At 34.5% G+C, this 60,948-nt stretch overlaps 6 protein-coding genes across 11 annotated transcripts; 4 read left to right on the plus strand and 2 right to left on the minus strand.

Annotated features, from left to right (window-relative positions):
- The first annotated feature begins 21,593 nt into the window (after positions 1-21,593).
- On the plus strand, positions 21,594-23,849 carry LOC18592835 (GDSL esterase/lipase At1g71691-like). The gene is made up of 5 exons (XM_007019733.3): positions 21,594-21,919; positions 22,011-22,132; positions 22,807-23,046; positions 23,162-23,411; positions 23,492-23,849. Exons 1-5 carry the CDS (start codon positions 21,640-21,642, stop codon positions 23,725-23,727), a joined length of 1,128 nt encoding a protein of 375 aa, XP_007019795.3. The 5' UTR covers positions 21,594-21,639; the 3' UTR covers positions 23,728-23,849.
- A 925-nt stretch (positions 23,850-24,774) lies between these two features.
- Positions 24,775-26,782, minus strand: LOC18592836 (GDSL-like Lipase/Acylhydrolase superfamily protein). Its single transcript, XM_007019735.3, has 5 exons — positions 26,509-26,782; positions 26,240-26,364; positions 25,858-26,106; positions 25,221-25,479; positions 24,775-25,117 (listed from the first exon to the last, which is right to left on the minus strand). Exons 1-5 carry the CDS (start codon positions 26,762-26,764, stop codon positions 24,900-24,902), a joined length of 1,107 nt encoding a protein of 368 aa, XP_007019797.1. The 5' UTR covers positions 26,765-26,782; the 3' UTR covers positions 24,775-24,899.
- A 1,549-nt stretch (positions 26,783-28,331) lies between these two features.
- On the plus strand, positions 28,332-31,508 carry LOC18592837 (uncharacterized). Of its 4 annotated transcripts, none has more exons than XM_088809136.1 (6): positions 28,332-28,658; positions 28,786-28,841; positions 28,936-29,095; positions 29,541-29,636; positions 29,720-29,947; positions 30,863-31,120. In XM_088809136.1, the coding sequence occupies exons 1-6, from the start codon at positions 28,509-28,511 to the stop codon at positions 30,866-30,868; spliced, it is 696 nt and encodes a 231-aa protein (XP_088665262.1). In that variant the 5' UTR covers positions 28,332-28,508; the 3' UTR covers positions 30,869-31,120. The 4 variants fall into 4 exon arrangements, with proteins under 4 accessions (XP_088665262.1, XP_017981653.1, XP_017981652.1 ...); XM_018126164.2 differs by lacking the exon at positions 30,863-31,120 and adding an exon at positions 31,149-31,508 and having other exon boundaries at positions 28,335-28,658; positions 29,723-29,947; XM_018126163.2 differs by lacking the exon at positions 30,863-31,120 and adding an exon at positions 31,149-31,508 and having other exon boundaries at positions 28,338-28,658.
- Positions 31,433-35,514, minus strand: LOC18592838 (zinc finger/BTB domain protein). Its single transcript, XM_007019738.3, has 3 exons — positions 35,138-35,514; positions 32,180-32,294; positions 31,433-31,725 (listed from the first exon to the last, which is right to left on the minus strand). The coding sequence occupies exons 1-3, from the start codon at positions 35,366-35,368 to the stop codon at positions 31,652-31,654; spliced, it is 420 nt and encodes a 139-aa protein (XP_007019800.1). The 5' UTR covers positions 35,369-35,514; the 3' UTR covers positions 31,433-31,651.
- Positions 35,515-36,960: 1,446 nt separating this feature from the next.
- LOC18592839 (cycloartenol synthase 2) lies at positions 36,961-56,946 on the plus strand. 3 transcript variants are annotated; one of them, XM_007019740.3, is made up of 19 exons: positions 36,961-37,134; positions 37,464-37,695; positions 44,585-44,770; positions 44,999-45,088; positions 45,239-45,433; positions 45,525-45,609; positions 49,263-49,429; positions 51,352-51,540; positions 51,861-51,974; positions 52,284-52,406; positions 52,523-52,645; positions 52,714-52,812; positions 53,574-53,630; positions 55,052-55,098; positions 55,202-55,345; positions 55,585-55,762; positions 56,194-56,274; positions 56,415-56,498; positions 56,585-56,946. In XM_007019740.3, the coding sequence occupies exons 2-19, from the start codon at positions 37,498-37,500 to the stop codon at positions 56,693-56,695; spliced, it is 2,271 nt and encodes a 756-aa protein (XP_007019802.3). In that variant the 5' UTR covers positions 36,961-37,134; positions 37,464-37,497; the 3' UTR covers positions 56,696-56,946. The 3 variants fall into 3 exon arrangements, with proteins under 3 accessions (XP_007019802.3, XP_088665152.1, XP_088665151.1); XM_088809026.1 differs by having other exon boundaries at positions 37,469-37,695; XM_088809025.1 differs by lacking the exon at positions 36,961-37,134 and adding an exon at positions 37,192-37,311.
- Positions 56,947-57,046: 100 nt separating this feature from the next.
- LOC18592840 (uncharacterized) lies at positions 57,047-58,684 on the plus strand. The gene is made up of 2 exons (XM_007019745.3): positions 57,047-57,815; positions 57,926-58,684. Exons 1-2 carry the CDS (start codon positions 57,375-57,377, stop codon positions 58,559-58,561), a joined length of 1,077 nt encoding a protein of 358 aa, XP_007019807.3. The 5' UTR covers positions 57,047-57,374; the 3' UTR covers positions 58,562-58,684.
- The last annotated feature ends 2,264 nt before the right edge of the window (positions 58,685-60,948 follow it).

Raw genomic sequence — 60,948 nt, forward strand, 5'->3', positions numbered from 1 at the left:
TTTTTATTTTTATATTTTTTCCTCCTTGTGCTTAATATTCATAGTATATATATACATATAATAAATCTTTTTATGTTTTCTATTTATTATATTTCTATAAAAATCTTATTTTTATTTCCATAAAAATCTTATTTTTATTTCCTTATTTTCTAGACTTTGCTAGGTTCAAACAAATGTAAATCACACAAACAAACTCAAAAATCTAAAACCCATAGATTAACCCAAAAGCAAAAGAATTAAAGCTTACCTAGTCTAGGCTTGAACCAACTTGAGACTACTGGGCTTTGAAGGCTTGCAGGCCTACTTCTGTGTGCTACGCGGATTTGGTCTTTTTCCTTCAATTCACTTCACAAGCCTCCAGCTCTCCCTCTACTCTTTAAACAACATTGCTTTACTCCATTTTTGCCTCTAAGACCAAAAACTGCGTCATTTGATAAAGAAAACTTAATCAACAAACCCATTTTCCCATCTTCTTCAGCATTTCCTTTCTTCCTTCTCTTTTTCACTTTTGATCTCCGCTCGAAATTCTCTTTAACTTCTCTCTAAAATCCTATCGGAAGCCCACCATAGCCTTCAATCACTCTTCTCCTTCTTTATCGTCAATCTAGTCTCAAAAACCACTGAATCTGAAAGCTAAACTCTCTAAACCCATGAAGTTCCCAAAAGAAAAGAAAGAACAAAAAGAAACCCCCTGATCCTACTAATTTTCTTTTCTTTTCGGTTGTTTTTGCTACATTTTTTTTGTTTCCTTTTTTTGATTTGATTTCTTTGTGGTAGCATATGTGGCTATTTTGGTTCTTGTTTTTTCCTTGCTCTATTTCTAGGTTGTTAGGGATCTCTAAAAGAAATTGGAATTTTTAGATTAGCTGCTAGGTTTTGCAAATTTTTTTAGTTGATATGGTTTCTGAAAATCGGCCCCCCCTTTTGATTGAAAATTTTGTTTTTGTATAAAGGTTGAAAATGCTCTCCTTAGTGTTCGGTTAGCCGTTGATTCTTCTTGTTTTTGCCTTTGCCAGTTGTGATTTTAGGCACCTGGTAGTGTGCATTTTTCCTTGTACGAATTAGGTCCTAGTTGTTTTTTTGCTAGTTGGCTTTTCATTCTATTATTTGTGTAGACACTAAAATCATAAACAAAAATCATAAACAAAAAAATGAATTAAAAATAATGAAAATTAAAAAAATAAAGAAAAAATGAAAAAAGGGTGGAGAGAGGGCACCTCCTTCACCCTGCCAGACGAGAAAAATTCGCGTCTGGCAGGGTAGTGGAACGTGCCCCCCCCCCCCCCCCCCCGGTGCCTAGGAACCGAGTATAAAGGGGAGGGGGCACTGTAGCAATCGGGGCCAGAACCAGGAACGAAAAACCAACAACCTGCAAAAAAAATTCCTAAGCTTCCTAGTAGCCAAGAAACCACAACCAAAAATTCCTAAGTTCTTTAGCAGCCAGAAGAACCCACAGAAAAACCAAAAAAAATATATACTAAACAATACCCAAAAATACAAGAAAAAATGCAAAAAATAAATGTGTGTAGTGAGAATGGATTGTGTCGTCAGTGTTGGGTTATTTGTTGCCGGTGAGAGTGAGTAAAGCTGAGAGGAAGAGCCCGACGACGGTGAAGAGAGAGTGAGCAAAAGAGGATCGATCATTTCGGGTATTCGATCTGAGATCTGTCGACTTAGGAAGGAGGAGCTGGTCCAAGTGGGGAGCGACGTCGTCGATTGGGGAGAACCGACCACTAAAAAGCGACGTCGTAGGTTGGGAAGCCGGTCTAGGTGGGGAGCGACGCCACCTGTTGGGGAGCCGACTGTAAGGGAACCCGTGAAGCCACTTGCAGATCGATGGCAAGGAGGAGTTTGCCAGCGTGAGGCCTCTTACAGATCGACGGCCAAAAGGAGTTCGTCGACGTGAGAAGGAGAAATCCAGTAGAGGAAGAGTGTAGAGAGAAGTCAAAGAGTTTGTGGGTAGAGAGAGAAATTGGAGAAAGAAAATGGGAAGAAAGGAAGAAAATGAGGTTTAAATAGCTAAGAACTGGAGCTTTGAAACGGCGCCGTTTTGCTGGTGGAGTGTCGAAGCCGAAAAGGGGAACGGTCGGATCTTTAGGAGTGGGCCGGTTGTCTTGGGCCGCTTTTAGCCCGTAAAAGGTAAATCTCTGGCTTGTTCCTTGTGATTGTGCTAGGCCCAATGTTAGGAATTAATTTATTTAGATTAGTAATATATGTATATAAGAGGATTATATATTTTGATTTAGAATATTTTTTAGAAAAATATAAATATGGGAAAGGATGAAATGTGGAACATATCTATGAGATACATAGTTATGTAAATTTATTTAGAATAATAGGAATGAAAATAAATTAGGAAGAATTAGAATTAAAATGTGATAAAATAAAATATGAAAATATCAAATTAGTTGAAAAAGATAGTTTTATATAAAATAGACAAGGATACAAATGAAGAGAGAATGAAAAAAAGGATATAGATAAAGAATCATTTAACTTGGTACCGATGATGGGATGATTGGTCGGGGACGCGAGGAGTCACAATCTCGGGCCGATATTCCCTAGGTTAGGAATCCGAATCAAGGCTCCACCAGTACGATGGGAGGGTCTCGATTTCAAGGTTCCGAAATTCTTAATAAATAAAGAGTTTGACTATACCAAAAAAAAAATTACTGGATAAAAATAATATATAAATAATAAATAATAAATAAATAATAAATGATAAAAAATAATAATAATAATTCAAACGTATAATAAATAATTAATTTATGAAAATACAATATACATGACATTAAATAAATAAATAAATAAATAAAATAATAAAAAATAACTAATGTAAAATTAAGCATTGAATATTAAGTGGCATAAACTATAAAAATGTAAAAATAAAAATAAAAAATAAAAAAATAATAATAAATATATAAATATATATATAATAAGATCTTAGACATTAGGTTTGAATAAAAGATTGCTTATGAAAAATATAATAATAAAAATATAAAAATATATAAAATAAAAATAGTATAATAAAAAAATATATAAAATTTTTGTTCACTAAAATAACATAGAATTATAAACAATTTGTCTAATTATAAATGAAAAACATAAGAACTTAGAACAAAAAATGTAAAGTATAAAATAATAATAATAATAAGAAATAAGAATAGAAAATATGATAATAAAAAATATAATAAAACAAAAATAATAATTAATTAATAATAACTAAAAAATATAGATAATTGATTTAGCATAGCATATATATATTGTATCATACATATCATTGCATTTAAATATTTCTATTTTCGAGTTTAAGCCCTGATGATGGGATCTTCCGAGGATCTTCCGAGGATCTTGCGAAGGCAGGTATTCCTCGAAAAGTTCCTTAGGTGAAAAGGTATCCCCGGATCCCACCAATATGACGGGAGGGCTCGAGAGACATCTTTAATAAAAGACTTTCGCCCGAATTAGGTTCATTATGTACGAAAACATTATTTTTAAAGAAAAACGTATGATAACTCCGATGATGGAAATTATTCATCAAATTTACGAAGGTGAATTTCTCGGATAATTCCCTAGGTGAGAGAATACCCCGAGTCCCACCAGTATGATGGGCGGATTCGAGAAAATATCCTCGATAAAAAGTTATTCGTCCGACATTTTTTTCACGCCATGCATCTTGCCTCGCATTTGCATTCCATTTTAGGTCAAATAGGAGATAAAAATAAGTGAATAATAACTAAGGAAATATAGCTAATTTAAAAATTAAAGCCTAATAGGATAATCTAAGAATGGTACCGTTCATGGAACGGGCATCTCGGGGGTGCTAATCCTTCCTCGGGCATAACCGTACTCCCCAACCTAGATCTAGAAAACCGTAGACCAGTTTAAGGTTCTTTTCGATGGGCTTAAAATTAATTTAAGTTTTCATCGATTAGAATCGAGTCAATAGGTGGCCAATCGCACCTAGTAAAAAAGATTGGTGGCGACTCCTAGTTTAATTTTTTTAGTGAGTTTTCACATTAGCGTCTGGCGATCAGGTTCTCGGACCCGCACATTACGACAATTTGTATGTTCTAGAAAGTTCTTCGTTTGATCTTGCCTTAATGCTATTTACCTGTTGTTATCACTATTTGATTTGTTTTTCCCTTAATTAAATTTTATGAGCTTATTTTAAACAACCGGCTCAAGCATCAAGCCTGGATCTTAAGTCCACTGGCCATGTTATATTCACGCAAGTGGGGTTTAAAATTACCAATGGCCCAAAAGATTGGAAAAGATATTTACTCAAATTCGTGAAAAAATTTGCTATTATAATGATTTAATATATAAATATGTAACGCCTGAGCATTTGGCTCAGTGATTGGTGCATTTTGAATCCTTTGAAAATCACAAATGATTTTGCTAGTGGTAATTAAATATATGTTGAAATCTGTATGTGTACTTAAGGAATGATATATTTCAGAGTAAAATCATAATACAACTTACAAAGGTGTGTACAGCTCAAAGTAAACAAAAAACAATTGTTGGTACCTACCTAAGGAAGGGCTTGGAACATGAACACCAGCGATAGCAAGTATTTCTTTCATTTCAAACTCAACCAATGAAAGAATAACTGCTGGTCTAAGCCAATATGTTCTATTCATTGGAACTGGTTTCCATATACCACCAGTCACTTCGGCACAAAAATAATAATAACAGCAAGAGATGCAAGCAAGAAATCAACAAGGTCCCTCAGGCCTACAGACGTCCAAAATCAAATTAGATATAAAACGATCACAAATGGAAGGTATGATGTAAATTTTACTTAGTGTGACATATTAGGAAGAAAATCATGGATTAAACAAGTAGTGATGCTAAGCAAGAAATCCGAAAATAAAATAAGGCCAAAAAGTTAAACTAGCTTTTATTACCTGTTGCGAGGTCTCGAGATGAAAGCCTTCCGTAGGCACAGGTAGTTAAAATTGCCTCGAGAACAAAAGGAGTGGCTTTCAACACATCCCACGTAAAGAACGTATGTATCTGATAAACATCTTCCTTGGAACTTACAAGGGAACCACAAATGCTGCTACTTGATGGCGTTGAAGAATCACTTTGTAAGGCCCCACTTTTGGTCATTTTTCAGTAAATCATACTTAAAATCTTATTAGCAACTTCATGAACAGGGTTCCACTACAAAGGCCAAAAAGCGTTGAAGTAATACACGATCTGTTTTGACAATACCAACCTCGTAACTTTGGAAAATAATCGATGTATATGGGCTTGTCTGATGCAAATTCTAACTGCTCAAAGTTGCTATCCATTTCATCCTGAACAGCCAAATTTTGTGAGGCAGTGCGACTATTTCGCAATAGCAAGAGATACTCTAAAGTAAGCTCACTACCCATTGCTCCTTCAGTCGTGCATAGCTCAAAGGGGGTTTGTAGAATTTCCACAAATGAAGGAGAAAAAGAAATGCAACTGAGAAAACCATGTACATTGAAGGCTCATCACCTGTACTTGATTTGCTACATGGTGTAAGGACAAGCGATCCGAATGTCTCACAAAGTGGCATGAGAAAAGCAGCAACTTCAGGGATTTGTTGGTATTAGAACTTTAAATTCATCAAATTGAGTGATTCCCAACTTGCAACAATCTACTAACATCAACAGAAAGACAAAAGATCCAAAAAGAAAGCAAGAAACTAAATAAAAAAAGTCTATCTACAACTGCAAAGCCATAGAGTGGCTCATGGCCCAACCATCCAATTGATGTAGACTGAGTATATATTCACAACTATTATTTAAATATAAGCTTTGTTTGATTGGTCCTTGAGTTTAACCAATCATGACCCAGCTACAATTTTGAAACAATAAGCTTTGTTTTTTTTCTTTCCTTTTTGTCATTTGTTATCACTTTTCAACATTTTCAGGTTTGTCTTTTCCCTCTCTCTTTTTGTTCAATAAAAATTTTATGTGGATAAAATGATTTCTAGTTTTGCAGTAAATTTGTCGCTGGGTGTGCAATGGTTTCTCTTAAGGATAAGGAGAGAAGAAAACACAGACTTAGAGTGATTCAAAACAGTTTTCTTTTTTCTTTTTTAATTAAATGTTGAGGTCCAATTTCTTTTTTATTTTTAATTAAATGATCCCATCAAGTTTATCATAAATATGAGTTTTAATTTAGCTACAGGTCACATGCAACATTTATGCTACATGTCGATTGTTGTTGATATTAATTTTATGTGTCAACGTGCACTCACTTCTGTAATATATTTTTCTATATTTATCCAACACAGGTCCTCAAGGCTTTACAATTGAGGTTAAAAATTGCTTCATAGATTCCCCAGTAGAGTATAACAGCTGCAAAATTCTTATAAAATTATTCTTTATTAATTGAAAAAGCTTACATTCTTCTATATAGATTATAATAATAAAAAAAGACCCAAAACAGATCTGAAACCATAAATGAAAAAAATAATAAAGAAAACTTTAAATAAACCTTTGACCCAAACTCTTAGATTTCTAGCAAAATAAAGAATTAATAGAAGCCTTACCCAAGAAAACAAAAATCACATACAACTTTGTTTTTTTCATTTCTCTAATCAGCAGTTTTGGGATAAAACTTGCAACTATTAACTTAAGGAAAGATAAAATAAGACTTAATCACAGCCTCCCTAGTCTTAATAATGTCATAACTTGATCTGAATAAAATAAAGACTATTTCCTTGGAATTAATACTTTGTTGTCTAAAACATGGTGTTTGAACAACCACTTTATCATGAGAAAAATTGGCTCATAAACAAGCAAATAGAATGAAGTCCCTTTAGCATGTTGCTTGTATGTTAGCCAACAACAGCCAGGTTCTCATGAACAATCTTAGTAAGGCAATGAAGCTAATATGACTAATATATCTTAGAGGTCCCAAAAACCACAAACGGTTTCACAGCACATCACTTACCACTTCATGTAAAGAGAGAATATGGATAGTGTCAATAGAGGAAGCTCCAAATAGAACAGCACATAACATTGGCATATGATCAATCAAGTGGTCCATAACCAGGAGACATAAGAGTAGAAAGAAGTTTGACAACAAAGTGTACCACATGTTCCTACCAAAGATATGTAAATTTTCCTTTTGAGGAAAAAAAAGGCATCGAAAAGCACAAAAAGGGTGAAATAAAGTGCTATAAGCTCTTATCTCCCCATGATTCAGGTATGGAACAGAATAAATGTGGGGCTTCTAGTGACAAACAAATTCTAGTTCATGCCCATTTCAAATAAAGCAATAAAACTGAAAGATAACAAGTGGCCTTTCTTTGATGACCCTCTACAACTGATCAACAAATTCAAGCAACAAAATTAGAGTTCTAAATAACCATAGTAGGTAAATTCATGAAAAACATTTTAGGCCATAATAAGTAGATAAGAAAACTTTCGAAACAACTAACTTTAACTTTTTTAAAACAGTATGAAGTATGGACATGGTACCTGAAAATTCCATCCATAACTAAGAGATGCACCACATAGAATCTTCGTAGTTGCCAACTTCTCCACGACTAACCCATTCAATGCAATGTGATATAGTTTCTCTATCTCCGCTAAACTTCAACAAAAGAGCCTTTAGAAAATCCAATTAATGAATTTTCCAACCAAGAGCTAACTATAAAATTCTCATTATACCTAGAAGCAGGAGTTGTTAAAAAAGAATTTACTAGATGACCATTGAGTGGATCTCCTTCCATGACACTAAACCAAGTAGATTTCTTAACTAGTGATAATTCAGACGAGACCATTAAAGAAGAGACATAACCAAGCCAAAAATATGCTGATGAGTCACTCAAATTTCTTGCACTGCAGGCTTCCACAATGAGGTGCCTCATGTTGCCACCTAAAAATAAAGCACAGAGATAAATACAGAAAGCACCAAGGAAATAAAAGCAACTAGACAATAGAATAAGCCCAAAATGTCCCTACTCATAATCAGTTGTGGGAGTATAATTACATGTACACATTTAAATTACCTGTATTTAAGCAAGTTTCAATAGAACTACCACTATCTAAACCATCCCTACAATTCTTTAAAAAAAAAGCTTGCAGCTTTTGCAGCAACATTATTAACTATAGCCATAATCGATGCCAAAGGGCATAGAAGCCCAGAAAAGTTTCCAAGTAGCTAGAAAGCAAAAATCAATCCCAATTTTCTTGCATCACAGCCTTTTCCACCCATTCAATCTTCATACCCAGATTCTTAAAAGAAGAGGATTGCGATTTGGCCTCAACCTCAAAGACATTAGCAATTGGCAAGGGCACAATAGACAAAAAGATGCAAAAATGAGCCTCGAGATGTGGAATAGGACCCTCCAAAGGATCACGTTCCTGAAATGAAGAAAGTGGCAGAAAATGAAATTAAAATTTGCACATGTTTTTCTTTGTAAAAGTGATTATTGTAATGGCAAATCTGAACTCGTTGCACAAGCCAAAGGGAAGCCAAAGTGCTAGAAAGGTTGCTTCCAGCTTGCTCTGTTAAATACTCAGAGTGTATAAATTATTTATGCAAATACAACACCACTTGCAAATGCAGAACATATTACCTTCCTTTATTCAATATATGGAAAAAGAAAAAAATTAACAAGAAAACACCCATATATGTAGATTGATATTTACAAAACATGTGCATAAGCATGTTGTGCATACGTTACATATATATAAAAAAATTCAATCACAAATAATAATGAAACTTCAAGTAGATACCTGTGAGTATAACAATAGCTGATTTGATGGAAAGTTACTTCCCATCCATAGCGTTCTTCAGATAAATATCAAAAGGCACCTAACAAGCCGACTGTCTAGAACCAAAATTGCAGCAAGAAATTGGCTTGCATGATCCTATATCCACCAACATTTCAACGAGATAGCGTTTCTTTAACTGGTACTCAAAACTTGGAATTCTCTTGATGTTCGCCAATAGTTTGGCCAAAATCTGGTTTGCAGATTTTAGACTCGGGCATGCCGACTTATTTGCCTCAAGAAAGTGCAACCTTTGTAGGAGGCCATTGAATTTTTCTGGCTTATCAATAAGGACATAAAACAAGACATGAGAACGATAGTTCAATTAGATATATAAAAAACTTCAACGAAAAAGTTTGAAAAGAACCATTATTGCCACAAAACAAGAATATAATAGCAGGGTAATTAAGAGAAAGGATTATGACACTGAAGGTTGTAACACCCTGTACCCTCGTATAGAAGTCAATAAGACATTATCAACAAGACAAATGGTCAATTGACATAAATTTAAGTGCTAAAGAGTGGTGACGAGTGAAAAAAAATATTTTGAAATAAAATATTTTGTATACAATAAAATAGTAATTAAATAATAATATTTTTATCAAGAATGAATTAGTTAGTTAAAAGGTGATTCAAAAGTGAACCGGGACAAAGTAAGACATGTTGGGTCCCGAGGAAACAAGTGAAAAATTTTAGAATAAAATAATATTAAAATATTAATATTTTATTTGTTGTCGAAATTTGTCATACAAGACGAGTATATGGTTAATATAAGTATGGCAGAAAAAGTAAAAGCGAATCTTGAGGAAAAACGATGCAAGTGGGGTCCGTGTGCCTTTATTTAATAAAGTAAGAGTAGGTAAGTATATATTTAAATATTATGGTGACATCTTGGTGAAATGCAAATTTGATATTCTACTTGTTCAAGTGTAAAGAAAGAAAGATAGAAGGAAATTGGAATTAAAGAAATGTTGGAAAGACCAAATTGTAAAAGATGAAAAGTTTGGAAGGTCAAATGGTAAATAAGAAAAAGTTAAAGGATTTATGTGCAATTTCTCCATTTTAAGCTAAGTGAATATTTAATGTGTATATATATTTGTATTATGGAAACTAAGATAAAATTCAAGTAGGATGCAAGTGAAATGCAAGTGGAATTACTTAGCTAGACGGAAATTGCATGTGAAGTTACTATTACATGCAAATGATTGCATATAAAAAGGATAAAGTTAGTGGGAAACATGTGAGACCCCACCATGTGAAGGATGATAGAGAGAAAAAGTACAAAGGATATTTAAGTGAAAGAAAACCATGGTTTGGCAAAGATAGCCCATGGTATTTAAAGAAAAAGGTATGATTAATATACTTGATTTAATTTAATAAGAAAAAGAAAGAATAATTTAGTTGCATGAAATCCTATTGGTTTTGAAGGAGGTCAAATAAGATTCAAGAGTGGAAAATGCATGAAACATTATTGGATGAAAAAGTGGCCAAATGAGGGAATGATAAGTGGAAATTAAAGGAAATGAAATGAAATGTGAATTGGGATGAAATGAAAGGAAATGTGCCATTTCCTTGGTCAATCCACCCATGTATGAAAAAAAAATGAGAGTGAAAGCCATTTCAATGCTTTTGTCTTGAGAGATCCACCCATAACAAAGAGAAAAGAAAGAAAGGAAGAAAGGAAAGAAGAAAATAAGGAAGGGTTAGTCTTGTGAAACTCCACCCGAAAGGAAGAGAGAAAAAAGAATAAAAGAAACATACAAGAAAAGGCTTGGCTTTTAGAAGAAAAATGTGAAGAAAACAAGTAAGTTTCCATGAGAGATCAGCCCATTTGGAAGGGAAATGGAAAGGAGAAGGTTTTGCGAAGCTTTCACTCGAGAAGCAAGGAAGAATTGAGAGGAAAGAAAGAAAGAGAAATCAGCTTGAAAGAAAGAAGAAAAGAGAAAGGAGAAAGAATAAAAAAGCTTGGAGGAGGCTCAGCTTGGAAGAGATTGCAGAAAAATCGAAATGTTTTCTCTTGCATGCCATGGTTGGAGCTTTGAGAGGGCATGGGAGGTTCGGCCTAGTGGCTTCAAGTTAAGGAAGGTAAGTAGAACTTTGATTTTGGTAATGATTTCTTAAGGAAATGAGTTGGTAATTGTGTGAGAATATTTGTGGCAGCAAGGGTCCTCCAAGATTTGAAAGAAATAAATGCATGCATGTAGGTAGATCTTGAAATGCATGGTTGATTTTGAGATAAATGAGCAATGGGTAAGTGTTTTAGTCTTGAAATCACAAGTAGAAAGGAGAAATGAGATGTATGTGTGCTAATTGTTTATGTTTGTGGCAGCAATGGTGACTATGAATGTGAAGAAACTGTGAACTATGTGTGTGGAACTCAAGCTAAAACCAAAAGGTGAGCATGCAATGTGAGTATAGTATATTGTGTTGGCTTTGGTTGGTTGAAAGTGTGTGGATTGTGTGTTAAATGATTATGGATAATGTTGATGAAAACTATGAGATTTGGTTAAGGATTTATTGGTTGATTTGCTGCTAGGCATGAGTACAATTAAGTGTATTGAGTTTTCATTGTTGCTAGGAAGTGTATAAGTAAAGAAAATGTGTTGTGGTGGCGTGTCGGAGGACGTAACGGGTGATCGGCAAGTAGAATTAGCTACATACGCACCCGAATGATAGCGACGTAATGTCCCACTATCATAAGGTGAGTAGGGAGCGCCTATTTCAAAATTTCCACAGCTCTATAATGTTATACGTTTTATAAACGTTGTCGGATTTCATTAAATGTAATTGTGAAAAACATGAGCTGCTAGCCTCGATAGGCGATTTCTAAACGGATGTGCAATGTACACTGTTATTATGGAAAACATGAGCTAGTAGAACTCATAGGAGATTGTGGATGTAAGTTGATTTGGAAAATTATTTGTGTAGACTATATATATACGTACATATATGTAAAGAGTTTTAGAAATCGGAAAATAAGCCTATTTCGTACTGTTTTGCATCAAAAATATGTGCCTTGTATTTTTGTGTGATATGCATAGTTAAATGCATTTGTTAAATGATTTATATGCAAATTTCGAGAGCCAGTTTTAGTCCAATTTTTATACAAGTATTTACACCGTGCCTTTTTCATGTGAAAAGCAATTTGAAAGGTTATCAAACCTTGTTTTCAACTGATTTAAACGAAAGTCTCAAAAAACATAGATTTGGTTTTGAAAATGGTTTTGACAAACCAAGAGCGTCGAGAGTAAGTCGAATGTTACATCGGGATAGTGTGACCCTTGTGCACAAGTTAGTTTTAGCGAGAGAACCTCTACATCCCCGATGAGCTGTTGACATGGCTAGTGTCACGACCCGAAACTCCCATCGAGCTCGTGACAACCGCCGTGACGTCCCGATAGGTACTCATTACCCCGAATGCCGATCGAAACCCCGCAAGGCTTAGCATCAGCTTCCGCATCTCCCCAGTGAGCGACAGTTATTAAATCTCACATTTCAAAAAAATCATAAGTCATTTCCAAATCAAAACAATAAAATATTACTTTCTGGCTCACAGGGGCATTTTCGTCATTTTTCTTCGAAAATACCGAAACTCGTCAAAAACATGGTGTAAAAGCTAAATATATTCATACATACTTTAAATCAAATAACTGAAGAATAAAATTACTTTTACAGTGACACGTGGGCCCCCAACTGACTAAGAAGATGTAGGGCTATGAACCCTTACTTTCTAGGATGCAACTCCGAGATTAATTCTCGTCTTAATCAACTATCAACAAATTATCCTGAGCCTAAAAAATGGATAAGAAGAGGGGTGAAATTATGATTACATAATCCCAGTGAATAGACAGACATCATCAAAATAATCTAAAACCAAGTAATATGAGACAATTAAAATAATTCATCCCAACCCATATAAATAATTGGATTTCATTCAATTACTCAACATGGCTTATGCACTTTTCAAAAACTTGGCCCTTGCCAAAAATCTATTCTCAGGGATACCCCGCGGAGGCATCTTACCGAGACCGCCAAAGCTGTTTATTGTCACACACACAAACACATTTTACCTCTGACAACACAACCGTTCCTTGGCGTTGGTCGAGTCTCACTCTCACGTGGTGGCCAGCGTGAAGTGTACTCAAATCCTACCTCGGGAGTTATCCTACGCGCCTCTCCAATCGAGGTAAGCTCAATAATTGGGAACCGTGCCCCTCTAATTAGGCTGGCCCACAGAACCCCCGTCACTACAGTGCCCACTTTATAATCCACCAACCAATAAAATTATAATAGTATGACGTGGCTCACTTAACACATTCAAGGCAAATCAAAGAAGTTCACATATTCTTTAAATCATAAAAATAACCAGTCATACCCACATTTATCATAAGCCATTTAATGAAAAATCATGGATAAACAACACAATCATAGTATAGGTCTCTAATTACTCTACTTTTGAAATCATTATTAAATTTTCAAAAATTTTATAAAATTATTTTATAAAATCTCATTTTCTCATAAAACACAATAATTTTCCAATTAAACCATTTTTCTATAAAATCACACAATTAAATAAATCTACTCTAGATAATTAAGATGATAGTAAGTTTACTCACAGTTCTAGGAGTCTATATACTCTTATTTTCAGTCCGCGGGTACAGTCCTTTACCCGTATCTAATGGCTCACCACCTAGCCATAATCCATGGCACATATTTCAATTAAATTGTGTCTAACAGTCATAAGCTATTTCAGGCTCGATATATATGCATGATATGAAATGAAAAATGCACAGGTAGCCATCTAGACCCGGTATTGACCTAAGTCGATTTTTCATCCAATAAATTGGCCAATGCGTCCAATTTCACTCCAACTTGCTCCATTTCTTTTCCAATCCCTCAATTCACCAAGCACAACTAATTAACACACAATTAGGCAAAATTTATCTTCACTTTTCTTCTTGGAACTTTCGGCCAACAATGGTACACTAACTCCGTGATTTTTCCTACTTAATTTTTTCTCCATAATTCATTAATTCCTACACCAAAAACTATTATTTCTTAATCAAATCACCTAGAATTACATCCCATTCTTCCTCTTTATTCACTTAGAGAATTCGGCTATTGATGGGCACCAAACCTTTTGTGGTTTTCTTCACTTATTTTCATGCTACACATCATTAATCACCTAAAAACACTAACATACCTAAAAATCAAACCAATCCAAGATCATTCTCTCTCCATACCCATTTTGACCAGCCATGAATTTATCATGAAAACATGTAATTTAACCATGGAAATTAAGGGAAAATGCATGGGTAAGGTAAATCACTAGCAAAATCAAAGAAATTTTACCTTTGTTTGATCAAATCTTTGAATTCCAACACTTTCTCTTTGATTTGTCCCACCTAGGGTTTGTTTTTCCTTGGTTTCTCTTCTCTTCTGGTTTGGCTGATCACTATGGGAGAAATAGGCTGATTTTTTGCCTTTTTATAAAGAGATAATAAAATAATAAAAACATGACACATGGCATTTCCTTATTGGTTCAAATTTTAAATATTTAACTTTTAATTATTTAATTCTCCACCACACATTTCTCATGTTTATCCATTTCCATGATGAATAAAATCCCTTGGTCTTGACAAGTGTCGAGGTGAAAATTTACCGATTTGCCCCCGGGATGGCAAAATTACCATTTTACCCTTATACTCCAAATTATACCGGAATTAAAATTTTTCACTTCTAAACTTCAAATCATACTCCAATACTCAAATCATACTCCAATAAGTCAAATGGACCAAAAAATATTTTCTAAAAATTTTCATTTTGTCCCCAAGTGGCAAATGACCATTTTGCCCCTAGATAGTGAAAATTTTGGTTTGACTCCAAATTGATCCTCGAACTCCAAATTACCATTTTGAGTCATCCCTGAACTGTGACACTCTTAATTTCACCTTAAAATTCCTATTTGAACTAGTTGAGGCTTAATCAACTTAATGTTACCATTAGGGGCAATATCGTCTTTTAACGATTTCTCAAACTTCCTAAATATGTAACCATTCTATTGAACATGTAAATGACGTCGTAATTATTTTATAGAACAGGGTTTGACAGCTAGGGCCATGGTCTATGATTATACATTGCAAGGCCACGGGTTGTTATATGTGGCTAGGCCACAAGTTGATATACGTGGTTGCGACCGCTTAATTTCTTCGATGTCGGCCAACATCGTTGAGACTGCCATGGCTATGGGAATCCGGTGGAACGGTGCTCAAAGATTGTTATTACGTGGAAGTGGGTCCACGAGTGATTACTATGCTTACCTATTCGAGGGCCTTGAGAGTTTTAGACTCGTACTCTTTTGCATGGTGGAGAGTTAATGTTTTTCCACAGCTCCCCTATTTGTTTGCAAGCTTTCAGTGCTTTATGAGATGATTTTGAGTTGATTTTGAGTTGATATACGTGGATGCGTACGTTGGTTTTGACATGCCTTACTTTTTGGGAAAGTGCATGATGCTATACGATTATTGTATCTTTAAAGAAAATAGATGATGTTGATGATTGGAAATTTATTTTACTACGCTTTGTTTTCAACATTGTTTTGCCAAGAAAAGTACTGCACTATGATTTTACAGCATTATTTTTACGAGGCACAAGCACCCTACTTGATATTTGGTTTTATTAAGTTACCATTTTTTATTCTAATTTTATCTATCAAATGATCTGCCTTAAGCTTGTTTCCCATCAACGCCTTGCTCATAGAGCCGATGATCATTGAGTTTGTGAGACTCACCCCCCTTTTTTACCTTTTGTAGATAGTGATCGGCCTAGCATGCAATCATCGACATCTATTGCCTACAGCAGATAGGTAAAAGCATCTCCTAGCCCCTCATTCCGAGTCGCTTCGCTACTAAAGGTCGAGTCGGTCATAGCATAATTTAATTGTAGATAGTGTCAATGTAAATGTATGGTTGGATATTAAGGACTTTGATGTAATTGCTTACAATCATATGGAGTAAAAGTCAAGTTGATTAATTATGTTTATTGTTCAATTCATGTCACAAGAGTTATATGGTTAAAGATAATTTCACAGATTGATGGCATGAATATGAAGTAATATCTAAGGTTTCGAATAAGGCTTGTTCAGGACTTGACGGGTTCTCCCGCAAGATTCAGACGTCGACAGCAATTGAGGACCGGTCATTACAAAGGCATACTAAATGAAGAATGATCATGCATACATGTTTAAATACACAAGCCTAAATAGAACCATAGCTCTTAAACTCTCTGTTAGTTGTCTTAAGACCTCTATAGCCAAAAAAGAATTCTTCCATCTCATTTGTTCAAGGTGTTTGTCTCTTTCAATATGATAAACTCCTCTAGTGTCTATGTCTAAAAGGTGATGATCCATGCTTCCAGTTCCAACCATTCCATTTTATATGTCTAAAGATGTCATTCGCAATCCCCAATCATCCAATGTGTAGTCAATCAAGGCAATGATAATAATGAAAAAAAAAAAAAAGAGGACAACTGCTTGGCCAAGTTCCACAATCTGGGCTCTGTAATTCTGAGAAAGTTGGAGGGTAACCTTAACAGAATCTACAATGTTGTGAAACAACAAATGAAGGGTTAGCAAAAATAATGCATAAGAATTTGGCTGTGATCCCATATTAATTTAACAAGCATGTCATGGAATTTTGTGCAATGCAAGGAACAAAAATCACAATCATAATTTTACAAGAGAAAATTGCCAATTTTTGCAAATTCATTTAAAACTTAAAAACAATAAATTTACAACAAATTAGTACAGAAGTTACTCGTTTTTTGTTACAAACATAAGGAATGGAAGGGTCAAATGATAATGCATATCGGCAGAGAAGCTCAACCTAGAGCCTATATGCCTGTAGTTGAGAGTGCTGGTAAGGAATGACTCTAGGTTAAGAACATTCATTTTAGGCGAAGCTTTGAGACTAAGCAATGATTTTTCTTAATTTACATAAATTAACTTTTAACTTGAAAATGAAAAAGCAAAAACCTGCGAGTGAGTAAGGAGAGGACATGAGGGGGGGGAAACGAGGCGGGAAAAGAACCCATTTTGTAAAAACTTTTAAAGCGATGCTAAATAGGTACTGAAGCAAAGATGGGAGACAAGCACTTGCCTTAACTCAGCGTTGGGTAGTCCCAGTCCATGGGAGACTATGCATTTTGCCATCTTTGCTGCCCAAACCAATGGCGTGGTCTCCTCCCGCTCTTTCCACCGCTCAATCCTCTGCTCCATCTCTTTTTCTATTTCCATCTCCAAACTTTCAACTCTCAGGCTCAACTCCATGCCATGCCATTCGCCATTTTTGATGAATTGGTGTCCTTGGACAAGTCAAAGTCATAAGGTGTTTGTTCCCATGAATTGATTAGTAAGTAACAGTGGTGGTAGTAGATTTCACATTCTCAGCTACCACTAGCCTGCCATAACCCATTGTCACCTATCTAACCCAACACCTATCTAATTCCATTTAATTGTATAAAATCAACTTTAAAATACCAATTGGATCCTCTAGAACTCAACTTTTCATATAATTTCTAATTAGATTAGATTAGAGGTTAAATTCATAATTATCATATATAATCTAACTAGATGACTCGAGTTCTGTCAGTTATAATCCTACTACGCAAGTATACGTATCGAATATATAGTATATTAGCAAGCAGAGTATCGATCCCACAGGGAATTAATCTAAAATTTTACTAAGTACTAAAATTAGAACAATTCAATCTTATCCAAATAATCAAAATTAATTAATTAACTAAAACTAATTAACTAAAATTAAAACCAACAAGAAAAATCAAAATAATAATAACTTGAGAAAATACCAAATCAACAAGGCTAGGATTACAATATCCCTCACACTTCATCTAAATCTTACCTCTCTTCCTTAACTTATTTCAATTGGGTGAATTGCTAACCTAGAGTTCTAAATTATTTATAAAAGTCTCCCGACTCATCTTATAAAAATATCTATTTTAACCAAAACACTATATCTCTATGTGAATTGAAATTAAAACAAACTCTTTAAGTTCATGCTCTAATCTGGTTACATGTGGCCTATAGGTATATCCCTATCTTATACGCAAATCAATTAATATGATCATATGCTATCTCAATTTTAGTTTACTCTAAACTCCCTTTCCCAAGTTTTTTTAGGTTCCTAGTCCAATTTAATTGGTGGCCAAGCAATTAAAAGTATTAAGAACAAATTAGAATAAACAATTCAATTCCCATTAGAGATAAGCAAGAAAGAGATTAAAAATTTAGACTACATGTGAGTTCAATTGCAATCCAAAAAAAAAAATTAGCTACTCATAATTGCAAAAACAAATAACATTATAATAAATTTAACTATTAAAAGTAACAAGAAAATTAAAAGCCAAGGAAGAACACAAAATAATAATTGCCGTCTTGATCTCCAAGTTTCAGCCTCAACTTCTAACTTCTCGAACCTCTCAAAAGTTGTCTCCAATATTGTTAAACATATCCTATTTATACTAATAGACTTAACCTAAAGTTCTTTAAGTTGACCTAGGGTTTAATTGGGCTTAAAAGTGTAATAAGAGGCCCAAAAATTAATTATCAGTCTTTACAAATTTTCATTCTGAGTACAGTACATCTAGTCATTTTCTGATACAATTTTCTCTATCTTTGAGGCAGAACTGGGAAAATTAATCATAATAAAAGTTGTAGCTTTGTCTCTTAGCTTTCCAATGGTCCAAGAATCGCATCATTTTGAGTTCTGTAGCTTGAGATATGACCAAAATACTGAAGCATATGCAAGCAGATTCTAGGTCTTTCAACACTTTACTTTCCAAAAGTAAGCCCAATCACTTTTAATCTTACAAAAAATAATAAAAACTAATAAATAATAACCAAATTAAAAGGAATAATATAAAATTAAAATATCTCACTTAAAAATAAACTAATTATAAAAAAACTAAAAATAAGTAAATTATAATTGAAAATCGAGGACTTAGCTAATATTAATAACAAAATTGGAATAAAATAATTTTATAAAATAGAATTATCAAGTTCTGGTCAAATTAATTAACTCAAGACTTTATTTTAACTCTATCACTCCCATAGATCTTATTATTAGATCATTTTTGCAATTGATCTACCAAAAATTGAATTCACCTGTCAAGTTTTTTTTTTAAAAAAAAAAAAGAACTAATGATAACTTTGATCTAATAAGTTTATGTTATGAAATCTCAAATCAAATAAATAAATGAGAGATCTTAAACTTATAAACATGGATGTTTCATAGTTCAATAGATTAATCTTTTGAAGAGAGAATAATAATTTTGGAACATTTACACATAATTAAGAACTATAATGTCTAGAGTTCAAATCCCTCCTCACCCACAATCAATCCAAACTTTGTTTAAATGGTATTTAAAGCTATAAATAACTTGGCTTTTCTACTATTTTTGGTGATTTTGTCATTTTGAAAGCTAATGTTTTGGACTGGAAAACGATTAGAAACATTGAAAGTGGTAAAACCATACCTTAGATGATGACTAAAGGAATTGGTAACAACAAGAATCAAAATTCTTTGAGTTGCGTAATCCTTAGAAAATCTGTTCTGGGAAAGTAGAAAAAGCTTATACCTGGAGTGGTACATAAACTCTTTAACTTCATCTTTGTATATAATCATGAAGTTTTCATTTTTTTTTTTATGTTATTATTGTACAGCTTTCTTCTTCTCAAATTCTAATTTCAATATGACGTAAAAATGCTTGCTTTAACATGGGTAACCTTGTGTTATAGATTTTCATAAAGCAAAATATTTACAATAACCTTATTTGTATTGTTTTTCAATATGGTTTAGCTTATAAAATTATGACATAGTATTTAAAGAAACCTCTTAATTATTCAAAAAAATTTAACAAGTCTTTGAATTTTTATTGTTTTAAATATACTCTTATTTTCCTAACATATGACCTAATTGATCCAATGAGTCAATCATTGATACATGATGATCTGAGACATCAAGTAGATTGTTGTTCGGTTCAATTCTAGTAACTATGGCTATGGTGATTTGATTCTACTAAGTACTACTGTGGTTAGATTGGATGTTCAAAACAATATCATTTGCTAGTCAATGGAAAATCAAATTAAGAAAATTTCCCTAGCTAAAGCAAAAACAACCCAGCACCTTTGTCGCTACAAAAACCCCATGCTAACCCTCCACCATCCAATACCCATCATCAGCTAAACACCCACCACCGCCCTTGTCATCACATGTTATGATTGTAACCAGCACCAGTATCACCTTAACTATTGTTAAACAAACTCAAGATTTATGCCACTTTAGGCAAAATTTGAGAATCGTCGCTTGATATTTATATTAGAATCGAGAGTCATGTACATAAGCTTTAAGGTTATAAATCTTGTCATTATCAAGGAACTTGATTTGAAGATTTAAGTATGAAGTAAGAAAGGAATCAAAACTTTTAATCTTACGTGGGATAACTCAACCTCTACTATTCCACTCTAGATCAACTTGATTAAGGATCAAAATAAAAAGCACACAATTCCTTTACTTAGTATCTCATACAATTATGAACAAATAATTTCTCATGTTTTCACTTTTGCATCTAAAAATAAACAAGTAAACTAATGGTTTTTTTTTTTTAATTAAGGCAAGGGAATTCGAATTTTACTTTTTAGATAAGAAGATAATGCACCAATCAATGAGCCCAATACTCAAGTGCTACAAGTATACTAATGTTTTACCCTCAAAATAATAAAAACTTCATATGTACGTAAGACAGTGGTCATTGAAACATCTATATATCAACCTCATTTTTAATTAATTTTTGGCCCTGCTCCGTTGACTTTGCAACACTAATTGCTTATCTTCTTTGTTTGTTTTACTCATTCAACGTCCACCATATCCGAATTTCAAAGTCCTGCAATAATAATAGTTCGAAGTAGGGTGATCTAAGCCCTCGACTGCAAGTAGAATTTATATGAAAGGCTTTTGGCCAACCTTATCTTAGTTCTTTGGCAATAGGCATCCATGCATGATCTTCTTTTTCCCTTCTTTTGCATTGAGTTTGGAATAGCGATTCTCATGGAATGGACGGACTACAAAGGACAAGAAAACTTTGTTAGCATATGGATTTTCATGATATAGATACGTACCCAAGAAAATAAGATTCATTTAAACCCTTACATATATATATATATATATATATAGGACAGTTGAGGTTTAATTGTATTAGGGTTTTTGTCTAATTGATGGGAATAGCACTTTAATGTGCACACAGAGAAAACCAAGATGGACAGATTATTTATTCTTGTTTCGCTGACCTCTAATAAGACCAAAGGGAAATGGCAAAAATGAATTATATATTGCATTAATCCATGCAAGTACACACAAATGAAATATAAATGCCCTTAAAATTCTTTTTATTTCATTAATCTAGCATCGTTCATAGAGATAATTTAGCATTGTTCATATAAAGAGGAAAAAGGAACCTCTCATGTAAATTGTGAGTGGTAAAATTTTACTAGTAGGATATAGAAAGAGATAAGGTAACATCGATTACTGTGACCTTGGCTGTCGTCTCATGAAATTGGTGATAATATTATAGTAAAAAAATGTAAAGAAAGGTTGAAGAAAGAGGCAAAGGCTGCATGAATGTTGGGCTGTTGGATTTACCAGAGAGTAATTAATTATTGCCATGGAGAAAACAGATGAATTCATTTACTGCTGTCCAACTACCCACCTTACCTCGGTTATTTAACCCCATTCACGAACCAAATTGATTCTCGACCCCTAAATTCACTGCCCTTTTCTTTCTTTCTTTCTCTCTTCAGAGAAGTATGGCAAACTTGTGGATTTTTTGTCTGCTTGTTGTTTCAGGTTTAGGTATGGCGTTCAACGTAGTTTCAGGCCAAGGAGAAGACCCTTTTGGGCCAGATGGTGGGAGGAGAAAAGAAATGGTGCCTGCCATGTTCGTATTTGGAGACTCTCTCATCGACAATGGCAATAACAATGACCTTCCTTCTTTTGCCAAGGCCAACTATTTCCCTTATGGCATTGACTTCAATGGCGGCCCTACCGGTCGTTTCTCCAATGGTTATACCATGGTTGACGAAATAGGTCTATAGCTTAGATCTCTCGTTTTCTTTTCACTTTTCTTTCTCCGTTGATATATAATAGCTCTCACTAACTGAACAGCATGCACATGCAGCTGAACTGCTAGGACTTCCCTTGATACCTGCATACTCTGAAGCTTCTGGTGATCAAGTGCTTCATGGTGTTAACTATGCCTCTGCAGCTGCTGGAATCCTCGACATCACAGGAAGAAACTTTGTAACCACTAATTTCTCCATGGTTTTGCCAGATTCTAGTATTTTTTAATCCATGCATGATTACATATCCACTACTCAGAGGTGGACAGTGCTAGGCATTTAATAACCTTCTAATTTTCTAGGCAAACCTGCCATTCTTTACAGTGCTTGAAAAATGAATCTAGTCTGCACCTCCATGCAGTCTTGCCGCTGAAGCCTTAAATGCATTTGACCTATGACTATGTAGAAATTCCAACTGTTTTATAACAGATGATATGCCTATAATCAAAAGTGTTAATTAATACAAAAATAAGCAAAAATAAGCTCCTTAAAACAACTTGAAGTATGGGTTTTATGGCATTAGTTTATCTGTTGTGTATTGAATGAATTTTTGTTCGACTTCAAAATTTAATTTATACCATCTTTTGCTTGTAAATTGGGGGGGGAAGCCTTCTGTAGTAGGGGCATGGTATAAAACTTTTATGCATTCACAATAAATGATGACATGCAATATGAGTAAATGTCTTTAAAGCTACATGCAGAGTAAAATTAAGGAATTGGTTTATTAATGGGGTGGTTGAGAGTGAAATTAAAGTTCTGAGTTCAAGTTTTGAGGAGTAAATACATAGGCTAGCTAAATCACAAACATTTTCCTACATTCATGTGGGTAACTTTTGTGTATTTTGCTTTGATCAGGTGAGCCGAATACCATTTGATCAACAGATAAGGAACTTCCAGAGCACCCTTGATCAGATTACGGACAATCTTGGGGCAGTTGATGCAGCAGATGCAATTGCTCGGTGCATTTTCTTTGTTGGAATGGGCAGCAATGACTACCTTAACAACTACCTTATGCCCAATTACCCAACCCGGAATCAGTACAATGCCCAACAATTCGCTGATCTCTTGGTCCAACAATACACTCGGCAATTAAGGGTAAGATTTCATCCTGAAGCATTGGCCAGTTAACTGTTTCAGCCTGCTAACAGCCCTTACGTACTTGATCTTAAAGAGAAAACCAGAATTCATTTGCTAGCTTTGTGATGTGCAGACACTTTACAATCTTGGAGCACGTAAGTTTGTACTAGCAGGGTTAGGACGAATGGGATGTATCCCAAGCATCCTTGCACAGAGCACAGTTGGAAGCTGCTCGGAAGAAGTGAACCAGCTTGTTCTACCTTTCAATGCAAACGTGAAGACAATGATGAATAACCTTAATGCCAATCTACCTGGTGCAAGATTTATTTACATCGACGTTGCTCACCTGTTTGAAGATATCGTCGCCAATTCTGGAACATATGGTAACTTGAAGTTTAATTTGGTCATAGAAATTGATATCATCACCTGTTTTTTCCTAACTTTTCCTTCACCATGCATGCAGGATTTAGTGTTGTAAACCGAGGGTGCTGTGGCATCGGAAGGAACAGAGGCCAGATTACATGTCTTCCCTTCCAAACCCCATGTCCAAATAGAGACCAATACGTGTTTTGGGATGCATTCCATCCAACAGAAAAAGTGAACATCATAATGGCAAGGAAGGCTTTCAATGGGGATACAAGCATTGTTTATCCCATCAACATAAAGCAGCTCGCCAGCATTAATATTGAGCCCAATTAGCAGTCAAAAATCAGTAGGGTCCATGGGCATTTCTCTATGTGCACTTGAGTTTCTAGTTGATCGGAAGCTGGAACTTTTATGATAAACAAAAGAAAGAATAGTTTTGCTTATTGCTGCTTTAACACTACATTCATAATTTAGTTTGACTTTGGTGGCATCACATGAGATTTAAGCGACAAGCAAATGCCAATCTAAAGAAACAACTTCAATATAATTTTGATGGATTAAGGGCTAGCATTTGACTCAAGTCTGAGCCTCTAGCTTTGCATCTTACTCTAAAGCTGCCGCATGCTTCTTCAAAATTTCCCATAGAAATAAAAACAATAAACAGAAAATTGATTCTAATGGAAAGATCTAAGCTTGTGAAAACGGTTTTTAGGCCAGAAATTGCAACTTTCTACTAGGGATTTCAACTATGATGGTTCGGACGGATTCATCTCCCCTACCTTTAACACTTACCTTTTGTCAAAGACTTACATTTGACAAACGAAAGAAAAGGTGCAACTCAGGTTTGGAATGCCCAGACGGATTCTCTTTTCTTTTTGAAAGATAAAACTGTATTCAGTAAGAGTAGAGAATAAAGAGTTCTCCAAGTACACTGCACAGAGGTGATTTTGGGCTGTATGCCCCTACACACTTAGGATACCTGGCATACACGCTCAAACTCACAGCATCAAAAAGGCATAAGATCAGCTAGACAAAGTCTCATCCCAGACATGGTACAAAAAATTCCTGGAAATAGCAAAAAGCAACTGCACAAGACTACCATAACAAAAAGAGATGGCCCTGCAATTTAGACGTCCCTCTCACCAGCAAAATGAACGATCCTACTTGCTTTGATCTAAACAACCAGAACGATTCTCTTAAACAACGTTATTCCCTCGGATGTAATTGTGATTTGGAAAGTTATGCCCTCTTTTTGCTTATGGGCATAAATCTCAAAATCATGGGTTCTTTTAGGTTGTACTCTTGAGGAAGTGAATTCCCTTGGTATAACGAAACTTCAATTTTTTCAAAATAAAAAAAAAAACAAGTTTACAAGCAGAATTAGAAACAAGAGTCACAGTATTATAAAGTAAATCAAGAAAGTTAATTGACAAACAATCACATTACATTAATTATGAACTGAAACAACATGCGCGCATATGACTCCAAGAAGATGTGAATCCCTTTTATAGACTTGCCAATTTTTGTATGTTTATAGGATATGTGTATGACTGTGATCCATATGATGCCTGTGCAAACATAATGTTGGCTTGGTCGGTTGGATGAAAGGCATCCCAGAACAAGTATTTTCTTCGATCAGTACATGGTTGTTGAAGGGGAAGGCAAGTTATCTGCCCATTGTTCCTTCCAACTCCGCAACATCCTTTGTCTATCACTTCGAAACCTGTATGTATATATTCATTCTCAAAGCTCAAGCTATAAACAGCTGCAAAATGTAAACATGAATTGCTTGTAATGGAAATTTAAGTTAACTAAGTAGATTATACCATTAGCTGTCCCGTTTTTATATAGATCAGTGCTGCTCTTGTAGGAATCCAGGTATACAAACTTTGCTCCTTGCAGTTGACCACCATTGAAACGATCAACCACCTTCCTTAGCTCGGTGTTGAAAAGAACGATTGCCTTGTTGATAGTTTCATTGCAGCCGGTGCTGTTACTATGATACCTTGCAAGCTGGTACGGTATGCAACCAATTGGTCCAACAGCTGTTACGATCACCTTACGACCTCCTAAGCTATGTAATTGCTGAATTGAGAAATTAATGCACAGGTTAAGTTAATTATCCTTCCATTATAGAACAAACTTTTAAACACCACTACTTCATAAAGGTTGCATTAGATCATAAGGTTAAGGTTCAGTGCAATATAATTCAATAACCAATTTCATTTTCTTCCTCTTGATGTAAGTATTTAAAGCTAGCTAGTCTCAAAATAAACATTAGATGAAAAAAAACAGAGTGAATTGGATCGGTAAACCGTCAACATATTATTAGAATGTAAACAGAATTTGTCATGCGACGCTTAAGTGGACATACACACGACGAATTTCTTTCATATTAATTTAACAATTTTTTAACCGAACAAATTCAAGTTAATTTGTTTTTGGAAGTGATCATCGACTTACAGTTAGCTGGCGGGTATAGTCCTGAATGAGAGCAGCTGCATAAGCTTTTGCAGTGAAATCCGAGCTAGTTGTATAGAAGTTGGGCATGAAATAGTTATTAAGATAATCATTACTTCCCAACCCACAATAGAATATGCACTTGCTTAGATAGCTGGTGAGAGCATTGGTGTCTCCTCTGAACAACCTTCTCATTTGCACCACCGTGTTGGCAAAGTTGGCGACCTGTCCGTTCATCGATGTGTGATCTCCCTGTTCAAGCAAACATTAAGAAACATGTTTTTCCCTCAATTATTCATGTTTAAATCTGAAACCCCAAAGTAATTCTGGCCAGAAAATTATAAAAGAAGGAGCAAGGGCTGAAGGAATTTTCCTATATGTGTACCAGATTGTCGCCCGTTTCATCTCGAATACCAGATGCTCCTGAGGCGTAGTTAACTCCCCGCAACAGTTCAGGGCCCCGAGCTCTTGAATAGGGTGGAATGTACTGTGGAAACCCCATAAGTTGAGCTGCAATTTTAGCCGGTAAATATAATTGAAGAATTCAACAATTATTGAACAAATTTTTTTGAAAGGCAACAATGAAATTTTTAGTGATTATCTAGCAGATAACAAAAGACACACAGCATGAATTGATGAGGTAGTAAGACGTACCAAGAGCATCAACAAAAGTGCGACCATTGGTGAAACGACCCGTGGTACCCTGGGAAAAATCGATGCCGTAGGGCCTGTAATTAGCCCTGGAAAGTGTAACCATGCCATTGTTATTTCCATTATCCACCAAGGAGTCACCAAAGATGAAGAAGCATGGTACTTGAGGCCCCTGCGGCTGTGCCTGTGAGCAACCTCTAGCACTAAAGCACACGATAATCAAACTAACCAACAAAACTAGCTCACCCAGGGTCTCCATGTTTGAATCAGCTGAAAATCAAATCACTCCCCCTGCATGCAGAGATGCACACTGATTTATAGCTGATCTGAATGATCAAGGTTTGTTTTGCTATTATGGGATTCATGTGCATGCAGATACATGGGGCAGCTGGCTTTGAGTTTTTGAGATATGGTTGCTAGAGTGAGCGGGAAAGAAGAACTTTTTAGTTGTGGACTGCTCATCTGTCACATAAAGAATTACTTTACATTGAAGCAGCTAGCATCGGTGGTGGAAGGAATTATCTCGTGATCAACTTGGCCACCACAAGCTTGAACATGATCACATCCTTTCAGGCTTTCAGCTCTTGATAAGGTCCGCAAAGTATATAACCCAAATGATGCAAAGGGTTAATTAAGGCTACTCAATTAAAGCAATATGTAGGGATATACTAAACTATTTATAGATGATTCATCCAAAAATTAAGATATTAGAGCGTAATGTGGCAGTTATTGGTTGAAATTTGAACTTTTTTTTACAGTTAATTACTTGAAATTTTATTTACAGGTGTTTTGTAATATGATTTAAGATGATTATATATTCTCTTTTGAACTCTTAACTTGTATTGGGGTTTAGTATTAATAAAACTTTGTTTGATTGGAAAAAATATATAATATTAGATATAAGGTTTGCAACCGTAATGCCAATCTAAGTTAGCAATCGATATGTTAACAGCAGCAAACTTGAATTGACACTGGCAGGAGGGGGAATTAACTTGCTGGTACTTTTGGGATTTTAGGCACAAATGGTGCCATTATATTCTTGGGTATTTTTATGTTTTTTGATCGATCTCGATGTTGAGGTGTAATTGTAATGCCGATTTAAGTTTGCAATCAATATGCTCATGGTAGCACACTCGAATCAGCATTTGTGTTACCATTGATCATATGTTAACCAATTGTTCTATGCTTTTCAAGAAAGAATATATCGAGATAGAAAAAGTATATGGTATTTAGTAATAGATATTATTTTAATCTGCATATGTATATATCATAACTAGGTAAGAATTAGTGTCTTTTATTTAATTTCTTTCCTATCAAGGCAGAATTTAGTTGTTTAGGTACGTGGGTTGAATAAATCTGAGTCAGATAAATAACATTCTTAACTGAAACACCCTTATGTAGGTAGTAGTGATCATCCTAAAGAAGTGATAGCACTAGGGAGGCCATGAGTATCCTGAATTACTAATACCAGGAAGAGAGCACTCAGGAAGAATGAAAGTAGATATTGGGAAAAGGTAAAATTCTGGTGGGTTGATAGCAAAAGGTTTAGAGAGAGAAAAAGAGGTTAGAGAAACTTTGGATTATGTTGGACAAAGTCCTCCTAAATTTGGGTTATGAATATGGAATCAAAACAATGTTGTTTAAATGATCAAAACGGTGTCATTTTCACCAAAATCAAAGAAAGAAAATAAATAAATAAATAAAAGTGGGCTGGGAAGCTGCTGCACTCCAGAAGAGCCTCCCAACCCCATCTTTTATTGTTTGTCTTATTATTGGATTGGATAAACAACATATGTAGAACTTCTGATATTCACTAGCTAAGGGCCCAAGGCAAAGTGAAGAAAGTCTCAATCTGCCTTTGGCATAACATGAGAAACTACACGAAAAAGAAAAAAAAAGCAGTCTTTTCGCGGCCATTTCTCACTTCAACAGACCATAAATGAAGGGTTGGAATTGATTGAGAAAGTTTAGTTTCTTCTTTCCTTCTCCAATTTCTCTCTCTGATGGAAGTGAAGCTTAGCCATAGACAACACTTCTCCCTCCCAAAGTCTCTTCTTCCCAACTTCAAAGAAACAAGCTTCCCTCCTCCTCACACCTTCTCTTTAAGATCCTGGGCAGCTACTGAACGCCACCGTTTCCAAGGCCTCATCAAGGTTGTCCTTTCTCTTCCCATCATTTCCATAAGAATTAGTAGAATGGGGTTTGTTTTTTTTTTTTTTTTCTGTTTAGTACCCTTTGATGGGCTGCTAAAAAAAGAATGATTTGGTCTTTTGGTGACAGAAATGGAGATTGCAGAACAATAGCAAGGACTATATCTGCGCTCACCTGGTGAAAGAGTTAAACCAAACTCCTTTTATCCGTTTGTTGTATGCTGGGTTTGGTTTCATTTCTTGAATAATTTCAAACTTATTTGGGGTGAAAAGTTTCAAGTTTTAAGTGCAGGGGTGAAACTTTGTCTTCGATTTCAAAGAAGTATGGGGTCTCCGTTTATTCAATTGCAGCTGCTAATAAGGACATAGTGGATATTCACCTTGTTTTCAAAGGCCAGCTCCTTAACATCCCTGCTTCTTCCCTCAAAGAAACTCTACTTGTAAGCAACATTGTTCAAGTTAATTTAATCTTGGCTATCAACATTTGCTGTTATGTGGGCTATTAACATTCTGATTCACTACTTAAATTACATTGCAAATAACTGGCAATATGAAGTCCAAAGAGGGTTCTTCAAATCAAACTTTCACATTTTGTTTTCTTTTTTGGATTCTTTTTTGATATACCTTAATGTTCTATGCAAAGATGCCACAATGTTCAATGAGAAAATCTAAGTTAACAATATTGTAATCATATTCTAACACAATTGTATTCTTACGAAATATCATTGATTTAGCCTATAGTCTGTACAATTGTTATTGTTATGTTAATAGACTGTAGTATAAAGTTTGCTGCTACTTATGTTGAATTACACTTGGACTGTTATTAGTTTTATGTTGTAATATACATTTTTACTGCATGTTTTCTTTTCTTTTAATCATGATCAGGCCAAGAAGAGTAGGTTATGGCATTCCATCCGTGCGTTCAGAACTCCTTCACACAAAATAATTTACTCCATGGTTACTTCACATGGCTTGTCAAATGTAAGTCTGTTTATAAAACATAGCAAAGTGATTTGATGATTTACTAGTACTAGCAAGCTCAACAGGCCTTCCCGCTCTATCAGCAGGCTAAAGCTACTGGCTATTTTCTAGTTCTGGTTCCTCTTATAGCGTTTTGCATCAGATGCATAATCAGTACCTTTCGCATTAGAGTTGCTAGAGACATGAGACACCAAGCTGTGGATAAGTCAAAGGGACATCATCCTGGGGCGAAAAGCATGCGATGGAAGTCTGCTCTGAGTGACACAGAGGAATCAGATGCTTTTGACTCTGAATCAGGACTAGATTCCAATGTGAGTACTCCAGTTCAACATGGTCGTACTGATTTGGTTGTGCATGGTTCATGGTACATCTGTAAATACCAACTACAATATTCTCACAAAAAAAAATATTAACTATAAAACACAAACATGTTTCTTGCTTTTAACCGCAATGTCAACCATATAAGGCTGCAAAATCCAAATTCTTTTAGTGTCTGCTACTGTACATCTTTCTTTGAGCCCTATCTCCCATGATGTTCCATACCCTTGCTATAATGAAGCACACATCTGATACATTCAGACGCAAGAAATGTAGCATTCATTGCCAATATTCCACAGTGATTTTTTCTTTGGAGAAAAGGCCATCATTTTTCATTTTTTGATCCTTTTTGACTTGCAATTGGTTAGTTGGAGTCCATTTTGCATGAATTCTAGCACTGGTTTCTGGTAGGTGTATCTTGTTTCCTTCTAGAGTCTCCAACAGTTTTTTCAAAACACCATCATTTTTTTATTCATTGATTCTTGTTTGACTTACAATTCACCGGTTGGAGTCCATGTTGCATGGATTTAAGCCCTGGTTTCTACTATAATGCACCTTGTTTCTTTCCAGAGATTCTAACTGTTTTTAGGTGTACGAACACCCATATGATAACCATGTGGTCTTATGTTGACACGATAGCCCATAAAGAAGGGCAGGATCCATGCAAAGCAGCTTAAAGCCCTCAAAACTAAAATTTTCAACAACCATCTTTTGTGTGTTTTGCTTCGGCATAGCTGTGAATTGCAGGCAGAGAGGATAAGTAACCTCTAGGAGTTCAAAACACTATGTTCCTTATCTTCCTTATAACCCCACATCGGAGTAATTATCTCCATGAGCCAAGTAATTCTGAATGAAATGTCTTTTTTTAGGTTAATATTTTGCTGACTAGATGATTGTACACTGGGCAGCCTTAGTCTCACAGCCCCCAGTCAAAAGACCCTTTGTGCAGGGCGTCAGCTTGGCTTGGGAGTGGCCTTAGTGTGATATGTTATGTGGCCTTGGGATCAAGTGTTGGACACGGATATGTGTCGACGTTAATTTTGAGGAGCCAAATATCATACTTGCATTAAATGAATTAAAAGTATCTAACAAGTGTCGGACACATGCATTTTCGGGTAAATCACTTTCTGTTATGACCAAAAATTTTAAGAAAACTCAGCTAGGGTTATGAGTTAATGTTGAACTGTTGTGCAGAGTCCTTCAGAAGATGAAGCTTACATTTCCTATGATGAGGCCTCTCATGCTTACAGTAGACTTCAACATGATTATGAGAAATTTCTTTCAGAATGTGGAATGAGTAAATGGGGATACTGGAGAGGTGGTTCACCTGGGACCTGACTGGAGCACTTAAGTGCGTATCCTTCTCACTAGTATAACAGGTACTGACATTGAACTCCAGCCATCTTCACAGTAGAGAACTGGAGCATTAGAATGCGTTTCATTCTAGCCGGTTCATGGTTTGTATTTTCCAGCAGAAATTTGATATAAATGTAATCAATTTAACTGGGAATAATTGAACCATTGTACAGGAATGATTGAGTAGCATTTTTGGTCTCTGCACTTACTCATAGATCTTAGATACTCTACCACACAAAAGGAATCCCATTTGAAGTTCAGATTCCAACAATTCTCATTAAGCTAAAATCCGAAATGCTCCAAAGTTACAAATTATCATTACATTGTGTGCACGTAAGATCTTAGCGGACACGACGAGCTTTTTCTTCCTGTCCTATCCCAAGTGATTTCTGTGCATTTGCAATTCCTTCTGGGTCTGCAATATAACAAATCAGAAAACGTTAGAATCATGATGCAAGCCAGCTAAAAGTGGGAGAGTTTTTCAAAAAGCACATGCCTTCAGAGAGAGAGACAATCATATAATGATGGATATTTCTATGCCATTCTAAAGATAATGAGAATCAGATCTGCTAATAGAGTGATTCTACTACAGTAATATAGAATTTACAATGTCCAGATGCACCTAAACTAGCATATTCAGCTACCAATCAAAACATAATAGACTCTATGACTTGGAAGAAACATTTGTATTTAAAAGAGTAGGAATCATGTCTTCAGGACCTGTATGGCCTGCGATAATATGTATTTCACTTCAGATGTAACAGAGATTCAAGAAAAGCATATGAATCCCAGTTGACCTTGATATATACTGCAAAATTCATGGATATTCATGTTCTATTTCCAAGCTACCTATGGCAAAGCAAACTTACCAAAGAACTGAGTGAATATGCGTGTGAAGAAGCTCAAGTTGCGGGAAACATTGTACGCCATTGCAGGTGGAAGAGGCTTCACAACAGTGTCTATGCTAAATACTCGTTGAAGAAACTGTATGAGCATGGAAATATTAGAATACTGCTTGAAAAGAAAGGTGAACATTAAACCCCATAAAAGACAAGTAATATCTTGAACTGAAATTCACCTTCAAAAATGATATAGATATGACAAACAAAGAGTAGAAAGTCGCACTTGAACTCATCAACTACAAAATTTGAAGTTTTATATGCAGTAAAACATTATTTGTTTTGACTACAGCATCAAACTTTTATTAAAAATTAGTGCAGTATATGTGCATCAACAGTTTCGTTGAATATAAAGTTATCAACTAAAATCATTCTTTTAACACCAAGGCTGTCCAAATATACTGTTCTGTAAACGTTTATGATAATTATACTTTTGTTTATTACAAGTTCTTTGTCTTGTGCAATAGTAAAATTCTTTGGTCAATAAAACGCAAGAGACTACTTCATGCAAAAATGCTAGACCATCATTCCTACTAAAAATCACCTATCTTAGGAGAATCCTTTTCTTTTCTTTTCCTTTTATGATTTCTTTTCTATTGCTTTTAGCTACAACCAAAAGATAAAACAAGAAAGAAACCCCAAAAAAATCAAACTAAACAGATAGCATCCACTTTGGGTCTAAGAACATGAACAATCTCTTCATATTCTAGCCTTTTGCTTTTCGCTAGTAAAAACCAAATAAAATTTATTGGATGCCAAAAGAAGCTAACAAATGTATAAAGAGGTCAATGTACTGTCAAATGCATCGCAACCAATAATGAAATATCAGAAGGCCATGAAATAAAGTCAAGGAAAGTTAAGTGAAATTGTGGTTTTACTTTTCACATGACAAAAATATTGAAGAACTCCTAATAGGAGCTTGACTCCAATCCAGCAATGAACGAGTCAAGTCCAAGTAGTTCAAAAATAGCTTGGCAAGAAAAGGGCTTCCTTCAAATTGAGAATTTTGCAGTTTGAAACTAAATTTTAGAGTTAACTGGAGTCAAAAGCATGGAATATTATAGGAAGAATGTTTGTAATGGAATTCAGTAAGACTGTGAGATGAAATTAGGTATTCAAAAGGCTATTTAGGGGCTATTCTGGTTCTATAAATGGTACCAGTGAACACTATCAAGAATAGTAATTCAAGGGTTTTAGGGATAAGTATGATAGTAAATCCAAGTGAGTTGAATTAGGGTTTCTAGAAAGGAGTTAAGGCTGGTTTTAACCTAGAACAGGACCTTGATTTAAAGTAGAAGTAGGCATCACACATGTTTCCTTAAGCTTAACACCTACAGTGTCAAAGGCTTCACCCTAGCTCAGGGCTGCTTCACAAAGTTCAAAGGAAAGCATGATAACAACTGGAATTCTTATAAAATTTTCTTTTAAGAAAAAAGTCTGAAGAAGTTATATGGTTATTTGTAGAGCTCAAGCAACCTACCCTTCAAGGACTACAATCCGAAACAAACCAAAAACTAGATAAAAGGTTAAACTCTTCTATGGATTCATGTACTGCAGTCAATTTTTCATCACCCTCTCAAAAAATTTCATCAATTCAAGTCCCTTTACCATTAAGGATAGTGCGTTTAAGGATAATTAATAATACCATTAGTAAATGGATGCCTTTTATCAACAATAATTTGTTTAATATATATATATATATATATATATATATATATAATGAAAAACAGACACTTGGTTCAAAAAGAAAGAAAAGAAAATGCTGGAGAAGAAATGGGTGAAAATTGTAGGGGGAGGAAAGGAGAGAAATTATTGGGGGGGAGGGGAGAGAGAGAGATAGAGAGAAATGGGGAAGGGGAGTGTTGGCACTGGTCCAGCACTTGTCAATGTAAAATTGGTGTTCATGGCTGACTAGTAAATGAAAAAAAATGCTTTTTAAAAAAGGGAAATGTGTTGTGAAACTTAAAAACCAGCTGAGTGAAAGGAGCAGATGAGCAGGCAGAGATGGTGGCCAACTATGTTGGGTACGGGTGTCAGGTTTTGCTATGTATCTAAGCATCTAACATGCCAACTGCATGGAATCAAAGACATGGAAATACAGCTAGAAAGTGTCCAAAATGAGGATACATGGGGACTTGTTGGCCACGATATAATGCTACAATTACGAGGGTGTGGCATATGTTTCCACAAGGAACTTATACAGTAGATACTTATGTTTTTCATTCATCATCACTTTCCTTTTCACAAGCAAAGAAGAAATAAGCATGGTTCAAAACATCCCTTTTACCAAGGACAAGTGATTGGTGTGGTGGTGGTTTGGATAGAGATTCCGTGTACCAGCACAAATATTCTCCAAACCCACCCCAAACCATAAGCTTTGTCCCAATGTGTAGATCCTATGGAGTTTGTTATCATGGTTTTCTTTTAACACTAAATTCATACTTTCCTTTACCTTCTTCTAGTTTTCGGATATTTTAAATTATAGGATACGACATTCTTTTTTAATTTTTAGGACAACGCTGTGATTTCATTATAGCAGAATGTTACCAACCTTTTAGCCATGATTAATTCATTATTGTTTAAATACAAAAGGAGATTCACGTTTTGTAGCACAATTCTCTTATCAATTACAACATGCTTTCAGAAGAAAATGGCTAAACAGAGTCTGAAACAACAGATAGATGCAGTCCTACTAGAGAAATTGGAACAATTACAAAGCTGGAAGTACAATTCCGGTTCAAAAAACCAACACATTCAGGAAAAATGAATGCTTTTTAATGTAAGAACTATGCACCATCGACAAAATGTGAAGTGGGTAATCGACTAAACGCAATGAGAAGTTGCTTTTACCAAGTTTAACGAACAAACTATCAAGAAACTGGAACTGGGCAATTTAAAAAGAAGATAAAAAAACGAAGAGAAAGGAACCTGGAAGTTGCGTTGAAAGCTGTAACGGAGTTCGGGGTCAATCTCAAGGGAATCGTCATCGTCGTTATCGAATTTGGAATCGGCGGACTTGGGGCGAGGGACGTGCATTTTGGGAGTGGAGCCAGGCTGGTTGGTGACCTTGAGCTTGGCGTCTGCGAACTTGTTGGAGTTGTCTTGGTCGTCTCCTCTCCATGGTGCTTTGCTTAGCAGCTCTTTCTTTGTCTTTCCCATCAGTGCAATCTTTCTGGTATCTTCCTTTTTCCTTGTCCAAGTTAAGTGCGGAAGGGAAATAAGATAAGGATAGCTGTTCGACTGCAAGAGGATGGCTTTCCCATCAGGGACAAGGACTTCACCGCCCCCTGTAATTGGCACCAGGTAACACGGGACAATTTAATTTTAAAAACCAAACATATTTAAATATAATTTGCATCTTAAAACTATTTAAATAAAAATTTTCCAAAAAAATTATTTTAAACTAAATAAATTTGAAGTTTATAATTAATAGTTGATTAACAGTTGTTAATTAAAATATCACATATCATTTTATACTTATAACATGTCATAATTGATGTTAATGTGATATTTTAAAAAAAATACTTATTTGACACAAAAAATAAATAATTTGATTGAATGTAATAAAAGAATAAATATTTATTTAAATTTTTTAAAATAATTTAAATTTTTTTTCAAGTATTATGATAATTAAAAGTGTGAAAATGCAAACGAAATGTACCCGAGTATTTGTCTCATTAGTTGGTGCATAATCTCCTGCCTAAAGAGTAGGGTTCGAATCTCCTTCCCTAATTATAAAAAAAATGCAAACCAAATCAAAAAATCGAACCGAATAGAAGTGAATTCGATTTTTTCAATTCGATTAGTTTGATTTTTCAGATAATTCAGCTAGGGTAATTCGATTATTAAAGTTAATTTAGTTCGGTTTCGGTTAAAAAAATTCCTAACTAAACTTGAATAAGAGTATAAGGGGGTTTTCATATGAAAAATAAATCATAAACTATTTGTTATTATTTTTATCTATATTTTTTAATTATTTATTGTTTATATGAGTATGCATCTTATTCATTTTAATTGTTTATCATCATCTTTAATAACTTTATAGTATTGATTTTATACAAATAAAACAAGAATATTTTTAGGTTCGATTTTTGAAAATCGAACTGAATTAATCGAATTAATTCGATTACGGTTAATTCGATTTGATCTCGATTATTTTTAAACATAAATTTAGTTAGTTTGGTTATTAAATATCGAAGACTGAAATCAAACTAATAGAAATAATCATTTGCTTTACCCTAATGATAATATAAGTTCATTGATACTAATTTCAACAAATTAGTAAGATAAATGGCAATCAAAAAAGATTTGTAGAAGTTATTTTTTTCATTATTTTTATATTTTACTTATTTTTTATTGGATGTTTAGAGTGCTCGAGACAAAGATGCATAAGATATTAAAACGACTATTTTTTTTATAATTGAAAAAAAATTTTGAATCTTATTTTATAAATAAGAATATTATATATTAACTAATTAGAAATGACTATTCTTGACAACAAAAATGTTACTGGTACAGAGAAGAGGGCAAGCCATAAGCAGGCCAGGATCCAAACCAGGACAAGTTGCTAGGTTAGATAACCCAGGCCAAGGTGGTTTATGGGACTTAACCTAAAAAAAGGACCACTGAGGAGGGCAAAGGTGGTGTATGGGGACTTCTCCCCCATGCCATGGGCACGTAGGCTGTAACCGGGTCCTGTTTCTCTTGTGTTGTTCATAATGTGAATAGCATACTTCGTACCTTATATTTGGTGCCTACTTTTTCAACTCATACACAGTGAGAAACAAGATCCAAACGCAATTGCCCAAACGTGTAAAAGGCAGGAACACCCCAAAAGGCGACAAAAAATCATAGAATCCAATGGCGTAGGAGCATCCAGTCCACCCTTGATGAAGATGAGCAACCGTATCAACAATCAAAATTAGGTTTGTAAAATTCATTCAGTGTAATTTGTTATTTGTCAAAAGTGGAAAGCTTGAAAGAGACTCGCGCTGATGCGGTTGTGATGAGCCTACGCAACAAGCCGACATCTCTCTCTCTCTCTCTCTCTCTCACAATTTCTTACTTTAATTTTTGGATTTTTATGGTTACTTATTAGAGTAGTATGAAACCTATCTCTGCTCCTCACTTGCTACTTGTGTTGCTTTTCCTTGCAAATTGCATGCTCTTCTTCTTTCTTTCTCTATCATTCCACTCAAAACCTTGCCTTTTCTCTTCCTCATTTCCCAAACATTTTGTTTTTCTTTTTGGGTAGCGAAGGAAATTCAAATTAGAGGCATTGGATTAAAATGTGGAGGCTGAAAATCGCGGAGGGAGGCAGTCCATGGCTGAGGACAGTGAACAATCACGTCGGCAGACAGATTTGGGAGTTCGATCCCGACCTCGGATCTCCCGAAGAGATAATGGAGATTGACAAGGCTCGCCACAATTTCACTGATAATCGATTCCAGAGGAAGCACAGCTCAGATCTACTCATGCGCTTGCAGGTTCCCTTCCCCTCTTCCTATCCCTTTGTTCTTTGTTTACCTTACTTTTTCTCTGTTTCTTCCATTTCCATCACCCGTGTCGTGTCGTTAATTCCAAAAGGATATTAATGTGTTAGGCAAACGCCATTAAAGCTGCTACTACTTGTCAAAAATGGTTTTAGTTTTTACCATATGCATTTGTTGTTTCTTGATCTTGAAAACCGAATGCTTGCAATGGGTTAGACAATAGCAAATAATTAAATATACTAGTATAAGTTTTATTCATGATTTTTTCGAAAAGAATTGGTTGCTTTTTTTTTTTTTTTTTGGAAGCCAAAAGCAAGTAGAAAAGACAAGGATTAGTGGTTAAGGCATTTTCAGCTAGTCAACCAAATCCATGTCACACTACTCAATTGATGCCACTTGAGTAGATGGGTATTTAAGCATCTATTACATTAAAGTCAACAGTAGAAAGCATGGCATGCTATATAGTTATAGTCTTGTAGGGCAGCTATTGGGGGCACCTTTTTTCCCTCTCTTTTAAAGAGGAAAAATAGAAAATTAGATTAGCCGCTCGATTTTTTGATGTGGGAACTAGATGACTAGGGTATGGCAATCTTTTGATTCATATTCTTGATAGAAATTAGAGAAAATTGAACTGAGAAAAAGACAAGAAAAAAAGAAATCGTTACGCTTCAAACCTTTGGTTCCTTAGGAATTGCACTTAAGATTGATTGCATCACACAACAACAAGAGCAATAATGCTGGGACTTCGTTCATAACAATTTTATATCTCCCGCAGAAAGAGTACATTCATATCCATATAGACTCCTAGCATTCCTAATCTCATTAAAACTATTCCAAACTTTAACTAGAAAGCTAACAAAATTAACTCCAAACAAATTCTGCTAGAGTAAGGAAAACCCAAACTAAGATCCTAATGCAATTTCCAGAAAACCAAAAAATTACGAAGATACCCTTGGCACATAAAACCTAAGAAAATAGAAAAATAAAATACGACCCTACAACTTTAATTTAAAGAAACATAAATTGAAGACTCAAAAGTAACTAACATAGACTATTCAAGCTCCAACTAAGCTTCTCATCTTTGGATGTGTGAAAATATCCTCTTGGGCATACTTACTAAATACCTTTGGAGGCTGTTGCACCCTGCTCCATAATTTTCAATATGTGACCAGTTCACCACTAGTTCTAATAGCTGAAGTCTTATTGGGATAGTTAGAATAAATCATTGACAAAACAAGGCCATATACTTCCTTCAGGGCCATCAATCTACTCCATTTTCAGGAAAAACTGGTGCAATAAAATTAAATATGAAGGATTTCTTCATTTTCCATGCTTTGTGATGAAATTTTCTCTTCATTCATTTCTATTCCCTGCCTTTTCCTTTGCTTTCATTGATATTGCAATTTCAGCTTGAAATGCTGCCTAACTAGTGAGGGCATTGTTTCTTTGTGATATTCTTTTCTATGGCTTGCAACATTCATAAGCATTGAAGAAATTCTTCTTGTTATTAGGAAAGAGATTTCTCTTTTCTTTTTTCATTTTACATTGACATCTATTTTTTGCTTCTTATAATCTTTTCCTATTCTTTTGATTAGTTATTTATTTATACACCTCTTTTTAATTGAGTAAAACTCATGTGTCACTACCAATAACCCTATTTTTCACTTGAAAGTAATATTTGTTATGCCCTTTTTAGGTAGTAGTTGCACTTTTCAGCAGTACTTTTCACATCATTCTAGCAAATGGCTTAGATATTCACCCTACCTAAACATATTAACATGAAGTAATGGCTTTTACATTTTTTTACTAATTAAAATTTCCTTTTCTTGGTTTATAAATTTATTGATTTTTGTTATGTCCTATCAATCATAAAATAAAAAGGTTTAATTTAGATTTATTACACATTTAGTACCCGCACTATAGTGAAGTTATCAATTTGGTGCTGAAGTTTAAAAATTTATAATTAAGTACTCAAACTTTATTTTCTTTAACCAGTTTGTGCCTTTGACTATTGGTGTAAAACAAGTAGATGAGATGGCAAAAACTAATAATAGGCATGCACCTGGGTCTAAAGATGCCACATCATTTAACCTTTTTTTGTAAAAATTTTTATTTTTCAATTTAAAAATAAAAAACTTTTGGAAAATGTAAAAAAGGAAAAATCAAAAAATAAAAATAAAAAATCTTTTTTATTAAAATTTTATTTTTGAAAAGAGAATAACAAATTTTGGAAAATTAAAAAAGCAAAAAAGATTAAAAATTAAAAATTAAAAAAATAAATTTAATTTTTTTTTAAATTAAAAATAAAAATGGAACATGAAAAAACATAAAAAGCACAAAATTTCAAAAAAAATTAAAAGCTTGGAAAAAACTGAAAAAAATAAAAAATAAAAATGGAACACAAAAAACATAAAAAGCACAAAATTTCAAAAAAAATTAAAAGCCTGGAAAAAACTGAAAAAATTAAAATAAAAAAAAAACAAAGAGAAAGGGTGTTAGGAATGTTAGCTTAATGAATCAAGTAACATGAACATCTGTGCGGGTTAAATTGGATTTTAAAACTTTTGGAGTTCTTGAAGTAAATAGCTATAGTTGACTATGGAGAAGCTCTAGTTGACTATGGTTGTGTTTCTCCTTAGTAAAACCTTTTCAAAAACTATTTAAACAAATGTGTAGTTGACTATGAAGGCTTGATAGTCGATCTTAGATCAGAAACTTGTTTGAAGGCTCATAAGAAGAATTCCAAAGAAGACTATAATGAATATGCAAATTTTGGTCAAGTCTACTCAATTAAACATAGCCAAATGATCACTTTTGAAAACTTAAAATATTTTCAAGTGTAACAAGAATAATCTTAAGAAATATGTTTTAAGAAATCTTTTCAACTAGAAGTAAATAAGTAATGATAGCAAAAAGGTTTTCAACGAAGAAGCAAACCAAAATGTGAAGAGTATAAATTAGGTCATCAACAATTTATGAATGGGTTTTTTTGAAATCAAGTGCAGCAATTCAAGAAAAAAGTAAAAAATATAGACACAAGAAATTTATAGAGGTTTGGCTTTTTCAAATGCTTACATCTTCTCTTTTAGCAAGCTAAGAAGTTTCAAATCCACTCAAGGAAACATGCTTTTTAACGGGATCAAGCATTAAATGCTTACAATGGTTTTTTCTAGGAGCAACTACAAACCTTACAAATGCCTTTTAACGGGGGCAAGCACAACCTATGGTTTTCAACCGGATCAACCACAAACCTCACAAATGCCTTTTATCGGGAACAAGTACAATCTATGGTTTTTTTAACGGGCGCAACTACAAACCCACACTAACTTTTTAAGAATGAATTAGAACCTTTAAAAGGAATAGTAAGAGTGCCTCTAAGGGGTGGATTTTGCTAATTTGGTACAATAGAGGAAGAATGCCTAATAATGAACGAAAGGATTGGATATAAAGCTTGGAGTGTAAGCACAAGAAAGATTTAGCTCAAGTAGGCTTGGCAATGGGGGAAGAATGCCTAATAATGAACCAAAAGATTGGATATAAAGATCGGACTGCAAGCACAAGGAAGGTTTAGCTCAAGTAGGCTTGGTTTTGTTTGGTTTTCTCTTTTTTCTTTTCAAGACCATGATCTTCAAGAGTTTGGCCCTTTTTCTTTCTTCTTCGACACTTTGAAATGCTTTAAATGGTCCTTTTTATAGTTGGAAAAGTCTTGGAGCTGTTGGAGGTGATTAAGGCAAGAAACTAGTCGTTTTCCTTTTGAATTTTGTGTCCAACGATCATCTATAGTCGAGAATAGAAGTTCTTTAATCGATCCACTACCAAAAAACTTGTATTTTTAACATCAGAGCTTCGAGAGTCGACTATAGCTTTGTCATAGTCGCGTATGGCTTTGAAAATCCTTTTTTCGCACATCAGATTCCTCTAGGTTGAATATATGGATGCTAGGGTCAATTATGGCTTTGAAGAACTTTATTTCCACGAGCTCTCTGCCTCAGGTTTGACTATGGGTGTGTCAGAGTCAACTATGGCTTTATTTCTTCAAGTTTTGTCATTTGTTCTTGCTCATTCTGCCATGACTTACCTTGCTCTAAGATCGATTGGAGTTTGTTTCTTCAAAATTCCTTGACATTTTAGCAGGTAACTTTGGCTATATCTTCCTTGTGAACAAATGTTGAGTTGAGAATGAATTTCTTGACTTGAAGCAAGCTTGGTGTAGTGTAGATTGATGATCTCTGAATGCTTTAAGATAAACTCCACCATTTGTGAACTAAACTTGCAATTTTAACATCTCAAGGATAAATGTTAGAGGGATGATAAACTCATACAAGCTTATAGATATAGTTCAAAAACTTTAAGAATCAAGCTTGTAATTATGTAAGAACAAATATATAAGAATTAAATCATTTCAAAAACTTGTCAAGATTTATTCGAATAATTTTCAAGCAAATTAGGGATCTTGTCAAGAATCATTCAAATAATACTCAAGCAAATAAAGATCATTTTGTCATAATCAAGACAATAATCATTTTAAAGCTAACAGAGGGGAATCAAGTAGAGAGAGGAAAGTAGAGAAAGGGGAGAATGAGAGAAAGGAGGGGGCAAGGGATGAATTGGAGGACTGGCTTGAGGTAGATGGGATTGATCTGCCTCAAATTGGCTAATTGGCGTTCGTTGATCCTCTCCCTCCGCCCTTCTCCTCCCTCCTTTACTATCTTTCCCCTTTTTCCCCTATTTTTCTCTCTCAATTTTTGTTTTCTATTTTTGATTTTTTTTATTTTTTATTTTAATAGTTTAAAAGTTTCAAAAAGATAAAAAATGAAATAATGTGGCATTTTTGAACACATGGTGCATTTTTAGTGGTTATTTTTTATCACGTCGCCCATTTGTTAGTGTTAGTTAAAGGTGCAAACTTTTTAATGGAAGTAAAATTTGAATACTTGTTTACAAATTTTCAAACTACAAATACTAAGTAGACAGTTTCACTTTGGTTCGGGTACTGAAAGTGTAATTAACCTTTTAATTTTTTATTTTGCTCACAAATAGATTGTTCAACCACTTCGTGCAATTCTTTGATGGATTGATCTCAATCACTTTAAATATATGAAAGAAACGGCATCAATCTTCATGTACTGAAAAATGATGGCCAACAAATTTTAAATTGCAAAATAGATATCTTTGATATGAGAAAACCATAATCATCTAGGAGGTCTTCAAATTGGTGCATGGTTCATTCGAAGTGGCTTCAAGACACTCTAATTTATAATCCGCTATACCAATTAGATTGAATAAGTAAAATGGTTTAATTAACTTTTCCATGGATGAATTTGTTATGGTCATTTAAATATTTAATGTTTGTTTCCTTCATAAATCTGGTGATTTTCTTGGTGCAGCAATTATTAGTTTGCCTTTCAAGCTTCACATTTGGGTAGGTTTAATGGGTGATGTCATTAGCATGAAGAGCGAAGACTACCTTTCTAGTTACTTTTGACCTTTGACCTAGTATAGCTGGCACCAGGGTAACTAAATTGAATTAAAAAGCACATGCACCTTCTTTTTTTTAAATACTAAAGTTGATTATTCTACCTACCACTATCCCTTCTCAACATTCTTCTAATGAGTCTATTTATCCATGAAAAATTTTTTGCCTCAGAATTCAACCTGTCTTCAAGGCACCCTTGCACTTTGCCTGAGGCAATAACCATTGGGCTAATTGCTACTAGTTAAGGTGAAAATCAATTAGTTTCTCCTTTTAAGTGAAAATCAATTTGTTGTCTAGTACCACAATCTGATTCTGTGCGCAAGAGTGTATTGAGTTCTTACGGATGCAATGGCCAAATTGCAAAGCATCAAAAACTTCTCATATAGTAAAAAGGAAAAAATGAAAGACGAAAAACAGGAAACTAAGATCCCTCAAATGATACTTGATTTTCTTCCCCGTTTCTGTTCTGCTACCGTTAGATCCTTTCATATCTAAGACCGTTTGAGAGTTGATGAAGAGATGAGACTTTAAAGAGCAACCCTGAAGTTGAACAATAAATGATTATTCCTGTGTTTTGGAAACTGTTGTTTAATCAGATTAAATACCAAATCATTTTCATGTATGGTTGACAGTCATCAGTTGAGAATAGTTCATTAATCCCCTATCTTCTTTTAAGTTTTACTTGAGTGATAACTTGGTTTATTGGCTTGATATTGTTAGACATGGGAAATCTTGATAAACTACAAGTAGTGCAAAAACAGCTTTTGAGGACTAACTTCATTTCTCCTCAATTGGATCTCAAATAGTTTTGAATTTAAAAGTTGCTATTAGTAGCAATGAGTATTCCAAGCCTCTGGGAGCAGGGAAGTGCATAGACGGCTTGTTACAGAAAAGTGAATTCATGCATAATTTAATATGCTTGTAGTTGAGTTCTCTGACACTCGAGGAATGTTTCATAGATTATTGTCAGCATGTGAATGTGTTGTGTGCAATCCTTTGATGTTTAGTAATATTTTTTAACTTCCTGAAATAATGTATTTCATTGAGCAATTTGTACTCAGCTTTGCCTCAGATTATAGAGATGATGGGAGCTTTTGTTAACACTTTTCTTGATGAATGGTGAATGAGTTATTGTTACTGCAATTTTAATGCCTTTGATGTGGGATGTCACTGACCTTATTATTTAGGATGGATGGGCTTCTAGAAAAATGGAAAGGCTTTGTAATACAAGCATTTTAAATATCAATTCTGTCTTCTGTTTTCAGTTTTAAGATGGAAACTTTTCATAGATCTCCTGGTTCTGAAGTGTACTTTGGGATTGTTATTTCAACTGTGATTTATAAATTATGAATACAGTTATTTAGTTATTGATTTAATTATCTGACCTCCTTTTCTCCCGTAATACAGTTTTCAAAGGAGAACCCAGTTCCAGTGGTTTTACCTCAAGTTAAAGTTGAGGAAGCAGAAAATATTACTGAAGGGATGGTCACTAATACATTACGAAGAGCTATAAATTTTCATTCATCCCTCCAGGCCCATGATGGGCACTGGCCAGGTGATTATGGAGGTCCAATGTTTCTTATGCCTGGCTTGGTAAGTGCTGATTTTTTATAGGAAGTTATTCCTGTCACATCAGTTTGACTAATCTTGTGGGTGACATGGGCTGCTGAAAGTATTCCATTTAACCTTGTCAAATTTTGGGGCTCTCTTGGGGGAATCAGGAGTACTCTGGTGACTGAGAAATCTTGTTAAAATTAATAATTTTTGTAAAAAATAATTATTTAGTCTTCATATATATTTTTTGTTCATGTGATGCATCAGGTAATTTCTCTGTCTATCACTGGAGCACTGAATGCAGTCTTATCAGAAGAGCATAAGAAGGAGATGTGCCGTTATCTCTATAATCATCAGGCAATGAAAATATCTTTTATGTTGGCTGTTTTAGCTAATTTAATAAAGCTTTTCAAGTTTCTAGTTAGGGTTTGCTTCTATATCATTCTTGCATATTGGCCCTGAAGTTTGTACAATATGGTGGTGATATATATATATATGCATTTGCAGAACGAAGATGGTGGCTGGGGCTTACACATTGAGGGCCCAAGCACGATGTTTGGTACCGTCTTGAGTTATGTTACTTTAAGGTTGCTTAGTGAAGGAGCTAATGATGGGCAGGGCGCAATGGAGAGAGGAAGAGATTGGATTTTGAGTCATGGTGGTGCCACTCAAATAACATCGTGGGGAAAAATGTGGCTTTCAGTTTAGAACTTAACCTTTCTCATGTTGGTTACAGTGTTTGCTATTCACTTTGATATCTGTTTCACTATAGCTGCATTATTGGTGGCAACAGGTGCTTGGAGTCTTTGAATGGTCTGGCAATAATCCTTTGCCCCCTGAGATATGGCTTCTTCCTTATATGCTTCCATTCCATCCAGGTTCTTGCCCATTTATTTGTTCTTCTATTTTAAATTTCAATGTGTTTTGAGGTAGATATTTCTGGGTAGGCTTAGGCATGCACTTATTCTAAAGCTTGTTGCTTTTATATTTTAACTTTCTTATGAAAGAATTTTGTTTGTGGTGAATAAATATATAAATCCAATCTATGCATGTATTTATGCAATATAAATATTGAACCCGTTGCCAAGGTTTGATAATTCGAAAAATTATAATAGTTAGAGAATCAAATGCTTTTTGTGGCGGTAATTCCTTTTTGAGAACCAAATGGTAAATTCAATTAGAGATCACTAAAGTTATATGTACATGTATACATACATACATTCATGCACATTTATGTGTGTGTGTGTATTTATAATTGTGATTTGCTATTTGCCTTGAAATCATTGATGAATTGGTAACTGGTTATTAGGTCAGCCACCACATTCCATTAAATCAGCTCGAATGGATCAAACCTCTTTCTCCTCTTCTTTTCCTCTGTGTTCCTATTTTTAATGATCTCTCTCTCTCTCCCAGACACACCCAAACTCTATACTCTGCGAACCCATCTCTCTTTCTCTCGCTTAATTCCAACCATGTTAGCTCCCAAATCACTCATTTTTCATAGAATTTTCTCATGTGAACACTCTCGTTATTGAGTCTTCGAAATTTGATGTTGACTTTGATTCTGACTGTTAATTTTAGAGTGGGTTTTGTTGTAGTTTCTTTTGACGGCTTTTAGGGGTTGGTATGTTTGGTGGATGATAATGATGACTACGATGGTGGAGAGTAGCGGGTAATGGGTGTGCTTACCACATTGGCAGGAGCATTTAGGTCTTTTGAAGCTCCAGTTGAAGCTCCAGGTTTCTGAATTAATCTCTTAACCATCTATTGGGACTATTGGTATCTGGAACTCTAATTTAAGAGTAAGAACCCTTAAAGGACACTAAAATACTTCATGTCAGATTGTAAATCACAAGATCAAGGTGCAACACTAGAAAAAATGTGCTGAACAATTGAAAATAGTAAAAGGTATTTGACAAATATCCTGTAATACCCCTGGCCCTTTTCTCTTGCTTATGTTAAACCTACAGATTCACCATTGGTATCAATAGTTTCCACATTATGTTGTGGCTAACCATGGAATTATTAAACTCTGACGCCATTTACTCTGTGCCAATTCTTCTTGGAAAAGATATTGGTCTGTGAAGCTTAAGAGTTCACTTTTGAAGCTAACTGGGTTAGACATTATGTCAATTATTGAACGGTGTTGGGATGATTGGCAATGCAAGGAGAAGGCAATGAGTGGGGGGGCAAAGCAGAAAGAGTAGTGAAGAAAGAGAAAATACGATGTCTGGGAAAGAAAATATGAAAAGAACAAGCAGTACATGCTGCTTTGGCCATATCATCTGACTGGATATTGATGTGGCTGCTAACCAGGCAGTCACATTGGCTTTTGATTGATGAATTTAATAGTTTAATGTCAAAATTTGGCCATATTTAGGTGACCTAAATGGTACAAAATGAAGTTGATTGATCCTAGTGGTATTTGGGTATAAGTTGGTGTCCAGCAATGAAATTTCGCAAAACCAAAGCTACTTTATTTTGTAAGAAACTAAAGATATTGCTGCATTATTTCATGAGAATTTGACACCTTGTCGCTAGATAAATCTATCTGAAGTAATTTTTACCTACCTTATGTTATCTTGGTTTGCTATCAAAATTTAGTCTATTATAATAGTTTCTTTTTGCGGAATTTTAACATTTAATATAGTAATAATAATTGTTATTTAGGATGAAATTCAGGAATCTACCACAAGAAAACATAGATCAAAAGATGAACTTATTTCACAAGTCATTAAAGTGTCTTAGCTTCAAATATATTCGTGCTTCTTTTTGTAAGGTTTTGAGTTTGTTGCTAAGTATCAACTCTAGCCTATTTGTATCAGACAAACAGAAATGCTAAAGAAAAATGAGTGGGATCCTTGGAGATGTCTGTTTACAGTCGTTGGCTCAAGTACATATCACCTTATGACTAATCTTTTAATCAAAATTTGTTTTAATCTATTTTTTAGTTTAGTTTTTTAAATTGATTAAGAAACCTTACTGACCCACAAATTTGCAGTAATGTTTATCTATACATTGCAACTAACCTTTGTAGAGAATAAAGGTCTTTTTCATTACAGTTATTACTAATTAGTCCTTGCACCATAGCTTATTCTTCACAGATTTATAGATTAATAATTTCAATAGTCACATCCAATCCATGTAGTTTCAATTCATGATTTTCATTCTTGTTGAACTTTAAAAATGATTTAAAAAAAACACACTTGGATTTCTTTAGTCCAACAACCTTATGAAAATTGCTTGAATATTTTTTCTGAATAGAGAATGATGAATTATTTTTGAGCATCTATATAACTTATTTAGCATGTTCATATATCCAACGTGTCAAGATATAGCCTTCAAATTAGGCATTAGCTATAAATATAGACACTAAATAAATATATATTGGCTTCTTAGTCTAAGGACAATTAGTAAATTATATCCTTTGTTTCTTTTTTTCAATTTTTAATTTATTTGTTGGATATTCTTTCAATAATTGAAAAAGGACAATTTCAACTCCATTTACAGGGATAAAAAATTAAACAATATAATTGATGCACAACTTTTTGGAGATGAAAGAGAAAGAAACTTGGAACATTGTTTGATGACCCTAGTTATGATAATTTTTTTTATCTTTGGAACACATTAGGCAATGTGATGGAGTAAACTCTTTAATGCTTGTTAACAAAATCATATCTTTTATGCTTATTAGACATAATGCATAGAATATTCTTTGTAAGTGTACATCAATTATCTTGTAGAAATTAGTGCGTTACTTCACTCGAGTGAGCACTTTCTTTGCCTTGTGCCTTAAGTGATTTAAGGATTTTAGCACTTAAGAGTGTGCATTGCACCTTTGACAAAGTTGTCTAAGATAGGGGCATAATAATTGTATGCTTTATTTGTTTTGTGACATTTATATCCTAAAACAATTTTGGTAAACAAAGATATAAAGAAGTGTAACTCCACTCTTAATAGGTCATCATCTATTAGCATAGCTCTTCTACAATGTCACCAAATAATGAATTTATGACACATCATATATGTCATAAATAAATAAAATACCCATTAAATATGATAAATAATAATTAAAGCAGCAATTTATTTATCTAATAAATAAATAATAGAATTGGCTTTTAAGGGCATATGTCTAATTAAAGCTACTTTAACTTATCACTATAACTAAATTAAGCAACTGCAGTGTCATCTTGATCCTAGTTTTTGTTACGTTGGTCTTCATACCTCTCATTCCTTTCATAACTATTGAAATTAATGGGTTTGAGTTGAACTCTGTGATAAACCAGAACTTTATGAAATAAATATTCTGATGATATTTGCTTTTGCAAGGACCTTATTAGTTTCCGAATTTTGTGATGCAATGTTTAGACTAATTACACAAGAAAGCACCTTTGGTGCATACTTTTCAGCTGAAATTTTTGGGAGTGAACATGATTGGTAATTTCCATCTGGAAATTTGTCGAATGTGTATTCTTATGCAGTTCCATCCTGAAAGTAATAAAAGAATAATTTACTTTTTCCTTGATTGCAGGAAGGATGTGGTGTCACTGCCGGATGGTGTATTTGCCTATGTCTTATTTATATGGAAAGAGGTTTGTTGGCCCAATCACACCAACAGTTTTGTCTTTGAGGAAGGAGCTTTTTACTATCCCATACCATGAAATAGATTGGAATCAAGCACGAAATCTATGTGCAAAGGTTGGTGAAATTGATACTTTAGTTCTATAAATGCTTTATCTCAAACATGTAGATAGTCACCTTACATGGCCTTACTCTCACTACTCAATCTTTGTCCATTTTCCATTTTGTCATTTCTCGTAGCATTTATCCTTTTTTAAAAGTCCATATTATTTTAATTTTTAAAATCATTTGAGTCAGTGTTTCTAAGATGGATAAAGAAGGTTTTAAGGTTCTTGGTGCCTGAGATTGTCATAGAATGGTGTTAGCTTGTTTGAATCTACCCAAGCTGCATAGCATATTAACTAATATACCTGCTAGTAGATAGCTCATGGGCTCCAATAAAATGATTTGAGGAATTTCAGATATGACTTGGCTATTAATGTGGGAAAGAAAACTTTCATTGTGATACCATGGTACTGCAATCAATTTCATACAAAAATAGTAATGAAAAATATAATCCTAACTAGCATCTTAGATTCAGTTGAATAGTTTTAGCATCAGAGGTGACCTAATTTGTAACTTCGCTTTCCTTAATAATAGGTATGGAATAGTGGAAGGATGGAGAGTTAAGAAAGGAGAAAAGTGAGAGGAATGAAAACTGTTTTTGTCCCCTTTCCACTATTTTGTTTGCTGGGAAAGATGGAAAAGTAGATGGAAAGAAAAATATTCTTATCTCCTATTGCTTGTTGGTATCGGAAAGTGAGAGGAAAGAACATTGAAAATCTCATTATTTTGTAGCTAAATCCTTTCTTAATGGAGATAAAAGAAAAAAATCTTAGAAAAGGTGGAAAACAACAGTTAAATCACATATTTCCAATTTTCTCTCCTTAATCTTTTCAATTTGGGAGGTTGATTTATGTTAGTAGGATAAAAGATGACATTCACTATTTCTTTTCCTCTTACTTTAATCTCCTACCAACTATGCATGAGTAAAAACCTTTTTCTTCTTTTTTTGCCCCTCTCCCATTTTCCTATTCTCCCGTATTACTCTCTTGTCAAACAAAGCTTGAGTTTATCATCTCAATGGTGGCTTCTCAATTTGCTTTGATAAAACCAAAGATTAATTAGAATTGTTAAGTATCTAGTTTTAAACAAATTGATAATAGGTGGAAGGGCAGACCCTGAATCTAAGGCTATCATGAACTCTAACTTAATCAATTTGGGATGACACTGGTAATTAATGATGTAAAAACTAGACTATGCCAGTTAGATTGAAAACCTGTGGCCCATCTAGCTGCCTGGGTCTAGTCAACTTTGTGATCGAATTGATTTGATTGGCTTTTGAATCAATCTTGATCTGGTTGAGTCTCTTTTTTAAAAAAGAACACTATTGATTTAAATCTTTAAAATTTTGTTGTAAGCGGCCGAATTCAAGCCCTCATCATCTTGATTTTTAATTAAAGCTCTAACCATTTTGTCAAATGTCTTTTCTCCTTTCACCATATTTAGTATATATTTATTACTAAATTTCTTTTTTTTTTAAAAAAAAAAGGCTTTTTATTAAACTGGCCACTTCAATCAGTCGGACTATTTGAAACAGGACTTGGACCTCCACTAGTTTAATCCTGGTCCAGTTATTAAAATATTGCACTTAACACTCTGCTTCGTGTGTAGGCTAATACTAGCACCTAAATTAAATGGTCCTAACACATAGACATGTACAACAAAAACATAACAAATAATAACTGGAGCAAAAACTAACTTGAGTTTTGATGCTATGTTAAATGCTCAATCTAGACCCAATTGGCGCTAGGTGGGTGACCTAACCTAAATATAAGGCCACAAATTTTGAACTTAGCTGATGGGGGATGACACTTTAACAACTACCGTAAAGACCATAGATTTTTTCAATAGTTTTCCTATAGATTGTTGAACATTTCACTCTTGATGCACTACTAAATTTGGCTTTAATATTAAGAATATATTGCTTTCTTATGCAGGAAGATTTGTACTACCCTCACCCAATGGTGCAGGATATTCTTTGGGCATCACTAGACAAGGTTGTTGAACCTATCCTAATGCATTGGCCTGGAAAGAAGTTGAGAGAAAAGGCTCTCCAAACTGCAATAGAGCACATACACTATGAAGACGAGAATACTCGTTACATCTGCATTGGGCCCGTAAACAAGGTGTGCATAGAAAAATAAACTCATAAAATGAAATAAAAAAATGAGAGCAATTCTCATGGATCATAAATAGTTATGTAGGTTTTAAACTTCATTTGGTTTAGTTCTTACACAGCTTTTTCATTTCTCCAATGCGTCCTGGCCTTTCAAATTATTGTGCAGTTTCTATTCTTTTATTTTTCTTTAACTCTTATATTTATTGTAATGTATGTGGTGTGATTTGTCTTTACCGAGTGCACTTACGCAATGCTTATCTAATTTCTAGTTACTTCCTTATCTAGTTATTTATTTTTCCATTCTGCTATCTATTTTGGTGATAATAGGTCTTAAACATGCTTTGCTGTTGGGTGGAAGACCCCAATTCAGAGGCTTTCAAATTGCATCTTCCAAGGATTTATGATTATCTATGGCTTGCTGAAGATGGCATGAAAATGCAGGCAAGTATACTGTGCCATCCTTTATTTATTTGATAATTTCCTTGACGGTTCATCAGAAGAGAACTACTTTACCAGATTTGAGGTATTAAGGAATTTGTAACCGATGAAACAGTATTACTAAAAAGCTATATGTGCTAGTGCTAATCTTTCACTGTTAATAACTGATGAAAGCTATAATTGCTGCCTTATTAATTACTTCTGTGAGAATATATGCTCTGTAGCTGTGACTATGTGTTGGGTTTTAACCTTTTGAACTGCATTGCAAGATCTTAATGACCATTTACATTAGGCGTGATGAATTTGTTGCAGGGTTACAATGGAAGTCAACTATGGGACACTGCGTTTGCAGTTCAAGCAATTATTTCAACCAACCTCACTGAGGAATATGGCCTAACTTTGAGGAAGGCAAACACGTATATTAAGAACTCACAGGTGGTTTACATATCAGAAATATGTTGGAGTTTATTTATTTGGGAGCAATTTTGAACTTCTCAATATTGTAACGCCATATAATTCGTCATTATCTGCTTTTTCATTATTTTTTGAAGGTTCGAGAAGATTGCCCGGGTGATCTTAATTTTTGGTACCGTCACATCTCCAAAGGTGCTTGGCCCTTTTCAACTGCAGATCATGGATGGCCCATTTCAGATTGCACAGCAGAGGGATTAAAAGTAAATAATGCTGAATTCAGAGAACTTTCCTTCTTATATTACCTTCTTAACTTTTTCCCTGCCTCCAGGCTGCTCTTTTATTATCAAAAATACCCTCAGAAATTGTTGGAGAACCAGTAGAAGCAAAGTGCTTATATGATGCTGTAAATGTTATTCTTTCACTTCAGGTAACTCATTTTCTGGTTACAATTAATCAACCTATGTAACCATCTATAGACACATGCATGCACAACATTATCATTAAGGTGTTGAATGATTTATTATATTCAATGCATTTGGTTACTCATTTTGAAGACCATTTAATAGAATAGTTTCAATTGAAAATGTTAAGCATTTAAAGAACCTACTTAATGCACCAAATGAAATTTCTTTCTTTTTTAACTCTTATTAAATGTAAAATCCTTATAAAATCATCTGTCTTTGTTGCATAAGAATTTTGTAAAAAATCTATTGAACATTCAATTTTTAGAGCATAGCCATTGTTGTCATTGTATAATTTAGTTCTCTACAAAATATTGAGCACTTAACCAGTTCCTCAAAGAACATCTAACTTTTAGGCAATGTGTCATGCTTAATTCTCGTTGAAGGTGTCTTTTTATTGAAAGTAGTATTAATTTATACAGGCTGTGTTGCTTAACAGTTTGATATCTTTAAATTTTTGATACTGCAACTATACTGAGCCCAAAGAGAAAAAGCAACTGTTAATTTTATTAACCATTTAACCGTAGTCCTCAATAGATAGCAAATTCATAAATAACCATATTTATAAGTTTAACCATGATAAACCCCCCCCCCCCCCCCCCCCCCCCCCCCCCCCCCCCCCCTCCCCATTTGCCCTTCATCACCTAGTTATATCTTAGGATTCGTGTTATTCATGAGCTTGAGGCTCTTGACATTTTGATTAGATTTCATTTCCATATTTTTGCAGAATGCAGATGGTGGCTATGCAACATATGAGCTTACTAGATCATACTGTTGGTTGGAGGTATCCCTTATTACTGTTTATGCCACTATTTTTTAACAATATTTTTACTTCGTTTTATCTTTGTGTAACATCAATCTTGAATAATCTCCTTCCTTGCACAATAATTAGCATTACATTTATTATTCATGATTGGAAGGGATATCTCCTGGAACTGATAAAATGATTTCTGTTTCCTTTTTTCCTGTTTTATGGAGTTTTGTTTCTTTACTTTGAAAAACAAGATATTAGGTCTTTTGTCTAGACACAAGCTAATGATAACACAAAGCACTAGCTATTGAGCCAAAAAACTGTCTGGAATTATGTCATGGTTATCAAAGTAAACAATCACTGAGTATGCAAGAGTTAATATATTATGATACTGTTTAGTAAATTGAAAAAATTGAATACTGAAAAGTTAAGTACATAAATTTTAGTTCAGAAAAATTTAAGTACTGAATTTATTATATAAAAATGGTTTGGTATGCTACCGAAAATTAAATGTTGAGCAAATTTTTTATTGAATCTTTTTGTAAAAGAGTAATATGATTTTATAACTATTTTGCATTAATAATAGTTAAAAAATAAAGAATAAATGGTTAAAAGGAAATAATATAAGATTAATGTAATTAAATAACAATTTTTTCCTTAATAAAATTGACTTAATACATTAAGTAGCTTTTAGCTACTTAAGATTTCAACAGTTTTTCATTGAAAATATTCCATTTAGTGGTTTTAAAATTGAAGTATCAAACGCATTGAAAGTTTTAATTTTCAATGGTTTATCAAATGCTATTGCTCCCTCATTCATGTTTCTAGTTGCTTATTACTTGAGTTTGGCTATCATTTCATGTGTCTTAATGTTGATTTTAATTTTGGATAAGATCCTTTTTCTCTCCGCAAACTCCCATTAGTGCAATTGTCTGTAAGGAGTGAATCACCTCCTTGTTCATGCTTTTTGGGTGACTAAATTTGCAGTTTCTGTGGCCTCTTTGAATAGCCCTTCTTAATTTGGAAAACCAGGAGAAAGTTCTAAAAAGCAACATGCAGCAGAAGTGTAATTGTGCTGCCTGTGATATGAAATCTATATATAAATCAGACAATTTTTGGTGTGATCAACTGCAGAGAATGCAGTCTAGGATTTTATATCTTATGGCGCGATGAGTTAGTTTCATTTTTCTCACCTTTGGGCCATGAAATGTTATGTGAATTGGCCTGCAGATTGTGATCTATAGCCTAGAAGTAGATAGCTTGTTTATCTGAAATTATGAACATGGATTAGTATCTTGAATCAACTGTGTAAATTTGGAAGAAATCAGAAAGATTATCCGTTGATGAATGAAGGTTTTATTTTTACTTGCAATGCCTGCTTTTAGCGTGCGCTAGAATACATAGTGCAACAAGTATGTGTTCGTATTTCGCTTACCGTATTTTTTCATTAACAGCTGATCAACCCTGCAGAAACATTTGGTGATATTGTTATAGACTATCCGTAAGATTCCAGTATTTGAGTTTAATACCTTTCCATGCTTTTCCTTTTCTTTTTTAGTTTGCTTGAAATATTTACCTTAATATCTATTACAATGGCTATTCAGTTATGTGGAATGTACCTCAGCTGCAATTCAAGCTTTGACATCTTTTAAAAATTCTCATCCTGGGCATCGCCAAGAGGAAATAGACCAATGTATCCAGAAGGCAGCCAAGTTCATTGAAAGTATACAAGCTTCAGATGGCTCATGGTTTGGCCCTACCTTCCTCTAAAACCAATGTTTATAAGATGCTTTTGGCTGTAACTTATGTCTACAGCTAAATTTATTGAAATATTAACAAGCCTCTGATGGCTCATAGTGATGTTTCTAGGACTCCTTTCAGTGTTGTCAGTCTTTCAAATTTTCTTACTTAAGCTATTCCGATGTTTCAGCTCTATCTTTTCCCCCAGCTTTGAACGCAATTTGATTTATTTATCCTATGTAACTAGGTATGGCTCATGGGGCGTTTGCTTCACCTATGGTACATGGTTTGGAGTGAAAGGATTGGTGGCTGCTGGAAACAACTTCAATAACTGTTCTAGCATTCGCAAAGCCTGCGATTTTCTGCTATCCAAACAGCTTCCCTCAGGTGGCTGGGGAGAAAGTTATCTGTCATGTCAAAACAAGGTTGGGTTTATTGACTTACCATGTGACAGTTCTTAATTTCTACTCAAGCGTATATATAACATCTGAACTTTATAATCTTGAAGTTGTTTTGACTGAACTTAAATCAAATTCAGGAAGATTAGTTTTGTATTTTGTTTTAAAATCTCGATTGTGGCTGGTGCTCACCTATGTAGGAGCTTCATTTAGGAACTACTCTGGGTTCTTGTACCATATGATCATTCGTGCAATAAAAAAACAAGAATTCTTAAAAGGCTTTTCCTTTCCCCTTTCAGTTGTGGTCTGACCATCAGCATCTTGAGCCATTGATCATCTTCCATCCTACCTAACAGCTAACAGCAACATCAATCATTTTCTTCTAAAGCTATGGACACATGTTGGACTCATTACGGTTGAATATACTGTTAATAATTTTCAAATGCTCTTGTGTACAGGTTTACTCAAATATTGAGGGCAACAGGCCACATGTAGTAAATACTGGCTGGGCTATGTTGGCTTTAATGGCTGCTGGGCAGGTAAAACATCAAAATTTGTAGTGCAATATTGTCTAAATGGTGAGAGGGGCCCATATATAATGGTTGCAGTTATTTGGAGCAACACATGTTTGGACATATTTTGAAGGTTACATTGTTTTTGTTTAAAATTATTTGAGCAGGCTGAGAGAGATCCAACACCACTGCACAAAGGAGCTAGATGTTTGATAAATTCGCAGATGGAGAATGGGGATTTTCCACAAGAGGTAATGTATAAGACTGTCCATGTGCTGTCCTATTTGTTAGGTCAATTTGTGTAGTTGATGAGTTGGAAACTGTTGATCCTTGGCAGGAAATTATGGGAGTGTTCAACAAGAATTGTATGATCACATATGCTGCATATCGAAACATTTTCCCCATTTGGGCATTGGGAGAATATCGTACTAATGTTTTGGGCATTTAGCAATCCTTAGAAAATAAGGAAGGGGAGGGGAGTTCTAGAGTTAATAAATTAAGCACATTTCCAACTTGTTTTGGTAATTAGAATAAGGGAATTAGGAAAGCCGGATTTTTGTAGTAATGTTTATATTCAGGAGAAGATGCCAAACCCAATCGGGAGGATTTCTCAGACTACAAAAATACTATATTTATTTATATATCTATGGATGTTGGAAAAATAATTTAATTCATAAAATAATTATTTGAATTTATTTAGATATTATCGCATATTTATTTTACCATTTTAATTATATATATATATATATATATATATATATATATATATAGAAAAGTGTCTTGATTTTTGTTTTGCAATTATTAACTACATATTTCACTTTCCTTTAATATTTTGGATTTCTAAAAATGGGAAATGAACTAATATATTTGACTTAATCATTATAAAGTCAAAGACATTTAAATTTCAAAAAGAAGTCAAATATATTTGAATTAATAGTTTGAAGAGAAACAGGAAACTTGTTCGTGAGAAACCTATATCTATTAGATTATACATTCCTCAAGTCAAAGTTCGAAGGTTGAAGAGAGAGAAACAGGAAATCTTGTTCTTCTCACACTCAAGTGACGACACAGCTTCAACTCAAGTGACGACACAGCTTCAACTTGATCGCTCTTTCCATCAATCAACCATGCCAGACCACCTCCACTACCACTATTTCGATCATTCAACCTCCACATGGGTTCCACCTGGTTATCGCTTTGCCCCGACTGATGACCAGCTCATTCTCCATTACCTCTCCAACAAGGTCAAAGGACAGCCTTTACTTTCTGAAGCCGTCACCGACTGTGAAATCTACGGCGATCAAGACAAGGAGCCTTGGAATATTTTTGACGTGACCTCACCCAGAACGTTCTACGTCTTCACCAAGCTCAAGAACAAGGGTAAGGGAAAAAGGATTGAGCGAACGGCTGGTCGTGGGACTTGGAAAGGACAAAGAACCGATCCAGTCAAGGATTCTGACGGAAATCATATAGGGTTAAAGAAGCTTTTTGTGTTTGAAGTTAAAGGGGATGGTGCCAACAATGTCAATGGACATTGGCTCATGCACGAGTATTCTCTTCTTACCCAAGTAAGTTTCCTACCTATTTTATCACCTCCATTGCATGCTTTATATGATGATGACTGTATTTATGCAACTCCAGCAGTACTATTAACCATTTATATTTCTTTCTCTTGTAGAGTGATTATGTCCTTTGCGCAATCAGAAACAAAAATGCCAATGAATCGACTGCTGAAGAAGTTGGACTTGATCATGTTGAAGGAATTGAAGCCATGATAGAGGAGCCTGAACAATGTATTGGGCAAGACCAAACTCTGATGAGTAAGCAGGTTCAAGCCACCAACACTTGCATAAATAACCAACACACAAAAAGAGGCCTTGAAACTGAAGAAGACGAGACGCAACAGAAGAGGATGAGGTTCGGCAATTCAGTCCAAGACAAGCAAACTTGTTTCGCGGGAGCAGCAACACCAGTATCTACTTTAGCATCAGATAAATCATTGGGTGATCAGGAAGGAATGACAGCTGAAAAACTTGAACAAGAATGGGCACTTGAAGGCTTTGAAGACCAAAATTTGGATGAGCTGCTGGAGGCCACCAATGCTCAAGAATACCCGCAACAAGAAGAAATGATGAGATTTAGCGACTACTGTGTGATGGAAGACATGTACAAGCAGCATTCTTTCACTGCAGCGGCAGAACCAGCATTGGGCATTGATTCAGAATTCTATTATTCTAATCCTCAACCTTATACCTTACATGACCATTGCCCTCACTCTTTACCGGACAACAGCATGGGCAACTGGTCTGATTGAGCTCAAGGGCTAAGTGTAGCATATTTCAAAGCATAGAGTGGAAGGCAAAGCCTTGCTCAAGATTAAATTAATGATGTAACTCTTCTTTGATTATATATATACATATATGTGGTTTGTCATTCATTCTCAGTTTCTAGTCCCTTTTTTAGTTTTATTTTTTTGACAATTACTTTAACTGTTGATTAAAAAGAAAAAAGCAGAACAATTTGAACAGATAATGAAAAAGTAAAATGTTCACATTAAAATGTATCATATCTTAAATGGTAGCCATAAATTAAAGGAACAAAATCTGAAGCAAACAAAATCACATTGGTGAGAGTAGGACATGTGAATACTGCATCTACGCAGCTCCAGCACCCTTGCCCTTATTCCTCTGGATTTTCTTCATATAGAACTCCACCTCTTGACCCTCCAATATGTATCCATCAGCCCTGCCACATGTGAAGAAATGCATGCAAACAACCTAGCAGCACCAAATTGTTCTTCAATGCGAGCATCAAGTTTACAATCTTATCAAAAGATTCACGTGAATTGCGGCTAACAACATCAGCCGCAACAAAAGTCTCTCAGTTCCCTGTCTTGTTTGCGTTGTTAGCATGTACTTGAGTTGAGCATCCCTTCTTCGCCTCTGGATGCATGTATGCACGTTCTAATTATGTATGGAAAAAATGAAAAAACTCCTATGTCTTGTCTTGTGTTTGTTATTCACACCTGCAAGTCCCGCAATGTAACTAAAGAATCCAGATAGTCACGTGTGCTAGTTCTGAATTTAGTTTGTACAAGGTACAATATCACATTTTCATTCTTTCTCTTTTGGCCTAGATATGAGGTACAGGAGAATTTGTTCTGCAGGGTGATGTTTTCCCTGCTTTGAGAATACAATTCTCATCTTTACCCATGGTTCATTATTTTTGTAGGACCATGGTGTTGTATTCTCTTTCTTTTAATGAATCTTTTGATGATTGAGAAAAATAAACAGAAACAGAGTCAGGAGAGAGAAAGAATGGGAGAAATGAGGAGAAACAAACAAAGATTAGAGAGAGATATTTGAGAGAAAGAAGACTGATATTTTAGTATCTCAACATCCAAAAACTGAATAAAAACAACAATAGAAAATGTATGGTTACAACCATGGAACTCTGGTCCTCAATCTTTATAAGTTTAACCATGATAAAAACCCCCCTATTTCTCCCTGATCACCTAATAATATCTTGGGATTCGTGTTATTAATTCATGAGCTTGAGGCTCTTGACATTTTGATTAGATTTCATTTCCATCTTTTTGCAGAATGCAGATGGTATTACTAGATCATAATACCCTACATGAGTTGAATTCGATTAATATTTATCGAGTCAAATTTGAATAGTTCATTGATAATGTGACTGGCTTACATCATGCTCGATGCTATACTTTCTATATTCAAACTTTTCAAATTTAAACATTTTATCTAATGTAAATGGAATACTTGTTTCTAAATTTCAACTCCTTTTACAGAGAGGATTATTAAAAGTAAAATAAACATTAAACAAATAAAATACATATATATTCCTCAAACCCATTTTCTTTTATTGTGGAGAATTAAAATTTTTTTAACCACAGTAGTATTCAGAAAAAATTACAAATAATTATTATCTTTTAAGATCAATCAATTCCCCATAATTTAAATACAATTTTGATGCATGAATTTTACAACCATTAGATTTCCATCACAGGAAATAACTTATTAATCTAAATCATTCATTCTGCTATAATAACCCATAAGCTCACAAGTATGTTGTTACATGGTAGCAATGGAACCAGCAACACTAACATATAAATTAGACTGCCATGAAAATGGGCCATTCCTGAGGCAGTCATTGCTGAAGATGGCATGAAAATGCCGGCAATTATATCGTCCCATCCTTTGTTTAATTGATAATAGCCCTGACCATTCATCAACAGAGAAAAACTTTACCAGAACTGAGGAGTGAAGGAATTCGTAACTGATGAAACAACATTACTAAATACTTGGATGTGCTAGTGCTAATCTCTCACTGTTCATAACTGATGAAAGCTATAATTGCTGCCTTATGAATAACGATTGTGAGAATCTGTGCACTATAACTATGACTACGATTTGGGTTTTACTTTTGAACTGCATGCATTGCAAGATCTTAATGCTTTTGCAGTTTTCAACAATTGTAATCATCATAAACACAAACCATCCGGAGAAAGAGAGATGAACCACAACCAGTTACCAACCTTTCATCAAAGTGTGAAGAAGCCATGGATCACTAGAAGGTCGTCCCTTCTCCCAACTCCAGCCTTAGCAAGACTGTCATCAGCTTCGTTCGCCATGGACATATGTCCTTAAACGTTTTTCTTGCCCTACACTGTTCCCTTAAGTT

This window comes from Theobroma cacao, chromosome 8 (assembly GCF_053813885.1).
Source record: "Theobroma cacao isolate CCN51 chromosome 8, ASM5381388v1, whole genome shotgun sequence".
Taxonomy (NCBI): domain Eukaryota; kingdom Viridiplantae; phylum Streptophyta; class Magnoliopsida; order Malvales; family Malvaceae; genus Theobroma; species Theobroma cacao.

Excerpts from the sequence above, each read along its gene's own strand:
- LOC18592838 (XM_007019738.3), bottom strand. The coding sequence starts at position 35,368 with ATGGGAAAGACAAAGAAAGAGCTGCTAAGCAAAGCACCATGGAGAGGA. Across the intron at positions 32,295-35,137 it reads GCTTTCAACGCAACTTCCAG|TTTCTTCAACGAGTATTTAG; the intron begins GTTCCTTTCTCT and ends ATGCTCATACAG. Across the intron at positions 31,726-32,179 it reads CATATTCACTCAGTTCTTTG|ACCCAGAAGGAATTGCAAAT; the intron begins GTAAGTTTGCTT and ends GTTATATTGCAG.
- LOC18592836 (XM_007019735.3), bottom strand. The coding sequence starts at position 26,764 with ATGGAGACCCTGGGTGAGCTAGTTTTGTTGGTTAGTTTGATTATCGTG. Across the intron at positions 26,107-26,239 it reads ATGAAACGGGCGACAATCTG|GGAGATCACACATCGATGAA; the intron begins GTACACATATAG and ends TTGCTTGAACAG. Across the intron at positions 25,480-25,857 it reads ACTATACCCGCCAGCTAACT|CAATTACATAGCTTAGGAGG; the intron begins GTAAGTCGATGA and ends TTCTCAATTCAG.
- LOC18592837 (XM_018126163.2), top strand. The coding sequence starts at position 28,509 with ATGGAAGTGAAGCTTAGCCATAGACAACACTTCTCCCTCCCAAAGTCT. Across the intron at positions 28,659-28,785 it reads GTTTCCAAGGCCTCATCAAG|AAATGGAGATTGCAGAACAA; the intron begins GTTGTCCTTTCT and ends TTTTGGTGACAG. Across the intron at positions 29,948-31,148 it reads AATCAGGACTAGATTCCAAT|AGTCCTTCAGAAGATGAAGC; the intron begins GTGAGTACTCCA and ends ACTGTTGTGCAG.
- LOC18592835 (XM_007019733.3), top strand. The coding sequence starts at position 21,640 with ATGGCAAACTTGTGGATTTTTTGTCTGCTTGTTGTTTCAGGTTTAGGT. Across the intron at positions 23,047-23,161 it reads AATACACTCGGCAATTAAGG|ACACTTTACAATCTTGGAGC; the intron begins GTAAGATTTCAT and ends TGTGATGTGCAG. Across the intron at positions 23,412-23,491 it reads CGCCAATTCTGGAACATATG|GATTTAGTGTTGTAAACCGA; the intron begins GTAACTTGAAGT and ends CCATGCATGCAG.
- LOC18592839 (XM_007019740.3), top strand. The coding sequence starts at position 37,498 with ATGTGGAGGCTGAAAATCGCGGAGGGAGGCAGTCCATGGCTGAGGACA. Across the intron at positions 49,430-51,351 it reads CACGAAATCTATGTGCAAAG|GAAGATTTGTACTACCCTCA; the intron begins GTTGGTGAAATT and ends TTTCTTATGCAG. Across the intron at positions 52,813-53,573 it reads ATGTTATTCTTTCACTTCAG|AATGCAGATGGTGGCTATGC; the intron begins GTAACTCATTTT and ends ATATTTTTGCAG.
- LOC18592840 (XM_007019745.3), top strand. The coding sequence starts at position 57,375 with ATGCCAGACCACCTCCACTACCACTATTTCGATCATTCAACCTCCACA. Across the intron at positions 57,816-57,925 it reads AGTATTCTCTTCTTACCCAA|AGTGATTATGTCCTTTGCGC; the intron begins GTAAGTTTCCTA and ends TTTCTCTTGTAG.